The 60,948-nt window shown below is 40.0% G+C and overlaps 1 protein-coding gene across 3 annotated transcripts; it reads left to right on the plus strand.

Annotated features, from left to right (window-relative positions):
- Positions 1 to 29,731: 29,731 nt before the first annotated feature.
- LOC113994230 (splicing factor SWAP) lies at positions 29,732 to 59,757 on the plus strand. Of its 3 annotated transcripts, none has more exons than XM_027733034.2 (18): positions 29,732 to 30,098; positions 32,542 to 32,711; positions 33,246 to 33,383; positions 34,820 to 34,905; positions 38,009 to 38,234; positions 38,667 to 38,782; positions 39,639 to 39,774; positions 40,191 to 40,428; positions 40,638 to 40,769; positions 41,123 to 41,216; positions 43,477 to 43,654; positions 45,365 to 45,598; positions 46,450 to 46,640; positions 54,265 to 54,530; positions 55,829 to 55,954; positions 58,008 to 58,178; positions 58,754 to 58,826; positions 59,345 to 59,757. In XM_027733034.2, exons 1-18 carry the CDS (start codon positions 29,845 to 29,847, stop codon positions 59,408 to 59,410), a joined length of 2,895 nt encoding a protein of 964 aa, XP_027588835.1. In that variant the 5' UTR covers positions 29,732 to 29,844; the 3' UTR covers positions 59,411 to 59,757. The 3 variants fall into 3 exon arrangements, with proteins under 3 accessions (XP_027588835.1, XP_027588837.1, XP_039234820.1); XM_027733036.2 differs by having other exon boundaries at positions 30,007 to 32,146; positions 32,542 to 32,664; XM_039378886.1 differs by having other exon boundaries at positions 30,007 to 32,664.
- Positions 59,758 to 60,948: the final 1,191 nt, after the last annotated feature.

Consider the following 60,948-nt stretch of genomic DNA (forward strand, 5'->3'; position numbering starts at 1 on the left):
AGATTAGGGCATTACATTGAAGTTCCTGCAATTTACAGAAGTTTGCTTCAAATGACTTCCCATTAAATGCTTTGAAACTGCAAGTTTCTGATGGAAAATGGTGTCTGGTTTCCCACAGGAAATTAAACATATACAGTTGTGCCATCTGCCTATTCATGTGCTGTTAATATTCCTTCCACCTCATTTCTGAGCCCGTTGGCTGGTTTCAAATAAAACTGGTGGAGGAAAAGTTTTCTAAGTGAATGCCTCTAGGCCTAACAAAAACTGTCAGCTAACAGAGAGTAAAACCCAAAGACAGGTCCCATCCCTGTCCTACCAGGCAGTGCCAGACCCCTGTTTAAAGCACACAACTTTCAACAAGCTGCTTGCTCTGGGATTCAGAGCACAAATACTTGGAGTTAATATCCACGTTTCCCTTGGAGAAGTTGTGTTCTCATCTGGTGATACAAAACAGAGAGCAAAATCATCTCCAAGATATGCAGTAATGAGCACTCACCAGGCAAAGAAAGAGGTACCATTTTTGTCAGCTTGGAGGCGTTCATGGCATACTAAATGCACTTTTATAAAAAATATAACCATAAGCAGAGGAAGAATTGGCTGCTTTTACCATAAAGCATTCCTAGATAGGGTGATGCAAGCGTTTGTGGCATAGAAAATTAAAGGAAGGTATATCCAAAATACAAATGGCAATGGTGCAGCAGTAAATTCACACTCTCACCTGCAGACAGCTTCACAGCTCTCCAGCAACTGCACAGAAAGTGGAACGTGCAGAGGAGCCAAGAAGATGCCAGACACAAAACCAGTCACTTGCTGATTCCTACTGCCAGAAACCTGCCCTCACTGCAATCCATTTGGCATTCCCACCCCTGAGCTGCAAATGAAATGAGATCCCAGGCTGGTGTGTCTCACACTTCTGCCTCGTTCTCTACCAACACCATATTCCCAGGATTAAAAGGGCTGAGCCCAGTCCTTGGTTCAACAGCCCAGTTACTGTGTGCAATGCACTGTCCCCCACAGTGACAGGAGTTTCTTGGGCCTGATCTTCCCATTTGGTGAAGTCAATGAAAGTTGTGCTTTTCGATTACATCAGTGCAAGAGTGAGCACAGAGGGGGAAAATTTGGGCAAGTGAAGGCACAAGAAAGTAGTCACAAAAATCTTGGTTTACAAAAAGCAAAGACTCTTCAGAAAGATGGGTTTTGCTTTTCAACAGCTTCCTTGGGTGACAGCTGCTTTCTTGCTGTGCAGCTCTGCAAAATGCTGCTATGCCTGTGAATTCATCTGTGTGGTCTAAATCAAGAGAGGGTTCACTGTCAGATAAATCTAGGGAAAAAACCACCAAAACCCAATGATAAAAAAACCATCAACTTTGCCTTTTCTTCCTAAAATAAATAGCATTCAGAGCAGGAGCTGAATCCTATTTTGAACAGGGGAGTGGAGACTCCAGCTGGGCAGTTTGCTTCTCAGGACAGGTCTGCAAGGAGAGAAATACTAAGAGTCCCAGGAGGTTATAACTGCAAGTATTAGCATAAACTTCTCTACTCTGTGTGTATTTGTGAGATCATCTAGAAGAGAAACAAAACAAAATATTTAAAATGGGGTGGAAGGTAGAGAAATTCACTTAGAAACTGTTTCTCCTAGCTGGGCATTCTAAGTGCCAAGTTGTTCCTGGTGGATGCTGCAGCAGCTGCCTCTGCTTCCAAAGCAATATGAAAAAGGTAACTAGGATTCAATTCTACATGGCAGTGAACTGGCAGGCACAACACAGCATATTATAGGGCAAATACAGTTGGAAAGGGAGGAGGAAAGAATACAAATGGAAGAAGCGAAATGCAGATGTGAAAGTGACTTCTCAATACTCAGAATTCCAGTTTGGTTCATAAAAATACTGGCATAAACCCCAGAACACAGAGCATTTGGTCCATCAGGGAGGGACCCAGCAATGAGTTACTTCACCCCATCTTGCAGTGGTGGTCTAGACTGGAAAGTTGTACCGAAAAAAAATGGACACTGCTAAGTTCTCTTTTATCTTCCACAAGTTCAGTTCAAATTTGGTAAACCATCTTCTCACCTGTAACTACGTGACATTCATAAAAAGTCAGGTGAGAACATGGCTTGAACTGCAGCTTTGTTTTCTGCCTTAATGAAGTTCTAAACCCACAAAAGTCATGCTAAATTTACACAAGCAACAGTTAGCAAGAACTCAGAGGAGATTACAAAGCAGAGATTGATCAATGAACTGACACCTGGACCAGGTAACCCATAGTAACTGCCTAATCCTAAGGTCAGTGTTGGAAGACAGACAGTCAGAAAAAGTAATTGTAGCTACAGATGGTTCATCTATAAGCTGAGCTTACAAGTCAGACTGTGTTTTTCATCTAACTCTGTGCTTCCTTTTGTATGTTGAAGAGATGGGAGGAATGTAATTTTATTCAGTAGTGGGAAAACACATTTTCATGGGCAACTTCTGAAACAACTGAGAAGGGGACACCAAGAGACCTGCTTGGAATATGTGTTCTCTTCTGCAGTGAGCACTTGCATGGACTTCAGTTTTGCCAGTTAAAATATGTTTCAGCAGCAGGTACCCATCTGGATTCTAATCTGAAATAACATAAAAGTTATTACAACACTTCCAAATATACTGATACACACATTATCTAATGTTCTGCTGTTTTATACCCCACTATAATAGCTGAGAAATAATAGAAAAAGTCTTCGGCTGTTTTATGAATAATAAAGTACTGAGATCAAGAAAAATGTTCTATATATCCTTGACTCACAGATCAAATGGGCTTAATAAAAACTGAAATGAGGTGGTTATCCAATAATCTGAGGATGTGACCCCCTTGGTTTTATTTTCCAAGCTGTTCCACTTGCTGACTCTTTCCTCCCCTCTTCCCCTTCTGCTATACTTGTTAGGAGATTGAGGTTCTGGTCAAGCCCTTGAAGAATTTGTTGCTCTGAAACAAAGGAAATCATGTCATAATCATCTCACGAGAAAGTATTCCCTACAGAAACAGCCATTATTGAATATTATGTGAAGCTGAGCATTTTAAGGCATTGTTTAATTTAATTGCTAATACCCGTTTTAATTAGCAAGAGTTATAGTCCTACCATAATGAGCAATTGCATAGAATAACATTGTGGAAAATTTTAAGACTTTTTCCACTTTGTTGAAAGCACTGACAATATCTGGCATGTTCAAAAGCTGCACCCTTAGGCCAGGGATGTGACAACAAATTATAGCAGGGTACCAAACCAAATGTCCCATCACAGTCCCCCTGCTTAGAGTCTGTACAGTAACACCACATCCTCTGGGACAGGAACTGCGTCTGCAATGCCCTCAGTGACATAGCTTTGATCTGAAGTGTAAAGTACAGGACTAAATTCATAATAATATATCTATTCTAAAGTTCTAACTTCTCTAAAGTTCCCTGTGTTAACTTTAGGCCAAGCACAGTGGCAAAGGATGAAAAAAAAAATGAAAAGACAGAATTATAAGAAACTGTGGAGAGAATGAAATCAATTAATCAGTGGATATGCACAGTATGTGCATAAGTGGCAGGTACTTCACAAGGAAAACAGCAAAGAGCTGAATTTTCACCAAAGGGTGTTCTCACTATTTCATCCATCAAGGCCCATTAGTGTTAAACTTTAGGTCTCACAAATGCCTGACAACGATTGATCCTCCCCATTTTCCAGCCCTCTTCTGAAATCCTAAAGGTGTGTTTGGATAGTCTGCATAGGCACTGGGGACATCCAATTCCAGAGTTTAAGGGAACCAATCCCTCAGGATGTAAACTACAAGTACGCTGCTTGTACAGGACCCAAAGCTGGCTCCTGAAATGAGTGTCACTGTGGGGGTCATTCCTTTGGCTTCTGGCAGCTGACAAGTCCCTGGAGGGCTTCCTCTTCCTGCCTGTTCCTTCTCCAGTCCCTCTGTCCTCACAATTCCAGCCTGTCCTGTAGGGTTGCTACTGGTTCATATTTGCCCCATAGCTCAGTACAGCAGGTAGGAGGAGGGGTAGGGAAAGGGAAGTGGAGCAAATGCTTTAGGATGGCAGACTAAGCTTGGAGTGGAGGGTCCAAGGAGGAGTTGCTTTGCTCTACAACAGCCCCAGGACACCCTGTATGCAGCAGCATTTGATACACCTGCTAGAAACAGCCAGCAAACTACTCCTCAGGCTCACATCCTGACCTGCAAGAATATTCCATGGCAGAAATGGTCTGTCCACACAAGGCAGTCTGTAGATGCAAATGATAAAGGCTGGGAATGCTGGATTTCACCTTAGAGAGCAACTCTCTGCTGATTAAAGCACCTTGCACCTGTGACAAAGGGAACTTAAATCTATTTTCACCCACTTTCGGTGATTAAAAGTTGTTTTCTACTACTTCAAGCATAGAAAATAGCTCAAGATAAGCAGCATGGGCCAGCAAATGTAATTCTCCCCGCCCTGGTGACGAGTGGCTCTGCTTACAAACATTTCTCTCTCTGTAGGGAGGCCCCTCCGTTAAGCACAAGGAGAAGCACCTGCTTCTGGCAGCGCATAAACAGCGAGGTTGGTATCTCTGATAGCTGAAGGCTAATAAGAGCAAAGCAGGTTCAGCTCAGAACATTAACAGTGCCAACAAAAACGATGTCTGTGTGCCCAGAGCCCCGTGGGACTGTGAGCAGGCAGGCGACAGCTCGCACCGGGTTGGCATCGGGGGCACGTTTTGTCCCGCAGCACACGCCGCACACACAGCCTTCCACACAAAGTCAAAGGAAGCAAAATCTCAGTGAACGCTACAAAAAGCAGAATTCTGCTTTGAAGGCAAGGGAAAAAAGCATGATAAACAGCTGTGATGGTCTCCCTCGCCACCATTGCTCACCAGCACAACTAAACGGAGACCTTGATCAACCATATTTGTCAATTTTTTATTTTTTTAAGTCATACCAAGTGTGTTTGGGGATCTTGGATAAATTCTAGCTGGCATTAGAATAAAAAAGATCTTGGTTCATGAGGCCAACATTGCACTGTTCCTCACTTCCATCTGCATCTAGTAGGGTTTTGTTCTTTGCTCTGAGGCCTTTGTTTCAAGGACTTTTACAATTTTTTTGGAGATGCTGGGGAAGGGGATGTGGGCTATGGGGCCAGATGGGCAGACAACAGAGAGTTAATTTTATTGTGTTTTGGTCCCATAAGATAATGGAACAGGCCAAAATTGGAAAATCTCTCTTCAAGTTGGTGGACCAATATTCAGAGAGCTGCAATGCAACTGCAACACCTTTCATGTCTTCTGCCATCAGCCTAATGGGCCTGGGGGGGAGGGTTTGACCCTTGCACTGTAGGAAGAAAGCTCTAATTACTCTGAAAGCAAAAAAGAACTTGTCCTTTATGTTACATAACCCGTGTTGCTGCTGTCCTACATAACTATGGAGAACTAAATAATACGTAATTGAATGAAAGCTGCAACACTGGGCTGGGAAAATCGGCTGAAATAATTAATACCACCAGTCAGTTATATTGATTTATACATTCAGCAGTCCAGACACAGCCAACCACTGTAGGTTATTATCCTCAGAGTCAATATGTTCAACTGCTATGCAAAAACAAAGGGAAAAAGTCAAAGAATATAATTTGTAACATTTGCAATGGAAAAAAAGGAGGTGCTGAATGCACAATGTGTACTGCATAGGGGAAAGTCATGCTGAAAAATGAATGGAGAAAGAAAGAGAAGCTGACATGAAGGATTGCTTAGCACACAGCCCAAAGTAAAATGCAATACTGGCTCCTTGAATATATTGTTATTTGCACAGTCCTTTTATTTTGCCTCTCTGGTATTATTCAAATTCCAAAGGTAGAGTCTCTGCTGTGTGTGACTGTGTAAATACATATAAAAACACACACGTACACACATATATAAAATAACTTCACAAGAATGACTATTGGGTGTCAGAGGACTTCAAAGTATGAAGTGATACAATTTCTATCTGCACATAAAATTATCACAGTAATGATATTTTCAGTTAAGGATAAAATAACAATTTGCATTGTTATCCACTGTAATGAAAATTGTTATTTTTTTACCAGCAAGTGCATGTCTGACTTCAGCCTCAGTGGCAGGATGAATGTTAAACCAGAGCCAATGAATAATTCATGAATGTTATATAATGCAATGGCTCATTCTGGGATTCGTGTTTGAAGAATGACTTCTCCTGGTTAGATGCTGTTTAGATTCTGGGCCAGTGACACTCTGGCATGACCTGCCTGCAATGAGATAATGATGAAAGGGTTGGGTTGTTGTCTGGGGCTTTCTTAACCATTAAAATTTGATTGAGTTTTCATTACACAGACATATCTACAGCAGGATGAAAAAAACAAACCCTGGAATTCAGCAGGCACGTTGCACCCCCTGAGCTGATTGCAGGGTCAACAACTGTGCCCAGTGAACCAAAGGGCCCCTTCCCACCACATCCTGTGCAAAATGTGGCACAGCAGGGAGGACACTTGTCATTAGGAAGTGGCATTAGGAAATCTGAGTCCATTCCCAGCTCTGCCAACTGCCTGGGAGGTGACAGAAACACAGGGAAGTGATTTCCCTCCACGCCCCTGAGCGGGAAAGAGGAATGGAGGGAAGACTGGAACCTTCCCAGGGCAGGGACTGGGCCTTGCTGGTGCTACAGCCAGACCAGACACTTGTCTGGTGTCCTCTCCAAGGGAGCTGAAACAAAGAGGCTTGGTATTTACCAAAGGCTTCTTAGCTGTGCTGTTCCAGCATGATGACAGCGTTTTATTGAAAAATATAAAAGGAGCAGGAATCACAGAGTTTTGGGAAATTTAGTACAGTTCATTATAAATTTTTTCTAATGTCATGAGATCTTCTTTGAACGTTTCATTTTAAAACACTCAAAACTTACAAGAACTTATTTTTCCCTAGTATACAATGTCTTTTTGTTGTTTTGAGTGGTTTTTTGAGGGGCTTGTGGTCTGTTTGGATATTTTACACTCCTTTCTCACATGTTATAAATAGCTCTACTAATTAAAAAGCTTAAAAAAAAAGAAAGGGAATGGAGAAAGATCTTAACAGGATTGTAAAATGCTGCTCTGGATGTTCTTATAACTAAATACATGCTCAGACAACATTGTGCATTACAAAACAGATAACCAAATTAAACCCATCTCTGCCTCAAAGGAGTTTTGGAGACAGAATTGGTTCATATGTCTCAGAGTAAAAACAGACAAATCACAACCAATATGGGCTGCAGGGTTTTATACTTCTTGATCCAGGTTAATCCAAGTTGAGCTGCTATACTGAATTTCTGGTGCTCTCCTTCCATACCATCTGCTCTTGAACACAACACGGATCTAGAGGTCTAAACAGTGCAACAGTTCCAATATCCTTCTGCCATGAACTCCCACCCTCTTTTTCTCATGTCCATAAAACAGCATATTTCCTGCCTCTGTGCCACACTGCATGGTTAAGGGGCCAGTGTTGAAGTGGGTTTCTCATTTGAAGTGATTACTCATAAAAGGAGAAGTAATTTCTCTCTGACCTTCTTGATGACCATGAAAATATATATAATTCCTTAGAGCTCCTGCATTTCTCTGATTCAAAAGAATTAGAAAGGAGATACATACAGCAGGGAACTAATTTACACTTAGCTCACACCTTTGGAAAGGGATTTATAACCATCAAGGCTTTAATAAATTCTGCCTCCCTGTAGTTGTTAGTTCCCAAGAGAACTTGATAAAAGCCAAAGTGTCAAAAGGAAGGCTAACACTTCACTGCCCATATCACTCCAGCTGCTCCTAAAAATGAGGATAAGTGAGAATTGTTCTACTAAATTTAAAATTCATTTGCTACTCAGAGATTTAGTGAAAATCTCTGTTCCTCTGAGGGCCACTCCAGTCTGGTTCTGCAAGGACCACTGAGAAAACAGCCTGCACAGCCCAGAACAGCAGCATGCCCAGGCACTAGCCTGGCACCCAAAAGCACCACAGCAGTATTAGTGGGTGAGAACAGGGACCCTACTGCTCCAAGCCAGGTCCTTCAGCACCTCTGTACCACCCACCCAACCTTCAGACATGCAAGCACTAGGCTGAGAGGTAAGACTGAGTAAGGAGTGTTACAGGGTGGAAACATCTTCCTTCCCAGAGAAGGAATAGTCATTAACACCTGTTGGAACACCCTGGTGGAGGGTGTGACTGTGTCCAGCTATTCCAAATGCCACAGCAGATGCAGACAGCACGTGCATCAGTGCAAGCTCCTGCCTGGAGTTATTCCATCAGTATCCTCACTGAATATTGCCTAAACTGTAGTTAGACCAGGTGTGTCACGTGTGTTGCTGCTGTTTGATCAGTGCTCTGTAAGGTCAGAGCTGTGACAATTTAGATCACAACAGGGATGAAGCATTTTTGGCTCTTAACATTTCGTTTGATGAGAGCCCTTTAGTTATTAAATGCATGCTTGCAAGTCTCCTGGTTTTGTAAAGATTATGATTATGATTATGTAAAGATTATGATGGCAGGTTTTTGTTCGGATATGCTGCCATCTAAGAACAAATAAACATAAAATAACTACTCACAAAAATAAACCCAACTTAAATTTACTATTGTTGCAGTGCTGTCTCCAGTTACACAAGAGCCTGCAGCAAACTTTCAGCCCAAGGAACCCTCTGCTTTGCAAGCAGGACATCATCTCATGATTTGAATAGAAGTTAGATGACTTACAACATGCCCTCCAAGTGTGAGCGAGCAGCTGCTCTGTTGTTGCTCTAGCGACAGGGGAGGAAAAGAAGATTACAGATGGATATGGGTATGAGATGAAAAGCATATTGTTTAGGTTCAGCAATACTGAAACACACAGAGTGCTGTCATTTGTATACAAAGCTGTTTTCCATTTAACCACAATGACAAAATGATAATTGCCTGGCTACAAATGTGTCCATTTTAGAAGTTATAGAAACTGGCAGTCAGGGAGGAAAGAAGTATTCCTCTCTGAGAGTCAGAGACCAATTTGTCTAAACTGTGCAGCCTACTGCCGAGGGTAACAAATCACTCAGACCTCCCCACTGAGCAGAGTCAGACGGTACCACTGTATGGGTAGGAGGCTCCTACACTCCACTTAAAGCACTTTCTGGAACTCTTAACTCACAATAGCTGGTAAAATTACTTGTCACCCGAGTCTGGTTATTCTGTATGTTGTGCTAATGATGCTGTTTCCCTTTGAATGGGATACTTGAGATGCCCATTAAGGATCTCAAATTACTTTTAAAAATAGTAGATCCATCAAGCTAAGTACTCCATGAAAAGATTTATGTTGTTGTATGCAACAGCTCATACACTGACATTTAAGTTCATCACAGTGTCTGACTTCCTTCTAGCAAGATCTTAAATTTCTAATTAAGAAATTTACCTGCGATTTATCTGCTGCTTTCCATTTGTGTGTAAGCAGCTGTTCTGGCTGCTACCTGGCACTTTACAATACTGCTAACAGCAGCTAAGCAGCTGTCAATCTTTGCTTGACAAGTGACAGCAGTTCGATAGCAAAGTCATCACCTCTATACTCTTAAAGTGCACAAAGTATTTTGCAAATCCTAGGGAAGAAAGCAGGCTGGAGCAGACCACAAAGCCTGGGAAATATTAACCCACTTAACAAGTGATGAGGGCAGTGATGCTCTTCACAAACTAGTGATGCTCTTTGCGAATCTGTTCTCCCTGGGTGTGAGTTTGTGTGGGTGTCAGCGTGAACAACCAACACATTCCAATCTCTCCTCCTGGCATTAACGCAGCAACAACTGGAATTTGTATATTGTGCTGACATGAATTCAGTTAAAGACACTGCAGCACAGAAGTGGTTAAACCAGCACAAACTGAATGTAGATCCTGCTTCTGAAATAACAAGAGCAAAGTTGCTTGTCTTGAGCCACAGCACTGCATTTTCTTCTGCTGTTTTGGAAAGCTTTGCATCGCCCCAGCCTGTCTGGAGTTGCTTCAGTGCTCTCCAACAAGGATACACGGCAGAAAGAAGCTTTGGCTTTGGCCATGCTCATAGGTGCTCTTCAAGCCCAGATCTACCAGACAGCTACATCCTGAAAGCCTCAAAGTTCGGTCTCTAGTTGTACACTAGCCCATGTCTTCATCAGCGTTATTGAATATCAGAATTTGAAACCAAGCTGCCCCTGCAGATTTTCAAGTCTCATCCCTTCTGGAGTGGCACTGCAAAAACAAGCTGAGGAAGTCTCAGTTATGTCCCTGCCTTTTGGCTTCTGCTTTCTTGCCTTCTTTTTTTTTTTTTTTTTTTTGCTGTAGCCTTTCTACAGAGAAAACCCACAGAGCTGTAGGGATTTAACACAGGTCTCAAGAAAAGACAAGGATCAGAAAAGGACTATTCCGATGGCTCAGGTGATCCTGCACGCTCTGTCCAGATCAGCTGTAGAAGCGGGCTGGGCTTCTAGATGTCATCCAGTGGAAAAGCATTCCAATGCAGTAGGGCAGGAAGGGTTTATACTCCAATTCACCTCCTAGCCTACTTCACCATAGCTTTGTCCCTGTGAATAGGCTCAGGTAAAGCTCACAAAGTCCTCTGGATATAAAACTGGTAAGCATCACGATCATGTTTTTAGTGGATCTATTTCTACCCCCTTAGCAAAGAAACAGAGGAGTGTCTAGCTGCTATATTCTCCCTTCCTTGTGTTCACATGTCCATTATTTATTTTCACCTTTTTGAAGCATCACCCTGGCATAAGGGCACAAAGATGCACCTATCAAATCTGAACCACAGTGATTATAACACAAGCGCTGCTCCAGAGCTGAAAGCAGCAATCACTCCTTCAAATAAAGAACCATTTATTAACCCTTTTATCTGAGCTCAGATAAAACTCTTATAAAACAGCCCTTTGCAATTTAAACTAAAGGGCAAAATGTTACTGTGGATCTGCAATTTGTCATCAAGGAACATTTGATGAAGGTCGCAGGGACAGGCAGAATCCTGGTTCTGCTGCTTTCATTACAGGACTCTGCAGGATCAGCCAGTTCCCAGTTTGCTCAGATGCTCTTCCTTCCTGAGCTGTGGCTTCTACAGTTACAGTCTCAGGAGGGTACAGAGGGAAAGGCAACACTGCTGAGCTACAGCATAACAATATGAGAGGTTTATTATAATACAAAGCAGACAAATGAGAAGGAGAGTAGGAATATCACCTAACAGCAGATAAAGGTGTAAATCCAACTGACCTCTTTCATATGTACAAGATGCAAGAAATAAACACCTTTTTAGGGGGGGAAAGGACTCCACCTATAGGGTCATAATATTTATTTGTTGAAGTCATCTTGCTATTTCTACTTAGTTATTTCAAGAACAGTTATTCCAAGGATGTCATTCAAATGGTTTCTGGGTTTTTTTGACTCAGAGAAGTTTATTTATTCAGTATTCAATCATGAGGTACTTTCTTTAGGTGTTGAAAATCACTCCATAGTTCGCTCAAGAACAAGCTATGAAGGTAAAGGATAAGAAGAGAGGAAATTCCCATTACAGAAACAAAGCTTCAAAAGTCAATGCTACAAAACTTATGTGATTTTTTTAAAGCCACTTTTCTGAGTCTTTTTCATTTGAGCACTATACACTGATGTGAACAGTGATTATTGGCTGATAATTACTCTGTGCACAATACAGCACCTGAAAGCAGAGCACGTCTACCACTGACTCTGGGGAGCTGTGAAATTCAATAAAATGTCAGTTTGGTTCCCATTTGTGTCAGTCTGTGACACTCGATGTCCCTGTTCAAAGCTCTCCCTTCTGCAGTTAGTGATAGGCTTGGTACAAATCTAGCTAAATCGAGTTACTGGAAGACAGGGAAATTAATAGCTTCAAAATTCAATTCATTTCTGTCTATATTTTAAGATTTCACTGCCAGGTTTTAACATAATTGTTTCCTGAATGCTGGTAAGAACAACTTGCATTGATTTGCAGTGTTCACCTTCCACATGACGTCACTGACAGCTGCACTACGTGGCAGGGCAATTTTTTTCCCCATGTGGTCACCCTTAATGAGATTAAAGGTACTTTGTATTTTCAAGCCATTTATTTGGAAGAGATTGTGAATGGATTGTCATCACATCAAGGTTATTTAACCTAATAAGCAGAACAAAGAAAAATACAACCCACACACTTCTGAAAGAGAGGTTATCAATCAACGCTATTTAAAAAGTGTATCACACAAATAATTTTCGTGAGATACTAAAGAGATATTTTGTTTGCAATCCTATGCCATTTGAGCTATTCAGAGGTGCTTTGCATATTCATAGTATGTCCATTTAGGACACCTCATTTCCTATTTGGAATGAGAATTCAGGTCCCACTTTAATCAATGGGAATTTTGCCATCAACTTTAATGAAATCAGGATTTCATTCTTTATTCATAAATAACTCAGATAGCTTTAAACTACTCCAAAATACTGTCATGAATTACCACTGGCTTCTGCCTCTGTTGTAGAATTGCAAACACAATAATTAGGCTGGAGATATAAAAGCAGCAACGGAGAGAGGCTAGAAGTGAGAAGGAGGGTCAGAGTGGCACCACAGCATATAAACACTGTATCATCCATGTTGAAGTGTTAATCTGCATGTTTCCAGATTAATTCACCTTCTCTAATTCAAGTCCTTTAATATGTAACCCCCAGGCAGAGTACAATATTTTGTTGCAGACAAACATACTGCTATAATCAGCATATTTTCAGGTACTTCATGCCTAAGAAATGTCACTGCTGTATGGATGTATAATGTATACACAGGAACAGATTACACCTATTGCAAAAGCTTCTCTTTAAGATAACACAAAATTCTGTACCTCAACTGGTACTTCAAATAATGAAATCTTTTCCTGATCCACCGCATAGAGCAATTATGCAAATTTCTACTAGTCCCCTCTTTCTGCAGTGATTATGATTGAGGGTTCGACATGATCATAATTTGTCTGACTGGAAGATTGTAAGAGAGGCACAAATAAAGCATCGTGCCAAACAAGAAATCCATAGCTAGCAAGCAATTCAACGTTCATTAATAGCTCCTTCCTCCCAGAGGACTCCCCCCAGCCGGCAGAGACTCTCACGCTCCCGTTTCCAAGGAGTTGTGTGTGGCTGATGCAGGCTCAAACTTTCTCAGTTAATTCTGTCTCCCATAACTCAAGCATTTCAGTACTGATTATTTGCCAGCTAATCTCCTTCAGCTCATCCCCTTAGAGGCAAGGAATATTGCCCAAACAAGCCTTACTGGACCAGGACTTAAAATCTGTAGCTGGTCCTCTATTCTGCTATCTGAACACAATATTCTGAGCAAGGAAGACAATAAAAGTCTCCTTTCTCCTGGTTAGACCCTGCCCTGTTTCTGCAGCACAAGAGCTCTCTTAGCTGCTGTATCACTGATAGCAAGCAGGTGGGAGTTACCCAAGATAATATATTTGCCTTGTTGTATTTTCATGTTGTACAATCAGATTTCTCTGTACAAAGCATCACTACATTGTTTACAAGGCATTAATTCCCACAAGTTGTGTGGTATCAATGAAACAAACCTTAAAAGAAATTATATGCTTCAGCTATTGGGAAATTTGTTTTTTATAGATGACTACAACACAGCCATGAGTGACTCAAACCATACATTATTCCTATACAAAGAACAAAACAACACAACCATAGATGCACCTGGCCATGCAGGAAGGCTTCCACTATCTATCACTTAAACAGATGGGAAAAGTTGCCAGTAAGTGTTGCCAACTGCTCCTCTAATAAACAATATTCCTCCCAACAGAAAGCCAGCAGCATGTGCTGATTTATGGTAAATGTACCATTCTTTCCCTGTGCTATCAGCACTGAAGACAATAACGAGTAGCTCAGAGCATAAGATTACATTTTTATAAAAACAAAACAGTGGGCGTTGGCACAGCACCTCATCTGCTCTGTGTGAGCACAGAGGCATCTGAATTGCCCCAGTGGGCACCTTAAGATCCTTTATTACATTTATGCTGTTGCCTTCTTGAGTACAACTTTGAGGATGCAGATCAATAAATCACCAGTGAATAAACAGTGTTCAGTGATGTATTTGACATATTTAGATCTATGGACACAAAAGTCAAATCAAAGGCTGTGCAGAGGTAGCAGAGGTTACACCCTCTTACAGAGGTGAGTTGTATGTACAGTCTGAGTCAGCCTGAACACATCACCAGCAGAAAAGCTGAGCAAGTGCCCTGGTTCACAGATAAACCTGTAAAAATTCCTTCTGTGTCTTCCAAATGCCTGCCATTCAATTACTGCCACTCGTAAAGGGAAAAGGAGTCTCTAGAACAGTGTGATTGCTCTTTGCCGTTAAGGGCTGATGGGGAAGAATCCTGTTTTGGGGACTGCATTAGCTTACACAAGTGTGAAGCTGCAGTGTTCCCATCACCCATCATGTTCAAGATGTTTTCACAGTAGGTTATTAGCCTGGTAGCAGTACTAACACTATTTCTGTGTGGTGTGCAATATGTACATCGCTCAGCCTCCCCAAAATGCTCTTGGATTAGATGCTTCATACACACAGCACCATCCTGGGGCCCATCATGATTTTCCACTCACATTTTACTCAAATCTAATATAAAACACGCTTTTAATTCAGAATCATGCATCTCCCTGACACCACAAGTCCTTAACTCCTCTCCCAGCCCCCTTGGAGGCAGTTGCTCTGCATCCTGAGCCAGCTATCCAGAAAGTCTAATCAAATGGCTTTATGGATAAGTATCACTCTTAGACTTAGTGCAATTATTTACATTTGACTAAAGCTCAACACATATTTTGCTAAAGTTAATCTTCCAAAAAGATACTTAAGCTTAGTTCAAAGGCGTTTCAGAGCATAGAACTATGGATTTATTGCAGCAGTTGTTATGTATGTTCAATCTTTCTTAATTGGTATATGTCTTGCTTCAGTTTCCATCTGCTGATCCCTACAAAAACACTATTTAGGACCCAATACTTCTTTTCCCATGAAAATACTACTTCATTGCAATTGAAACATCTCTCAATCTCTGTAATAAGTACATGCACTAAAAATTGAAAATCTCAGCCCATTACACTTGCAATCTTGACTGTGCACATTTCCAAACCATACTCCTGACCCACACTGGGATTATGCAAATATGTTTTTATTTCCTCAAACAACAAGTTTCCAATTGATGCTTAGAAGCACTCACTGCAATCCTCCAGCAGTTACTCTTGTGATTGGAGGTAAAAGAGCACTAACCAGGGCATGTCTGATTGACCAGGTCCTGCCTGGAGCTGACAGTTATCTTTACAGATCACGACAGGGATGGTGCTGCTTGGCAGCATTTACTGCTCTGGCAGACACTGGTGGAAATTTCAGGGAAATCTTTAATTCTTTTTGCATGTTTAAAGCTGACCAGAGACAAAGGCAGAGTGGTTGCAAAATAACTACTGATTATTCCACTCTTTTTCATTGACAAATGTGCAGGGTGAGTAAGAGCACGCTAAAGGTGTTTTGAAGAGAGGTATTTGGTCCTATAATTTCCCATGGAGAGAAGGGGGTAGAACAGTGCAGACCACTGGCTGGACAGGGCCACTTTCAGCATCACAGGAAGTGCATGTGTGTGAGGGCAGGTCTCAAGCCATAAGCAGCAGCTCCCAGTGTGGGAGATGGGAATGGAACACGGAATGGGTCAGGTTGGAAGGGACCACAGTGGGTCATCTGGTCCAACCTCCCTGCAGACACTGACAGACATGGGTGAGGGCCCCTCCCAGTGTCTCCTCTCGAGGCTGAACAGCCCCAGCTCCCTCAGCCTTTCCTCGTCACAGACATGCTCCAGTCTCTTCATCATCTTTGTTCTCCTCCTCTGGACCTGCTCCAGGAGCTCCATGTCTCCCTTGTCCTGAAGAGCCCAGAACAGAACACAGAACTCCAGGTGTGCCTCACAAGGGCTGACTAGAGGGGCAGGGTCACCTCCTTGACCCTCTGGCAATGCTCTTCCTGACGTCCCCCAGGATCCCATTGGCCTTCTCGTCCCCCAGGACACACTGCTGGCTCGGGGGCAGCCGGTTGTCCATCAGGACCACCAGGTTCTTCTCCAGAGCTGCTCTCCAGCAGGTCACCCCCAGCCTGTGCTGGTGCCTGGGGTTATTCCTGCTGAGCTGCAGGATCCTGCATTTACCCTCGTTGAACTCCAGGCAGTTCTCTGCCCATCTCACCAACCTGCTGAGGTCTTTCTGAAGGGCTGCACAGCACTCTGGGGTATCGGCCACTCCTCCCACTTCTGTCCAAAAGCTCTGGATTGTGGGCTGCTGTGTGATGGCCCCTGCTCCCAGAGCTGACAGTAAAAAGGAGCCTTTTAGAGGGACAAGAAAGGATAATTCTCACCTACTGCATTTAAAAGGAAGTCTTTCTCAACAACAGAACCTTTTTACATCACATTGTCAGGATCTGCCTTTTTAGTAAAGGTTTTTATATTGCTCAAACACTAAAGAAGCATTTAATTACAGGGCAGTTCCATAATAATATATTAAGGATGCAATCAGTTCTACTCCTCCAAAATCAAAAGAAGCCATGACTGGCTAATAAACTACTCCTTTCTAGTTGGGAACTTTTATCTGGTGTTTTAAAAATTTTAGGCTGAAATTTGGCTCTGCATACATTGAAGTATGATCATGAAAATATTTGCTATACAAATGTTAGTTGAATTGAAAACACTGTTGATTCTGCCCTTAAATTTACATTTAGTTGAAAAAACATCAAAGAATGAAGTAGCTAATTATAGGGACACATGGTTTTTTTGGGACCTACCCAAATAGCTAACAGAGCTCTTCAGAGAAACACAAAATGAAGCAAATTAAGTTACTTTCCAGGTATTTTCTGTGCATTATTTGAGTTGGGGTTTGTTAGTTTGCTTGGGTGGGGTTGTCAGGTTTGGGGGTTTTTTGCTTGGTTGGTTGGTTGTTTTTTTTAACTTCTGGTGCAATCCCAACAGCTGTGTGCTCCAGGCACAGGAATGTTGGATCAAATTAGTGCTTTTTCTGCCCTCTTAAGCATCAATGATCAGCCCACAGTCAAGGCAGAATAATTTAACCCTCTAAGTTAGCAGCTTTCTCCACATCTGGATAAGGTTTTGGACATTTCTAGGCATCTAAGGTCTGGAGAAGAGGATATGAAGAGCCCACATAGCCCAAAAATCAATCAGGTTGCTTGAGACTCCCCCAAAGCACAAAACCAATGGCAAATTCTTAATATTTAACCTTGTGACACAGAAAAAGTGCTTTTTAAATAGCTTTCCTCCTCCTGCAGTAAAAGTTATCAACACATTCTAGAAAGGTGAGTGGGTTCTGCTTAAGAGCTTTATTTTTTTATCAGTTAAAAAGAAATCCAAGAGTAACTGATTCGTTGATACAGAGAAAACACTCTACTAGCAGTACTTCCTTTATACTGAAGACTACAATGGTATCCTTTGTTACTCAGGAACTGGCTCTTATTAAAGCTGAATAACTTTCACCCAAGAAACAAAGAAAGAAAGGGGGGTAGGGTGGATGAACACTAACGTTTAATTTTGTCTAGGACTTTTGCCTTTCTTCTGAGATATGAGGAAAAAAAATGTACCTTGAGTTTTCTCTTTTGAAGCTGACAAAATGCTTTTCAGACCTTGGCTTTTGGCAAAGGCAGCTGAGGGGAATAATTTAGATGTAATAGGGAAAGTTATCAAAAAAGGACAGCAGCTTGAATATTCTTCTTAGATAACAGAGTTTAGTAAACAATTTTGGTCTTTTTTTTTGCTTTATGCTGTTAAGTTGAAAGCAATGGTTACCTTCTCAATGGCCTCTTCGACCAAGGCTAAAATGAAGAAATACTGACTCCTTCTGTAAATAGTCCCACATGAAGCACTATTAAATTATAGCAATACTTCTGAAACATAATGGTTTGAGGGGGAGAAAAAAAACCTGTAAGAGTTGGCAGCTACACTACACAGCTTCCCATCTCTCTGGAAATCCAGCCAAGCCTTCCTCCTCCCCATACAGGGGATTAAAGTCATCACATGAGAAAGCCTGTATTACCAAACACTTCGGAAAGAAACAAATACTCTTAGGATTTCTATGGAAACACAGAAGGAAAATCAAGTATTTGTTTCACAAGGAAAATGTAGATAATCCCCATGAATGCTTAAACTTTTTTTTAATTTTTTTTTTGCTAATTACTGAGCAGATTCACAGTGAACTTTAAAAAGGACGAGGCATTGAACTAAATGCAGTGAAATCTTGAGAAGTATCTCAGAGATTCAAGCTTACAGGTTAGTTTTAAAATTCCCTATGCCTTCCTCTCTTCCAAAACATCTAACTTCTGCCTTTTATTACTCAGGAAACAGGAGTGAAAATGTATATATTAATTCAATCTGGCTGAGGACAGGCTATTTGCTGTGAAGGCATAAATAAAGTCTCAGGAATATTGCAGCTTGCTGACCAGACCAGCAAAAAATCATGGGCACATAGCATGTGGAAAAAATAGCCCAGGAGAACTAAATTGTACTTCTGAACACATGGGAAACTATGACAGAGGATAAGCCCTTTCCCATAGTCTTAGAAGACAGATTTTTTTCTTCTCCAATCACAGGAAAGCATCAGTGCCATTGATCTTTTTATTAGGTTGTGCTGTTAGCCCTGAATATTGCCCAGCATCGAATTATTCTGTAACAGAGCTAAATGTGCAATATATTCCAATTACAGGACTTCACTGACACGTTCAGCCCTTCTGACATCGTTGAGCTATGCTGTCCTTTTCCTAAAGTCAGACAAAAGAGGTATCATGGAGTTCATCTTCCCTGTAGCCTGGAGCAGGGCACTGCCACTTGGTAGAGGCTCACAGGATATTCAGGTCATTTTACAAACAGGTGCTTTTTACAAACAAGGGCTTCTAACAGCAAGAATGGATGAGTCTCACAGCAAAATATTTTACCATTTTGAAACATCACTGACAAACTCTAAGTTGTGCTTCTCCCAAAACTTAAGGAGGAAACCCAAGAAAAAAAAATTAATATATATTAAAAAAAAAACAATTGCCAACCTATGTCCCACTTCCCTTTTTGAACCAGTTTTCTGGTAACAAAAATTCAGGGTGAAATCTTATGCAAGAGGAAAATTTCATACAACAGTTTTTGAAGCTGAAAATTATTTTTCAGGATAAATTTTTAAGCAGCCTAAGGCAAATGTAACACATTTTTATTGTTTTGGAACTTTGAAGTTATTCAGATAATATTAAGTGAAGTTATTCAGATCTGAAGTTATTTATACTTGTATCATACACAGGCTTCTCTCAGCAGTACCTCAATAACATCACAGATTTTTGCCTAAGGAGGGAACCAGGTAAAAATGCCAGAAAAATTGCAGAGAAAATAATTAAAACCCACAGTGCTGTCTCACACTAAGTAGTCACACTGTGTTGGTTCAATACAATGAATCATTTGGGAATTTTATTTTTATTTATTGTTAGTGGGTTTCATTACATCTGAGCAAGATATGCTCTTATGGGAGCAAGTGGGTTGTACTGGATTTATAGCAGAACAATACAAAGACCAGCAAAGGAAAGATGCATTTTAAGGCTTTATTTTTTTTTTTTACTTTTTTTTAATCAATAAACTGTTTATAAAGGAAGATTAAGATCAGATGCAACATGGAACTGATTTAGAGGGGGGATGAAAAGATTATCATTTTCTGTGTCTTGTGAGATGCTCAGGTCTCAAAGAAGGAATAAATTAACTAGACTTCAAAAAAGTGGTGGGAGCAGATTATCACACATGAGAAAGGCACAGAACAGAGTCATTTCTGGCATTATATTTCCAGCAGCCTGAATTTTAAGACTCATAATAGAGAGAAGTCTTCCTTTGGGATAACGAAACCTATTTTTTTGCTGAGCATAAACCTTTGAAGAACACTAATAAAATTACCAATAAAAAAACCAAAGTGAACTTTGGGGAAGTTACATCAAGAATCGGTTGTTGTGGGGGGAAAGGCAAGTGCTTCTTCACCAGCCTGCCCTGACACAAGTGTCCCAGGAGAAAGTCAGCCCTAAATAATCCTGCCCAGAGCACGCTTTTGGGAAAGGTTTGTGTGGTCAAATCCTGTTTAACAGCAAAACTCTGTGCTGTGGTTTGTTAGATGGAGGTTTCTGCAGACAGCTCTCCATCTGAGAACACAATGGCATTCGCTTCCTGCATTTCTGAAACACCGTGTTGGACCTTCTCAAGCTTCCTCTTGCAGCAACAGCACCCATGGAAAACAACGAGGAACGAAGCACTGAAGTGCTCCAAGTGAGTATTTTTGACATAGGTGAAAGTCTGACTTTATTTTAATAAGCATTGTTTCTCTCCAAATAAACCAGTAGGAACTAGGCAGGAACAAGAGTCACCTACTGCAAATGGAGCAGCACACTCCCAGAACAAGTTCCAAAAAACCCCACTGACATTTTGCAGATATAATGAGGGCAATAATTAATTAATGTAGTGTGACTCAGAAACAAAACTTAGAAAGACAATGGGTCATCAGGAGTCACCCAGAAAATAAATAATCAAAAAAGCAAGAATTGGCTGTGCCCTGCTGCAGCATGAAGGTGATCCCCCTTCAACCTCTGTCAAACCATGTAGCTTTTTTAAGCACAGTAAATACTGGTTCCTTCAGCTTTGCTAAGCAAATGCTAGATTTGACAGCATTAAGTTCTTTTTCCAGTGTGAGTTCATCGGTGTCTGAGCTCAAAATGAAGATTTTACCTTTGTAGGAGTCCTAGGATTTCTCAAATCCTGATGTCCTGTTTACATAAATTGATATAAACTTATGTTTGAGACACCTACTCTGCTGTCAAATTTCTCCCACAAAGGCTTTCAAAGCTTTTTAGTCAGAGTTTTTGTTTTAAAAGAAAATATTTTCTAAGTCTTCAGTTTAATGTTTACACCTTGCCTATAGTTTGCATATAGTAGCTCTGTTCTGTGCCTGGTTCAGGTCTCTAACATTCAATTCAATGATCAAGATTATCTGATGTTCAATTAGCTCAAAGTCCTTCAATTCCCTGCTCTCTGCACTGGAACAGAAGTCAAACAGAGTCAATAATTAATTCAGTTTAATCCCCACAGCCTTCCTCTAGCACTGCTTGTCAAGGCCCTTTAAATCTACTCTAAGATTATGAGAAAAGACCAGAAATTCAAGAAAGCCATTGCTTTTCATTCTCTGTTGCTGGCAAGGCAGTCACAAACCTCCTGTACATGCAGGTTCACACCCACACATCCTATTTAAAATTAAAAGCTTTTCATTGATCCACTCTTGGCAGAAGAGTGCAAGTGTGATTCACACAGCTGTACTGTCTGTCTTGCTCAATGAAATGCCACTAGTCTTTTGAAGATTGTCATCTCATCATGAGTTCCCAGGAAATGCAACGGGGAAAGAGTAACAAACTGCACCGAAAAGGTGGGAAAAACATGAGGAGCCTTCAGCAACGACAGCTTCCTGCATGACATCATTTAAGAAACCCTGATGATAAAGGGCAGCACAACCCAAGCCAAAATGCTGGAGAACAAGTGGAACAGTGGCTAGAAAGGAAAACTTGAAAGTGGACAAAATGCACATTTTGGGTTTATGGCAGTACAGTCCTGACTCTGTCCCCAACACCGCCTGCATCCCTAAAGGACAGACAGACAGACCCTCTTGAGGTTAATGGGATCACCTATTCCTCATCCTGAGGATGTGTCAGCAGAAGAGATGTTTGGATTCACGGGATGACTCAGATCAGAACACACCTCAGGAGGGGTTATCAGTCCAATCTCTTGTTGGCAGCAGAGTCACTATGAAGTCAGATCAAACTGCTCAAGGCTTAAGCAAATCCATGCCCAGTTATTCTATGCCTTTCATATTTTTGTATGTTATAATCTTCTGAAGATACTCCCCCTTCCAGAAACTGAATTTAGGGAAACTGCATGGAGTGAAACTTGAAAAAATCAACTTGCTTGTAAACTGTCCTGGAAAATAACAATTTTTCTATGAAATATCAACCCTGAGCCTCACAGGGGAGTTCATTACTTCAGATTTTAGGAGTCACTGTGGGGCTGATTCTATTTCCTCGCTTTTATCATTAGAACAAAGATATAAAGCAGTTTCACAATATAGTGTCTTGTGTGTATAATCAACATTCGCATTTCAGTTTGCATGTTATTCTTGTCCATCATAACTTGAGTTCCTGTCACCAAAATATTGCCACTTGCACCATAAATTAGATCTCTAAGGCATTAATTCTATTTCCCAAGACATAAAAAACCCTTATAGGATGTTATTACTTTATTTTCCTTTGAAACAGGAACCAGCTGTCTGATCCAATAATTCAAACCCTTAAGTTCTTAAACAGAAGCCACCATGATATCGAATGTAAACTACTTCTGGAACTGCAGGAATGACTGAATGATGAGCAGTATTTATTTCCTTTCCATGTTAAAACACTTGGGTGGGCTCTCCTTCAGTCTGACACTTTTTTAACACAATAGGACACGACCAAGATTGTGCAGATCAGAATAGAAGCAACACAATAATAATTATTGAGTTTTTCTGCCTCAGGTTCAGAGCAGCAGAAACCTTTGGGCTCAGCGTAGCACAAAGGGATCTTTAACACAATTATTGCCAGTAAAGTTTTTCTTTGACCCACTAGATAACTCAGGAACCCCAATGACAATATAATCAAGTTATTCTGAGATATAATGTCTTCATGAGTGTACTCCCATACAAAATGTGAAGAAATAAAGATGCAGGATGACAAACAGCAGCAAGCCAGAAAGAAAACACCACTAAAAGTCCTGTCCTGTGACTAGACCAGCACACAGATGTGCCTGAGCAGCTGTACTGATACACAGATCATTTTGGCTGCATAGAGGCAGATACTAGGCTGGCATCTCTGCCTTTGAAGTTTTCTTATATTAGAAAGCCTACAAAAATAGGAAAAACATCACAAGACTTGGATTGCTTCTGTGCTGAGACTTCAGCTTATCGTGCTGATCAACCTCGTCTCCCTACTGTGTGTACTTTCCTTTTATGTCACAACTGCACACAGGATGGAGATGGCAAATATGCCTTGTCTGTGTGTCTTGACTAATCTGAGCAGATTTTAATAACTCACCCAGCACAAAGAAGTATTTGTTTTGGCTTCTCCTGTACAGACAAGTTGTATTGACTGAAATGTCTTATGCAGCTGAGAGTTTCAAACTAGAAAAACCATAACGGTTGCATTAAGCAGAGAAGGGTCTTTATGAAGCATCAAGAGCTCTTGGAGTTTTCTTCCAAATTTGGTAGCTCAGGTTTTTCCCCTCAGAGCAATAATAGAATATAATAGCAATAATAGCTTTGCACATAGAACTATGTATTACAAAAAGCAGCATCAAAAAAAGGAAGAAGCTGTGGGACTTGACATCAATAGAGGAAGAAACATGCACAACATGCATGCACAACACGCACAACTGTGGAAAAAAAGTCAATGAATTTTAGACCAATAAATTCTACTATAGGATGTCTCTTTCAGTTCTTAATTAGCATTTTCTACTCAGATGTATCTCAGAGTGAAGTATTTGAAATAAATCATTGGATCCAACTATACACTTTTAAGTTCAGGTGTCTTTTCCAATTTCATCCACCTTCAGGAATGGACATTATCTCAGTCATATACAGCAGAGGTTAAGGTACTTAATTACACTTCAATGAAGAGTGGCATTGAGCCTTTTTTTTATATTTTAGATTCAAGTCTTAGGTGTTGCCATCGTGGAAACACAAAATATTTGCACCCAGCAGATCCGCCATGGAAGGACAACAGTCCCACTGCCTTCCCATGTCCCTCACTTGATCCCAGTTGATGTGTGAACAGGAAAGACAAGAGTTTTGCCAGGGATGACAGCAAGTTGCACTAGAGAAAAAAAAACATATGAAGGAACTGGCAAATTACATATGTCTTCACACTGCCTGATTTGAAGGCACAGCGTGTAGCACACTCTGAAAGCAGCAGCTGCTGAGTATAAAACACTTGACACTGCTGAGATATTTGGAAGCCAAAGAGTGAAGACTGAAAGAAAAATTTCAGGGCTTTTCATCCAAGAAAATTCAAATTCTTAGAGAGAAAAAAAATAACTGGGTTTGATTACTCGAACTGGCAATATCAATATGCAGGCACTTCAGCCTTCATCCTCAGCATCCCTGTGTGGCCTCACAAAGGACAGTGTTGCTGGAGGCCTTTGTACAAAGGAATTTTAAAACCAAGTTCAGGATGCACAGAGCCATAAACAGGCTCTTGTCCCACTGTGCCATCTGGCCCTGGGTTGATGTGTCTCTCAGGGACAGCTGTCACACTCCTGGAGAGCCATTACTGTTACATGACCAATAGGTCCACTGGAGCCTGCTGTGATTTGTAAGCTGCCTCCCCCAAAGTTACCAGTTTTAGAAGTTATATTCTGACTCGAAGAAATGTTTGTTTCAAGAAGCATTTTTCAAACGTGTTAGACTTATAAATTTTGCTGCAGTAAGATCTAATAAAAAAAGCATGTATGAAATATTACAGTTACAGGAATTGCTTATTAAGGACCTCACACAAACCAACTTTTCCTCCAAAGTCCACATGATGACATAATCTCATGTAAACTACCAAGGGTTTGAGAGCAACATTGCTGCCCACAGACTTATTAGATAAACTGCCTGTGTCCTGATTCTTGCAGTCTGGGCAGACTCCATCAGCAATTCCTTTCAAAAGGTTTCTTTCCTCTTCACCCACACACAAAGGAACAGTTGATTTCTATTTGACAAAATCAACATTAACAGCTCAACCCAGTCAAATTTTAAGTTAATTTTCCATCAAACCTAAGTAAATTATAATTGTATTCAAGGCTCCTGTGCTATAATATGGACTGAAGGTTTTACTTTCCATTATGGATCAACAAACCCCCCAGTGCTATGAATGGCAGTCTAGCAAGCAAATGACTCTGCACAGACTAATACACTTAGGAAATTGCTATTGGAGAACATTCTCAGGAATTAGAAAGTAATTGTGAGGCAAACAATGAAAGAATCCAAGCTAAAGGAGAGCAAATCATATTCCCACTTGTTCACAAACAGTAGGAAAAAAAGGGAGGGGAAAATAATTTTTGGTGGTTTGTTTTATCTTTTTACACGTCCCTGTGTTTTTTCTTATGGATTAAAGGAACTAATGAACTGACTTTATTGACATAAAACTACCAGCATGAAAAGCAAAGCAAGATCACCACCCAGTATAGCCCCCACCACAGGAGGCCTAAAAGCTCCTCTGATGTCTCCTACCTGTGAAACTTTTCCACGTGTTATCGTGAATGACTCACCTTTGGTAAAGCATTTAAAAGTTACGTGCAAATAAAATCTTCAAAAAATACTCTGTAGAACAGAAGATTGCAGAACATTAAAGAAGCTAGCAAACAACAAAAACTGCTGCTGATCCACCTTTTTCCTCCAGGAATGATTAGTAGTCTTCCCAGCCCATATCCTTAGTAATTATTTGCACACAGGAGTGTAGTATTGATTTCTCTAAAGCACACAGAGGGCCAGGAGTGCTTTAGCATCATTTGAGAGAGAAGCCTCAAGAAAGCAGTGGCTGCTGAAGAACAACATTTACTCCATTTGCAAAAACTCCAAATTGTCAGAGCCATGAAGTTTGCAAGTAAGCCTTTCACTAGTTTCTGTGTTCATTCTATCATTTAAAATGACAGTCTTTAATAATCTGTATTTCCCTGTTGTTTCTACTAATAAATATAGTCTGACAACCCATTAAAGCTTATGAATCTGTCTCAGGTTCTTTTAGTATGCCACTACTATAAATCTGGCTGTTACACAAGGGCAGACTTTGACATTTTGATATCTGTGTATTCCAAATGATATAATGTACAAAAAAAAAAAAAAAAAAAAGCAGAAAGCATTTATTTCTTTGTGTCTCAAGTGGGCACTCTCCTCTTCAAGGAGCAGATCAATGATCATCAAGGTTCAGTTAGAAATTCTATCAAGGAACGCTATCACAACATTAGACAAATGGTATTGCTTGTAGGGAAAATAAGTTTATCTTTGTATTCAGTAAACCTGCTCACCTAAAGCCTTTTCTCCTTTTGCAGAGAGGATTCCCCTTAATGGTTAAGAGGAAATTAAATACAATTGGCCAGGCTGTGACAGAGTGAGCTGCTTCATTGCATGAGGAATTTAGTGTAAAGCCTCCCTGCCCTAGGACAGGTACACCATCGACTTTGCACTCAAACAGTGCAAAGTGCTAACAGTGCTAACAAAGTTTCCATTCATTTTGGTTATTTTATCTTCAAGACAGAACAGTACTTAAAAACCAGATTAATGTAAGTTACTCTCCAGAGATACTAAGCTTTGCAAGCAAACCCACAACACATTCCTTATAGAACCTGTGTCAGGGTTCACACAGTAACAACACAACCAAATCTATGATTCAAGCTGAACATAAAGAATTTGTTCATTATAAAATGATTACATTTGAAGACTATTACATTTCTTCTAAGAATCTCTCGTACTGTAACTGAAATTGCTTGTTGCAAACTTTAGCTGAAAATGTCTCTTACACAAGCACTTTTTTGGGGAAAAATTGTAAGAAAACAAAGGTACTGCCGTGAGAATTCAAGAGCAAATCCAACACCAACTGTTGGTGCTACTCATAAGCTTTAATTTACCCTTTTGAAGCACACGGTAATAAAATGCCTTATAAAGTACAGCAGTGGAGATTGTCTTAAATCAGGAAAAAGGAAAGCACCAGGAAGGGAAAAGAGACAGCTTTGTGTATTGTTTTCTGTTTATATTTAAGTGCAGTTATGCTTCTTACACCCTCAAGAAAGGAGTCCTTGGGTCTAAAACAGTAACCAAATAAATTAGTCATAGAAATTGGCAGGCAGTGAAATACACACACAAACTCAAAAGAAAATTAAAAAACAGAATAAGAAAGGTGGTCAATAGGTAAAAAGACTGTGTTAAAAAGAAGTGATTTACCTCATTTTTTAAGAGAAAGAGGTAAATAGAATCTTTATACAATTCATGCAAGAGGTAAGTAACTCTGCATATAAAGTGAGCAACTAAGCTATGAATTGCAGCAAACTTCTAAATAAAAAGGGCTGGAAATCCTTAACCACTACTCCACCCCCAGTCATTGATGCAGAGTAAAAAAGAAAGGGAAAAAAGTTTAATTTTTTACACTAAGGAAAAAAGAAAGGGATGGGTGCTTTTTTATACCAATGTGAAATCATAATGTACTATGATGAGCTTTCTTAAAGACATTGAAGATCCCTGTAAGTTGTCTGCTTATGTTCCTATTTCTTTTCCCCAGTTACACAATAATCTGAAAAGAACTATGGTGCTGTAGTCCTGTTCTTTCAGAATTCTCTCTGAATCTCTCTTCTGATTACAGGTTAATTATGTGTGAACAAACAGCCCAGAACATCCCATGCTGTAAAAAACAGCAAGGTGCTGCCCTGGGCCTCAGGATTCATTTTGTCCCCTTTCTCAAAAATAGACACATGATTCCCCTTTTCCATTTCTTTACATTATTTACAAACTACCAAACCAACACAAATTAATTTTTAAAGTATTACCCCCTTCTGTTCTTAATAATTCAGTGGGAACATTATCAACACCTGGTGCTTTATCGTTCCTGAGTGCTCTGGTTGCCTCTTAGTTCTTCCACAAATGGCTCAGCTCTGGAAAACGCCAGCTCATCATTAAAGAGATCACTCCCTCTATCTCTCTCTAATTGCATTTTTTGTAACTAAGTTTTCCATTTTGTCCTTTATCTGACTCATGCACAGTTCATGTCCCTGTCTCAAACGCTGATATCTCACTAAAATGGTCTGGAGTTATCTTATTACGCTGCCACTTCAGCTGCACAGAGCCCTTTTTGTGCCGCACCATCTTTCTGCTGAATCCTTTGCGTTACCAGAGGACTCATGGAAGTCAAAAAATCCTCACCATATATTGCTTTCTTATATCCCCCATCAAAAACTTTTAATTTTTTTTTTCTTTGAGTTCTTTCCATGGTTTTCTCCTGCTCTTTTCTTTGCTCCAAATGTTTTCCAGCTGATATAAAATTGTTGCACAATAGTCAAGCGTGTTCTCACCTGTAATACTTGGTGTTCAGGTCTGTATTTGTTCCTCAAAGGTCAGGCATTTGCTACACTTAGAACTTCTGTCTTTGTTAAAACAACTTTAGTCATTACTTTTATCAAGCACTAAGATCTCTCTGAAGCATCTACCTTTAGCAGATTTGCTCACTGATAACTTTGAAATATCAGACGATTACTGGTACCTTACACACACTCAGGGATAGAGATGCTAACTTTAGTAGAATTTTAACCATCTTTTCAAGGCTGTGGAATGGCAGGTGGAACTGTATATGCATCACAGCTACCCAAAAGCAGCATTATAAAGCTTACTCAGATTTTGCAGTTCATCTGAAAGATACTGAGGAACTCCCACACATCATTATTTCCGATTTCATTACTCCAAATGAATAAAACGTCCAAGGACATTTCTAGTATCCTCCTTTGGCAAGTTCGCACGCTAGGAGGTATTTCTAGATGCTGATACAAACTATCCATGTCTCTTCCACTGCTCCTGCATTGTTTTCCCCACACTATCTTAACATGTTTCATTCCTTTGTGTACAATGAAGCCAGGAAATTTTTCCCACAGGTGCCTTTATGAGCACCCCCAACCTTTGGTTACAAAGGCTGTGGAATAACCTCCACCGTGAATCACTAAAAACTTGTTTCTTGACAGAATTTTATGTAAAATATGCAAAGCAATGGGTTCCTTCTTACTTCTTGGAAGAGGGATGAAAGTAACCACCCTGAGGTAAACAATATTGAAAATTTCAAGCCAGGTGACACAACTTCAGCTAAAATAGTCCTCTATGTATATATATACATACGTATATATTTATATAAATGTGTTTATATATATATATATATAAATATATGTTTATATATATATTTAAATCTCCCTCAGTGCCCTCTTCTTTTTAAGGGAAGACTGGACTCGGGACTCAGTGCCATGGTCTAATTGACATGGTGGTGATCGGTCGAAGACTGGACTCGATGTCAGAAGCCTTTTCCAACATAATTGATCCTGCGATTCCCTCCTTGGCTCCCAGGCTTTCCTTTCCCCTTGAGCTTCCCGGGCGCTACCTGAGGTAAATCCCCGCTTTCTGCCGCACCTCCGCACGCCCGCCCCGAAACGGGCCGAGCCCCCTCAGCCTCCCACCCCCCTCTGGGCTCCGGGGAATTTTTGTTTATTAAAAATTTGTTCTCGGTTGTTGTTTTTAACCCCGACGGGTTCATTTCGATCCAGACGGACCAAGCACACACCCAACCCCTCCCCCGGAGCCGCCTCAGGCGGCCCCTCAGAACCCCCGTGCGGTGGAGGCGGGGCCTCCGCGTCGCTCCGCCCCCCGTGCTCCGCACTTTCGCCATACCCGTGCTCCCGCCCGCGCCGCCCTCGCCGAGCCCCGCGACCGTCGTCGTCGAACGCGCCGTGTTCTTTCCGGTGCTACGGAGCAAGCTGGGCTGTGTTTTCCCCCCGGATTTCACACCCGGGCTGCCGGAGCCTGCGGCGAATCTGCTGCTCGCGAGAGCCAGCCCGGCCCTGCCCCTGCGCCGCCAGCGGAAGCGGAAGCGCCGCCATTTTGTCTCGGGTGATGGCGGCAGTGGCGCTCCGGGGCTGGGGGGTTTAACGTGGGCCCGGCCCTGGCGGGGACTCGCTGCTTGGACAGTCGCTGTTCCTGCGAGCTGCCGCTGCCTCGCTGAGGCCCCCGGGGATGTACGGAGGGGCCGGAGGGTCTCGACGGACTTCGGAAGAAGCAGGCCCGCCGCCCCTAATGTTGTTGTCAGGCGGGGGAGCGGTGCCCGGGCCCCCCGGAGCAGGTGGAGGTGGAGGCGGGAATAGCCGTGTGGAGCTGCTGGTGTTCGGCTATGCCTGCAAGCTGTTTCGGGATGATGAGAAGGCTCAGTACCAGGAACAGGGGCGACACCTTATTCCTTGGATGGGAGACCCCAAGATCATGATCGATAGGTCGGTGTAACACAACCCCCCAGACTCTGCTGCGAGCCCTCCTCCTGTGATAGCCTCTTTCTGTTCCCCCCCTTGTGCTGTGGGCAGGTGAGGGCGGGGGATGAGCAGCGGGGATGTTCTTGGAGGGCAGCTCCCCCTGGAAAAGCGCTCCGGGGGCTGCTTTGGTGTCGCTGCAGGGCCCCCCCGGCAGCGGGAACTCGGCGTTCCCCGCTCCGGCGGCGCTGGAGGTTCCCGTCCGTGCGCGGTGGTCCCTGTGCCCCGCAGGGCGGAGCGGAGAGCGGGAATGGGCTGTTCCTTTTCAGTGCGGACCACAAACATTCTCAGCTTCTCACCTGGAGTCAGTCCAAGGGAGCCCGACTGCGTTGGGAATACCTTGCTAGGCACGCTGTGTGTTCTCTAGGTGAGAACAGTGCGGTGTGGGCAGTGCAGAGGTGTTTACCCACCTCGGAGCAAATGGGGGTGTCTTATTTCTCCTACATAATCTGGCTGCAGGCTGTTGGTGGGACACCCCAAAAGTAATTCTTGGCCTAATTACTTTTTCCTTGTGCCATGATTCACTGTATTAGTCAGAATGGAGTTGATTTTGGGTGCTTGCTGTTCAAATTTTATGTGAGAGGTGGCTTTTTTTTTTTTGTGGTTGTTCATGCAGTAGGTCCAGGTTCGTGGCCAGAGAGAGGAATAGAATCTGCCTTGATGTTCCTTCTGGTCTCTGAGTTGTTTCAGCAGTGCAGGGTGGGATTTAGAAATTAATTCATTCAGAAAGAGTTTTCTGGATGTTTTGCTGGAGAGAGGGAAGATAGGAGGTCAGGTTGGTTATATTTGAGTGGAGCACTGAAAGAATAATTTAAGAGTTGTGGCTGACCCTGAAAACCTCAGTGGGAAAGATGGAAGGATTTTGGTTTGAAAAGGATCACATGACATACTGTAGATATTTGTTCCCTCAATTTCATCATTGCTTTGGTGCTAGACTTGATTTTCTTGTTGTGACTTAAGAGCTGCATTTGGCTTGGAAAAATGTCAATAAGGGAAGGTCTTTCCACTCCCTTCCATTAGACTGGAGAAAAAAGAGGTGCCCTTGCACTGTTTTGGTGTCTGTACTGTTAATGATTTTTTTATCGTTGAAATTAGTTTGATAAATTGAAATAAGCACAAACACAGGAAAAAACAACCATAAGTGTTTGTAGCTGTGTTTCGTTCTCAGTTGCGTGAGAATGGAAGTGTTACGCTGTGCACCTGTGATCCAGATCACTTCTGTGACAGATCTCGTGGGTAGGTAGAGGCCGGTTTTGGGGTCCTGTGCAGCAGCAGCCCCGTTCCCAGGTGGCACAGAAATTGTAGGGAGCAAACACTGAGTATGTGCTTGTCAGTGCACAGGTACTGAAACACCTGAATAACGGACGTTTGTGAGTTAAGGCAGCTTGCAATTGCTAATCTTATAAACTCCTTTGGAAGCTTAGATTCCTTTTATCTCCAGCAGCAGGAAGTCTCCATTATCACCATTTTGAGAAAAGCACATTGCTATGAGAAGACTTGGGTTGAAGTTTACCTGTGGACAGAGCTTGATTAACCAGACCTGTGTGTTTCATTCACTTTTTTGCTACAAGAATATTTACTTTCTTTGTTTTTGGTCTAGCGAGTTGGCACAAGTCAAGAGTTGTGTGTGGGAAGACACCTCAGCGGAGTCGAGTTTACTGTCACTTTACTTTTCCAATCAGTTTCTCTTGCTGGTGCACAAACATTATCCCAGGGCAGTGCTTTTCCTGCAAACCAAACCGTTTCCTGGTAGACGGGAACTGTCCGTCATTGATCTCTGCCGGTTTTGCGGTGAAACCTCCTTAAATTGCATGTTTATGTTACTGTTCCTATGTATGTGTGTCTCTCTATCACATAACCCAGAACTTATTTCCTCAGCCAAATGGCTAGGGGCCGAGCCTAGCCATGATTTTACCTCCAATGGACGCAAGTTTCTATGGTGAAGATTTCTCCTGAGAGTTCGGGACTAGCAGAAAGAAGCGAGGAAATTTCGACCGTTTGGTTCTTACGGATAGGTATTTATGTACTCGGGTTTGTGTGAATGTAAGCTATTTGACTTTCCAGAAAAACGTATTTTGCAAGTGACATTGATTGGTTGGTTGAAGCACGTACGGTAAGAAGCTGTTAAGGAAATGGATCCCACTTAAAAAAAAAAAAAACTATTAAAGGATACCTTTTTGCCTTTAATTGTTAATAATTTATTAGTTTCTTTGAGAGGAATCTAGACTGTTAAATTTTCGATACTTGGCGACAAATGATTAGCAAAATTAATCGTAACTTCTAAAAAAGGCAGTTTGCGTTAACGTATAAGTATTTTTTTTTTTTTCATTTTTAATGGGTAAGTATTTTAAGTAGTCACATAAACCCAAGCCCTAAGTTCTTTGCATTGACCAGCTGTTTCATCCTGCAGGTATGATGGGCGTGGTCACCTGCATGACCTTTCTGAATACGATGCTGAATATTCCACGTGGAACAGAGATTATCAGTTGTCCGAAGAGGAGGCTAGAATAGAAGCCCTCTGTGATGAAGAGAGGTATTTAGCCTTGCATACGGACTTGCTTGAGGAGGAGGCAAGGCAAGGTATTTGCTCAAGGAAACTTCCTGGGTTTAGCACATGTTTAAAGAAATTATTATGAAATTAAATTTACTCCTAATTTTATACTCTCTTTTTCTGATGTTATCTTGACAGTACCCAGTGGATTCGAAAAGCGGGAGTCTTTGCCTATGTGAGAGGACCTCAGGATAGTTTAACTGTAGAGCCACACAGAAATTGCCCAGATTCTGAGGGCAGACTGGGATTTCAGACCCCCTCCCAAATGCCCCCAAATAAACACATTGTGCTTCTTTTTTAGTGTTGTATAAGTGAAATTCCGTGCTTTACGTGCATAATTGCATTAGAATGTCTTAATCCGCAGCCCGTGTCTCTTCCAGAAGAATTAAGTGGTCAGCATGTGTTACATGCTGTGTTTTTCTGTTCAGTTTTTAATGAAAGCTAAAATGATCAGGTGAAAGCTTTTCATTTTAAAACTAAAGTAAGAATTATTACTTCTATTTTTTTTTAATCAATTAGCTTCCAAATATGTTCTAATGTTGGCAATTGCATTTTTGTTCAAGAGGAGGAATATAAAAGACTGAGCGAAGCTTTGGCAGAGGATGGTACCTATAATGCAGTGGGATTCCGTTATGGCAGTGATTATTATGACCCTTCAGAACCCACTGAGGAGGAGGAGCATCAACCTGCAAAACAAAGAGGTAAGGGGTAAAAATAGCAAGGGTTAATTGAGAGGGAGGACACTGCACCTCTGTGTCTTGCAGTTGCAGGCTGAAAATATATGTGTCATTAAAATGCAATTAAAAATTCTCAAAGCATTTCATCAAAGTCTTTATGGGACTCTGTTACTGAGTTTTTGCAGACTTTGTTCTTGATGAGCTTAAATGTTTTCTGTTACAGCACAGTCAATACTGCAGCAGTCAGGGAATTTAATTCTGCTGTCTTGCAGATTCTTATGCAGAAAAAACTAGTAATTCCTCACATGGCTGTCTGTTGACACTGTGTTTCTTAGTCAAGAACGAAAATATAATTGTAAACAGAATAGTAATTAATAAGAATATATATATTTTAAGTTTAGATTTTGTCATCTTAATTATTAGAAATGAGTCTGTCTTCAACACAGTGTGCTCGCTCCATGACCTAAAAAGTACAGAATAAAGTTCTCACGTTCCCACCTCTAATTGCAGTAACTTTGTATTTTTAGCATGAAGCCTTAAGCAAACTTTCAATGGTTTTTGAACTATGTCTTAGTAAAGTGAGGATTGTTTAATTAACAGTTGGGTTGCCTAACTACATATTGATGTGTTACTGTGGTATGAGATGTGCTTTTCTTACCAAGGTGTGTGTGCTGCAATGCAGGATCATTTTAGATGCTAAAGTTTATTCAGGGCTTTTTGCTGCTGTGTGTGAGAGATTGTGTCAGGGCAGTGTCTGTGTTGCTTGCATTCCACAAAGGGTTTTTTTCTGTGCTCTGTCTGATGCTGAATTGCATTGTCTCTTCTGGGGTTTAATTCATTTGTTTTAGACTCCATCACCAAACAGTGTTAGCTGGAGCTGCTGCCAAAAGAAACACTCCCATTCTGATTTGTCTGCTTCTTCCTTCTTTCCTTGATGCTAAAATTTCTCTGTGCCTTTGGGGAGTTAAACTATTCAAGTTCATTAAAAAAAACAAACAAAAAACAACCTACCAGAAAGGAACCAAAAAGTCCCTTTGTTACATGGTTTGTGAGCAGTGATTGTTTTGACATCTCATGTGTGATGAGGCTGCTCTGCTGTGCCCAGAGTTCCTGTGGTCAGGTGTCCATGCACTTGGTCCTGTCTAGTTTGTAAGGGGAAACCTGGAATACAATTTCTCTTAAAGCCAATAGAATAGATAATACAGTAAGTTACTTTCTAAAGTAAACTTTTCAATTATTATAACAATTGTAAAGCAAAATATTTTCAGAGGGACGTTTCTGCTGTAGCAAATAACAGAACATTAAACAAATTGTTCCTTATAACCATATTTAAATGTCTTCAGTGCAAATGCTGGTTATAGTTGCATTTGATAAACTCCTTGAGTGCACATCCTTTTAGGCATACTTTATTTTAATAATTGTTTTTGACCTTATATATTTTCTTCTGTCGTTTCTTGTAGAAGCAGCTCAGACAGAAAATATAGAAGAAAATGAAGAACCTTTTGTTGCCCCTCCGGGACTGAATGTCCCCTCTGATGTGGAACTGGTATGTGTGTACATTTAATGCAGCTACACTTGTGCCAACTTTTGGGGAGCTGATGGTGCTCTACTGTTTGGTGACTGGGTTGGGGTTTTTTCCATTAACTTTACTGTGGTATATTTTAAATTATTCTAAAAGAGCGGCTTCATTTCAAATGTTCTTTCTTGAATTCTTGAGTTCTGTGAACGCTGTTGAATCTTCTTTTTTCTCATTGAAATGATTGCAGGGCTTGTACAGAGTGCATTTAGTATCACTTGTGATATTATTTTAGATAATGCAGAGAAAGGGCAGTTGTTCTTGGAATGGATTCTTGCCGAGATGTCAAGGCTGACATTCTGAACGTAAAGGACCATTAAACCAAAAGATTGCTTCTATTCAGGAGGTTTTCTCTGGATTCTTTTTAATTGAGTCCCAATCTGAAGGGGATAGGAATTGACCAAGTGTAAAGGCTGTGTTTGAAACTAGCCTAAGTGTGAAATAACTTGAAAGTATTAGCTTCCAGAAGTTTGTAGAAGTTCTTTCCTTGGTGTGATGTCACCAGAATTTGCTACATAATTTAAACTTAATTGCAACATGCGTATTTTTCTGCCTCCTGAAGTTTGCTGAACAGACACCTGCTTGAGTACAGTTCTAACCTTGAGGGTTTTCAATTTATATCAATTTTTATAGAAGATACTGGGAAGTCAAATAATATTCCTTTTTCTATAACTGTAGTCACAAAAGTGTTAATTTATATATGGGCTCAACTTGATATTCTCAGCTTGATAACCTTGGTCACTAAAGATTCAAAGCACTCTGCTAGAATAATAGTGAGCACAGGATATTTGTGTAAGAGTGTTTTTCTACTTCATTAGCTTTTAATTAAAAATATTTATCCTGTTGTGGTCTTTTTACATGAAATAAGAGCTATTTAACCAAACTAGTGTGCAATTTATTTTAATTTTACTTCCTCTTCTCTACAATCTATAATGCATTTCATTAGTGAGCTGCTTACCAACCTAGTTCTAAATTCAGGGAAGATTTTTATATGCTGCCTTTAAATAATGAGTTATACTTTAACCTTATAATAAGAACCTTGAGTTCTCAGAGAGAAGCTGCTTATTTTGCATTTGGATACTGTTTCCAAGCAGTAACTGGTGGTGAAAGAGGTGACAGACTGTTGGTTTCGACAGCTGCTTGGCTTGGGTTTTGTTCTGAAACTTAAGATATATTTTCTATGGGTGTTGCAGAATGCAGTGTGGGACTTACCAAAGTAATTTCCCAGGCAGTTATTGAACTCCAGTATATTCACATGAACAGAAAGCAAATGTAGGCATATTTGATTTTGAGTAAAAAAAAAAACCAGCAACCATCAAAATGTCTAGACAGCAGCTCTGAAAACAAGTCATATACTTGTATATGTATACAAGTGTATACTTGACCTTGCATTGGGAATTGTGAGAATTTGGTTTTTTACAAGCCTTGATTTGTTTTTGTTGTTCTAGTCATTCAGCTTTACCAGGGAACATATTCATTCTGTGTTTTTTATTTCAACTGCTGGGAGGAATAGAAGCCTGGTAAAGGTCACTTGTAAACTTTGAATCATTTTGGAGAGGAAGCTGCTTGGAACTAAGTTAAAATTTGAGAGTCAGCTTGCTAATGTGGAGACCTTGCTCACAGCCTCCAAGGTGCAGTTCAACAAAGACAGATATGAAATAACTTCTGTAATACAGAGCAATGCAAAATGCAAATATGTGATATTGAAGATGAGTCAGCACAACTGCATAAAAAGTCCAGAGGCTCTAGTGAGCTGGGGAATGTTCACTGTGTGGCAACTCCAAGTGCAGCAGTAATGTCCTTCTGCAACTTGGAATAGGAGAGCTGTGTCCAGGATGCAGGAGGTCTTCCACTGCTTCAGACTGTGATTATGGGCAGAGATGACTTTTTCACCAGTGCATTTTAAGAAGTCTATGGATGCTGTGAAAGTGGGCTGTGAGAGGAAATTATCAGTTAATAACTTCTGAGGAGAGATAGAAACAGAAAAACTTGATATATGGTGTGAAACTGATAATGCACAAATTGTTACCAGTTTATTAAAAACTTCATTGCCTCCAATTAAAATAATCTTTGTTAGGATTTTAAAGGGGCAAGTAAAACTTGTAACAATTAGTTATTTTACATGTTGGACATGTCCTGGTAGAGGATCCAGTTGTCTGAAAGCAGCCTTTAAAAATGGGCTGTTTGATAATATTCAGACTTCTTTCCCTACGTGGAGCACCGTGCTTCCAGTCTAATGAAAAACATTTTCTGAAGTTTGCAGCATAGTTCTGTATTTAAACCAATAAAATTGCAAAGCTAAAGCAAATCATTAGTGTGTCACTTCAGTCTTTATAGGCACGCAGAGTATGTGTTTCTACAGTTAGCAAGCACAAGACAAACAGCTGTCTGAGTATGAAATTAAAGACAGTGAATGATGTTCATTCATTCTTTAACTGTACTTTTGTTCTCTTCTCTTCTTGAGTTTGATATGGTAGTGCTCCCTTGATGGGATTTCAGGAGTGGAATGCATGGATGCTGTGTAACTTTATTAATTTTATTTTTTCTTTTATTGTTAAGGCGTTCAATGACTCTTTAGGGGAATGTGACAGCACATAGGAATTATAGTTCTTATGTTGGTCTTGAGAGACAACATGTTCCCTCCAAGCAAATGCAAAGTAACAAACTTCTCTAGTTAAGGAACAATATTTGCACACTCAGAGGTAACAGAATTAAGGAGAGCTCTGGGGATGAAGACCGTATATTGTGAGTCTTCAGATAACCTTGAGGTATTGTAACACCAAACTCACCCAGGATTTGTTCCCACTTCAGTTTGGTGTGCAATGGCAGAAATAGTTGTGCTGATGGAAGGAGAGGATCTTGCAAAAGGAACTGAACGAGCAGCTTGGGACTGCGTTGGTTATTTTGTAGTGCTGACGTGCTTTCACTAGTTGTGAGAGATCCTGAAACTTGATCTGCCAGAGAAAGCTGAGAAGGGCAGGGAGCTCCTGTTCTTTCTATTCCCTTTGGAGTTGTAACACACCGTTACAAGCTGCTTATGAAAACACAAATATATGACATTTCCCTCCCACAGCCGCCGACAGCGAAAATGCACGCGATCATCGAGCGGACGGCCAACTTCGTGTGCAAGCAGGGAGCGCAGTTCGAGATCATGCTGAAGGCCAAGCAGGCCCGCAACTCCCAGTTCGACTTCCTGCGCTTCGACCACTACCTCAACCCCTACTACAAGTTCATCCAGAAGGCCATGAAGGAGGGACGATACGCTGCCCCTTCCGAGAGCAAAGCGGACGAGAAGAAACGTGAGTTGTTGCTTTTCACAGCCTGGCTTCGGGCGGGGAGTCAGTGAAACGGCCGCTGGGGTCGGGGGTAAAGCAGCCACCTCTCTTTGGTGTTACCCCCAGCTGAGGTTGATGTGATGATTCAACACTTTGCTTAAATTGGAGGAGATTTTTTGAAAAGTTGCTGTTTTGGAAAGCTTTCAGCTATAGCAGCTGCTGTGATTTTGGAGGTTTTAAAAACTCGTAAAGCTCAAGCCCAACAGAAGGACTCAACACTTAAGTGTTAGTGTTACTGATGTCTGGCAATATCTTCTTGTATCTGTGTATTTGTGAATAAGCTGATTTATATAATTGAGGCTTCCTTAGGAATTCATGCTAGTGCTGTATCATCTTTCTCTCCTAATGCAAACTCATAGCAAACCCAGCTAAAATTCAGACATTGCTTTTGTTTAGACTCAAGAGTCAAATCTGAGGAAGATGATGATGATGACGACGACGATGATGGAAATTATCTGCATCCGAGTCTCTTTGCATCTAAAAAATGCAGTAGGCTTGAAGAACTCATGAAGGTACTTGACCGTAAAATTACTTTCTGTCTTGTAAAACAGCTGATTCATGGACACAAAAATTATAATATGCAGGTGTTCAGGTCTTTTATTGACAAAGGTTTGGGGTTTTTTTCAGACTGTAATTGAGGTCTGTTTTGATAGGCTTTTGAGTTATCTTTTCTCTAGTACATAAATTGTTATTTTTCCATTTGTAAGGAATTATATTTCTATTTTTGATGCCCTCTGGTATTGAGGGCATCACTCAAGGATTTATCCCACAGAACCTGTGTTGAAGCAGAAGAGATTAAGGTATTTAATGCCTTCTGTATATAAGCTGAGAATGTTTTCTTTTTAGATTTTAGTGAATAAAATGTTGACATGAAATAGGACTTTCAGCAAATAATATTTCACTAGAATTTACTACTCATTACATGTAAATTTTGCTGGATGTGTTAGTTATTTTTATTTTTTGAGTCTGGGCAGTGATGGAATAATGGGACTGACAGATGGTTGGATGTATTTGAGGCTTTTAGAGGAATGGCTGTGGTACTCCCTGATACTTAGACAAGGCAGGTTCTGTGGCTTATCCCAGCCATGGCAGTACATGGCTAACAGTAATAACCACTTTTTTTTTTATGTCATGCACTTCTGTTCACATGGAATTACTTTTGTTTTGTTTTCCACTAATTTTCAGAGATGTTGATTCTGATATGAGAGCTACAAAAAGATTAACTTCTTTTAGAAGTTTGCGCAGAATTATCCGTATCTATTAACTTACATAAATTTGCTTTCCCAAATATGTTGATGCTGTTATGCCTTAAATATGGACTTCCAGTTTTAATCTCTTTTTCTTTTTCTCCTCTGAAAACCTTTCCAGCCTCTGAAGGTGGTAGACCCTGATCACCCACTTGCAGCGCTGGTGCGCAAAGCCCAGTCAGATAATAACTCATCCACACCACAGTCGACAGACGGGGCAGCTGTGCAGACATCCCAGGCAGAATATTCCTCTGATTGTAAGTGCTTTGTGATTAGGCAGCTGCTGGAGTGTCTTGATGAATTGTGTGTGGATGCTGGTAGGAAGAGAATACGTTGGCTTCATGCTTGATCCTGTGTGTTTATTCTTCTTCAGTCTCCTGAGCCTTTGCAGGTGCATTCTTTATTACTTGTAACCTTCAGTACTTCTGCATTCTGTCCCTTACTCCACATATTTCTTAGTCAGCCTAAGAGCATTAGGCTCTTGAGCTCATGAGCCGCCTTCTATTTCTTTGTTTGTTTGTTTGTTTGTTTTACACAAGAGATCAGGTGCCGTTTCCTAGTGTGTGGTGTGAATCTGAATTCTCAATGGGTTTGTACTGATGCAATAACTTTTTTTCTAACTGGGTGTTTTTCTTCTAATCAGAACATTGTTCTTAAATGTGTCTTTTTGTAGCAACGGTGGCAGCCATGTATTACAGCTACTACATGCTCCCTGATGGCACCTATTGCCTGGCACCTCCACCTCCAGGAATAGATGTTGCCACCTACTACAGCACCTTGCCTGCAGGGGTGACTGTGTCCAGCACTACAGGGGTAGCAACAGTGCCTCCCCCCCCTGGCACCACACCTCCACCTCCCCCAGACACAAGTGACAGCAGCAGTGGGTTGACCTCCACCACAACATCTACAAGGTACCTTGTGCAGATTTTTTCATTGTTTGGAGGGCTCTTCCTGCACTTCAGTATGGAATATTTAGTATATGGAGTGTTCTGTTACTGAATCAAGTTTAAATGCATACAGAGAACAAACCTCTGTGTACTTTTTTTGTTGTTATTAAAGCAAGAGTCTGAAAGATATTTATGTTCTATTTATAAAAACCATTTACTCTTGATGTTTTCAGCACAATTGCTCCAGTGGTTGCCATTATACCTCCACCTCCAGATATCCAACCTGTCATTGATAAGCTGGCTGAGTATGTTGCTAGGAATGGGGTAAAATTTGAAACCAGTGTTCGTGCCAAGAATGATCTCAGGTAAGAGAAAATGTTATTTAAACTTGTATTTTAAAAGTTGACAGTTTTGTTTTTAAATATATTACCAGGGCATGTGGGTTTCAAGTAGAGAAGTACTGTCTTTTTTTTTTTAATTTGAAATTCAGGGACCTACTTAAAAGTAAGACCAAAGCATTATTGCCCAAATTCTCAAAAAAAACAACCTGTTGAAAATGTCTCTAGTAAGCATGCTCTGAATATGTATCCTCTGAAGTTTAGGCATAAATAAGAGTCCTTCCAAACATCTCATTTGCTAGAGAAAATTAGATGGCAAAGGATTGTTGGTATTCACTATGTTCATGTGCATTTTCAGATATGCAGTTTTCTTTTCACAGGTTTGAGTTCCTGCAGCCATGGCACCAGTATAATGCTTATTATGAATTTAAAAAACAGTTCTTCCTTCAAAAAGAGAGCAGTGACAACTGCCAGGTACATGTGTGTTTGTATATGCTTCTACTAAAAATGCAGTGAAAGTGAGAAAAGGCCTGGTTTATCTGTTGTGTTACCATGAGACATTTTAAAAATGGAACACTGAATTATGGAGAAATTGTTCAGTAAAGGATGTGAATACTTTTTTTGTTGATTTTTAGCTTTGTATGGCATTTAAATAAGGATATGTGAGGTGGTGTGGTGCTTAATTCTTTTTCAGTATAAGCCACTTCACTGTGGTTGCAATATAAAATGACCACCTGAAAATCTTTGGGCTTTCTATAAGAGGGAATGTATGCTTTGTGGAGGTTTAGAGCTTTGTAGGATTGTGATCAGCATTGTGCTGTCAGAAAGGGGAGGTCTGGCTTTTAACACCCACACCTTCTCATGTGCCTCATGGTTCTTTGTACAACAGTAGCACAGAGGCTGGACTAGTTTTCTGACGTGTTTTTTTTCTGAGGGAGGTTTTGTTAAGAGTCCTGTCATGACTGCAACAATGCTGGAGCTTCAGAATCTCACATGAGTTTCCTACTTGCTTTGCTTCTCCTAGTCCATGTTCTTAGAAGATGATAGCCAGCCTTGGCATCCATGTCTTTAACTGTTCTCGTGCTAGCTAATTAGATTGTTCTCTTACTGAAAAGAAAATTGCAAATAGTATCAGAACTACATTATCTGATGTTAACTTTTCATGGGAAAGAGCTATTTTTTTTTTAGGCCCTATGTCATTTGTCATCTCAAGGCTTAGATTGGGGAGCCTTAAACTGAAGAAGGTAGGCCTGTGGGTAAACTCCTCGGAATTGCTTTGTGGAAAATGAAGAAATTCAATACTCATTGCTGTTTGAAACACTTGTGTCTCATGTTTTGTTTTAATAGTGAAAAATGTTGTGAAAAAACTATTTTTAAAGATAAGCTGTGGTAAATATTATCTTACTCAGCTGATAAATTGCAAGCAAAATTGTCCTGTGCCACAATGTTGACTGTTATTCTAGAATGTCTTATTTGCAAACCAGTGGGTTGAATTCTTAATACTTAGATAATTAATAGGGACTTATTAACACTTATTGGGGGGGAAATTGTGCACTAACCAAAGCATAATAATAAAGGATTCATTTTAAATGTTCAAATGAGTACAGCTAAGAAGCACCAGAAGCTGACTTAAGTCCCTCGAGGTCAAGTGTAGCAATGCATATTTTTGTACTGCATGGCTTTGTAGATAATGCCATTCTCTTCATTTTTTTTAAATAATGATTCCAAGATTATCTTTATGCTTTAGCAATACATGTATAGGCAACTAATGCAATTGATGCTTCTCCTTTTGGCCATTAAAGTTAATAAGAAATTGTACTACTGGCCTCAGTAAATACACGATGAAGTCTTTGATTTCATTGTGTTTTTCCCCTTTGAGGATTTTACAGAAATTAGTTCTGTTGGTCAGGGAGTGGCTGCAGGGAAGATCTGCTCAATGCCTCAATTTCAACATCAAACATACTTAACAACAGGCAGTGGAATGCAACCAAACTATTTATTGAGAGGCACATTTCAATGTTAAATTACTTAATGTCATCACCTGACTCACCATGTAAATATTTTGAATGTTCTGTAATATCCATCTTGAAATTTTTATACTGTGAGTTCAGAGATGGTCCTGAATGATTCAGTCATGTAATAGCACAACCAGGAATTCTTTACTCCCTTGAGAAATCTCAGCACATCTGCACTGTATCAAAAAACACTGCTAGGCCCAATGTTCTTCAGCAAGGTGTTGGAACAAATCAACCCATGTTGACCCCTGTAAAACTTGATTCTGTTGAAGAAGTTATCATGCAATTGTACATTAGGAAAAACATGTTGTAAGCTTGTATTTTGTCCCTGGGAATCAACATTAATGGGTTTGGTCTGGGACCCTGAAGGTCAAGACCTTAAAGAATATACTTTGGGAAAAAAAGGATATGCTTTTAGGGTCTAATTTTAAAAATATAGTTTTTAAAGCGGTTTTTGGCAATAGTGTATCAGCTGAAGAACATTTTCTTTGCTGTAAAATAACATGTTCTTACAGTAGGTCTGTAGATTTTACAGCCCACAGTGGGTTTACATGAGGCAGACTTACGGTCATGAGTGCTCAGTGCTATAAAAATAGCTGTTATGTGATTAGCTGATAATGTGATTTTTGAAATGGCTGGCAAAACTGCAGCTCCACAGACGCTGCATTAATTATTTCATAACCACCCAGTTAGTAATTCTGCACATTTCTTTTGAAAAGGGAGTATCTTCCTCTGAAGATGTTCCAGCAGACACTGCCAGCGATACACCAAGCGAGACTCAGTTTGCAGATGAACATGCACCTGAAGATGCATCTGAGCCAAGCTCTAAAGGGGTTCCAGGAACTAAAAAGGATGTTCCTCCTCCTAAAGCTGTCAGTGATGGCAAACTGGTGAAAGGTATGTTAACATGATTTGTTGGGCGTGAAAGTATTTGTTAACAGGTACATAAGGAAAAAAAAAGAAGGTGGGAGAGAGGAAAAGAATTTCATCATGCGAAAAATACATTTGCACCGAAGGCATCAAAAAGGGACTGAAAGAAGTAATTTGATTGCTTTCATATTTCTTTCTTATCAGACTATCAGGTGTTTATGGGCTGACAGAATAAATGGTTTTACTTCGGTTTTGTGCTAAGTTGAAGGCTTTCATCACTGACCCCAGCAGAATCTTATTTTTGTCATTTTGAACTTGACAGTTACAAGCTCTGTGCAAGAAAGAAGTCATTTGTTCTGAATAAAAGCAGTGGTCTGATTTGAAAGCATACATATGGAGGAAGTAGTTTAGGCTTGTTGCTCAGTCTTCCTGTGTTGGACATTAGTCATGCTGGAAAAAAAGACCCCTTTTCATGTCTCAGTGGAATGTTTTTCCTCTTGTAGTCGTAGCAGCAGGGGGACAGAAGGGGAAGATCTTTCTGGAAGCCAGTCAAACAAAGTCAGCTAACACACTGTTAGTGCCCTGAGTGGAGATTATTTGTATCTGGGAACTGATTTCCTGGCCTATCAGGAAAAGATACCTTAAAAATTCTCCTTTTTTGCAGTAAAAACTAGAAATTTAAATTTTTAAACTAGAACTGAAAGCCATTGGAAAAAAAAAAAAGAAACAGAAAACCCACTCCTGACCTGTGTTTCCATGGATGGAAGCTGCCTTCCTGCCACCTCACTTAGTTGCTCATAAGTTTATCTGCATCCTGTGGTCCCTTGGAATTCTTCTCTCTTCCTGCTTCTCACTGCACTCCCGTTCCCTCCAGGGCCTGCAGGCTCCAGGCTCTTTGCTGTGGTTTCCTCACTGTCCTTATTCTGCCCTTTCTTCCCTGGGCAGCTTGAGAAGCTTTCTTGGGGAAGGAGCAATCCTCTCTGTCTTCTGAGGTGCTTTGTTAAGGGAACACAATGTTCACTAGAAAATGGTATTGTTTCTTGTTGTGTTATTAATAAATGGCAAACTGGAGCCTGTGCTTTCATAAGAGTAATCTGCTCAAATTCGGATGATGGAATATAACCAGTGAGAGTCATTTCATGACAATCTCATTCCTATAAATATTTATTTTCATTTCCTTTAATATGGTACAAATATCACTTTATTGTAACCTAAATACTGTACTTGGCTGCAAGACAGACATAACATTGGCACTAGATTTTTCTTCTGCCTCTGAGGAAGTAAAATCTCGTTTTAGGATTTGTTTTGTCACGTGAAAAAGTTGGAAAATCACTGTTATCACTTCTCTTGGAATGCTTGAGTACTCTGTTTCTGAGCATATTTCCTGAACCCAGAATTACCAGAATCAAAGCGTGTATTTTATAAACCTTGGTATGTCATTTAATTACTATATTTAAATCTTATAGGATATATATGCCAAAGGCATCCTGAGGAAGATATACATTGCAGCAGACCATATGGTAGTAGGTTGCTTTGCTTGACATGTGTGAGAAATTCCATTCTTTATTCCCTGAAGTTTCATGTTGGATAAATGGGTTAGAAATTAATGCTGTATTTTTTTTCAGGTCTTTACACGACAAAGGAAGTTTCCAACCTTTATTTAAAAACAAATTTGTTCAAAAAAAAACCCGGTTGTGTTGCCTAATGATGTGTGAAATCTCACCCATTCATTCACAGCATCGTTTGCTCCAATAAGCTTTGCAATCAAGGCCAAAGAAAACGACCTTCTTCCTTTGGAGAAAAACCGTGTTAAATTAGATGATGACAGTGATGAGGAGGAGGAGGAGGGAAAGGAAGGCCAAGAGAATGCTAACAGTGCTTCAAACCATACTCCAGCAGTTACCACACCTTGTGCTGCTCCGGAAGAGAAAAAACCTCAACTTACACAGGAGGAGTTGGAAGCTAAACAAGGTATTCCATGTGGCACTGAAAACTAAAATGAAGCTTTGAGCCCTTCAGGGAAACTGCACAACTGTCATGTGAATGTGTGACATTTTAGTGTGTTGAATCTTTTCTGTGTCACGTTAACAGGAATCAGAATTCTTTTCTTTTACCACAGTTTGCTTCTTATTGTTAAGAATCGAATCTTCATTGGTTGCTCAGCAAAAATCAAACTTTTAATGGACTGCTGTCAAGTGCTTTGCCCTAAAGCCTGATCTTTCTGAATTTTTTTTTTTGTTTTCCATTACAACCTTCAGTAAAACACTAACCTTTTGGTTCCCAGATTGCATTAACAGAGCCAAGCAAAGGCATATCTGTTTCTCATTTTCTTCAGAGAACAATGAATTGCTTCAAGCTATTTTTCAGTTATATAGCACTCCCATATAGACTAATATCACCTAGTTGATGTTTTGTTACTCTTATAATGCAATGCCATTAAGTCTTCGTGTGGGTTTTTCTTGTTACTAGGAAAGGACAGAAGGGTATGCTGTGTGAATTTGAATGAAAAGATATTTTAAAAGAATCAAATTGCCCCCATTCCTCCCCAGGGCCTATCATTTGGGGTTTTTTTTTAAGTTGAAAAGTTTTTACTTCCCCTGTACTGCTTTTCATCTAGCAAATGATATATCTGTGAATTAAGATGCTTGGAATTTCCTAATTTCAATCTGATATATCTTTATCATGTCACTGAATGGATGTATTAGAAAGGCTTGAGAATGACTGGAGAGGCTGTTTGCTGGTTTGTGATATTTTTGTATGTTTTTATTTCAAGGAAAGCCAAGTTCCCTCAGAATTACTTACTGCTTAATTGTCTTTCTTAGCAAAGCAGAAACTAGAGGACAGATTAGCAGCTGCTGCAAGGGAGAAGCTTGCACAGGCCTCCAAAGAATCCAAGGAGAAGCAGCTACAAGCAGAGCGCAAAAGGAAAGCTGCACTGTTCTTACAGACCCTGAAAAACCCTCTGGCAGAGGCAGAAACTGAGAAAATGGAAGAGAATTCCTTCAGTAATGAGGTAAGCAGGAAATAAATTTCTCTTTTCCATAAAAAGCTGTCAGAAAACTTACCTCTGGAGTGTGAATCTGACAGCGTGTTATGGATTTGACTGAAGAGATGGAAGGTTTTCGAAATGGGGAGAAATTTGAATTTTAAACACTGTTAATCTTTTTCAGTTATCTTACATATGTCATCTGTCATTAAAGAACTGGTAGAAAAATGTGCTGCACAAATTCTGAGGTCAGTTAGCCAGGTACAGAAAGGAAAAGGACCTTCCACGTTTAAACTCTGTACTAGTGGTCCATCTATTAGAGTGCTCACCTTTCAAGAGTGTTGGGATATCAGTTGTGATGCTTATTTAATGTGTATATTGATGAGTTTGATGCATGTTGCAAATTCAAACACTGTTGGGAAGTAGAACCTCAGTTTCCTGGGTTTGGAATTACATTGCTTCCAGGAAAGGCAGTAAAACAAAGAATCCAGTTGCACTAATCAAGTCAAATGTCATTTCTGGATACAGATAGAAAACTTTAGATATTGATTGTGACAGACTGGTTACAAGAACAAATGACATGGCTTTCCATCATTTTCTTTCCCACAGAAAGAATTCCAGTACCTAACAAATAATTAATTGCCCAGTTCTCAATTTTTTTCTTCTTTTCCCAAATAAATCATGGATTAGCCATGAAAACACTTCCAAGAGAACAACTGAAAGGGACATACCTGCAGTTTAGCTGATCCTTAACAGCACAGAGTAGCAGATGTAAGAATTATATGTGGTCACATCCCAAAAGAGATCTGCTTTGGGTTTCTCATTGCTACTGCTGACCAGTTTTCCCTGGCACAGGTGTTCAGTACTTCTTCTCAGTTATATATTGAAGACTGAATGCAAAGAGACAATGACAATGCAAAACTCCCCAGACTCACAGTTCTACTCTCCTTCTCAAGGGAATTTGTCAAGGACAGATATTTCTAAGCTAAGGTTCTTTTGATATTTTTCTTTAAGAGAATGCCTGAAATAACCAGTGACAGCTGACTCTTTTTCAGTAGAGCAGATGAATGTTCTTGCTCACATCTGAACTTACTGAAGTTCTGAGCTGAACTTACTAAAAAGCAAGTGAACTTCTCAACAAAAACCCACTCCCTATCCCACTTCTCAGTAAGCTGATTTTCTAGAAACTTCTTTTTCCATCTCCTGCATATGTACAGTTTCAGAGAAGGCATCTTTTTCTTACACAAAAAATTTCAGTGTACTTGATAATTTTAAAATAACCTGTTTCACTGCTTCTTACCAATAGAAATGGTTTGGAAGTGCTTTCTTTATTGAAGGGTTTATTTAGAATTTCAGTTATTTGTTTGAATGTTTCTGGTGTGACCTTGCTTTTTCAAAATAAAATTGGCTGTTGCATTGGGAATGCTAGTACTGTTTTAATAAACAGTCCAAAATGCCATCCTGTCTTTGGAAGTAATATTCCTGCTAAGTGTGGTTTGCTTAGTGGCATGCTTATGTAGATATATGCATATAGATTTTTGCATATAAAAGCTTATTTTGGAACGTGAATGTTTTTTTTCAAGCTGTCGTTCCATTTGCCATATTTGAAAAAGTTTCCATCTCCATTCATTCCAAATAATCTGCCTTTTGCTCTCCTTGCCTGCTTTTGCCTATTTGTAACAGCCCATTTGAGTTAAGAAATTGTGTTGGTGAAAGATGAGTGAAATCATATTGCAGACTTGTTAACCTCTCTTTTATATACCCTGAGAATCCAGAAAGCAGCATCATGATGTCTAAATCAGCTTGTAAATAAATACATACCACTGGTTTGGTTTTTTTAAGCTTTTTCAGTTGTGTTTCAGAAACAAGATGCATTTGAAAACACTCACTGCAAAAGTAACAAGAGGGTGACTGCAGTGGCTGTAATAAAAAGGAAGTATGGTAAAAAGGCAAGAGAGAAAGACATGTAAAATTAGTTTTGTAGTTTGGCCAGTGGAACTAGTTGGGGAAATTAAATCAGAAAATTAATTAGTCTGAAAACGAAGGGAAAAATTAAATATTTGCATCCACCGAAGATGTCACTTATTGTGTTTCATCTCCTGTTTTGGGGGAAGGAACATCCAATGAGGAGTCTAGGAAAGAAAAGATTGATATGCACTGGTCTTAGAGTTAATGTAGTGGTGTGATTTTTGTAGCTTAAAACGTGTCTCAGAAACTGAGTAATGACTGGGATGTATAATAAAGAGTGAAGGGGAGTTGAGAATGTCCATGGGAGGTGCATTTTTTCCATGACACTGCCCCAGCCTAATAGCTGTATAAAAACTAGTAATGCTCTTTATGTGTACACACAGTGTACATTTGTGCTGAGAATCCGTTTATCACACTGTGCAGAAATGCATTAAATGTGCAAAGCTTTTGTGACCTCTCTGGGCTTTTCCTGATACCTTGTATCTCATGAAAGAAAGGCTGGTACTGAGTATACATTATATCTTTGAATCCAATCGATTCTTCTAACTGCAGGTAAAGGACAGTCAATACCATAGAACAGAGCACTTTTAAGCTGGTTTGGCTTCAGCTGAATCTTAAAAATAGTCACTTCTACGTTTTCCATAGCTGAATTATTTCTTTTATATGGTTTTCTGTTTTTCTTTAAGTGAAATGAAGCAAGAGAAAGAAACAAAAAGGCTGAAAAATGAGCTGGAGCAGTGAAGCAGCACAGCTTTTCACAAATGGCTCCTCACTGTTCTTGCATGCATTATTACAACAGTACAGTGGTGCAGAATATTTCCTCAAACCAGTAGTTGGAAAACGTGGAGCTGAGCTCAGTTTCCACAGCTGATCAGCTCCCAGTGACCTTGTGCTTGGTGAAGTCTGTGCCCTTTTTCAGGACGTGGGTAAACAGCGACCGGGTGACATTTCCCTTCTTGTGTTTACATGTATAATTCAGGTACACTCTTCTGGAACAAGAAAATCACACCAAGTGGCACATCTGTCAGTGTCACTAAAGAGGAGCTGCTGTCATTCTGCAGTGAGAGCAGGTTCCTCGTCCTACAACACAAGCAACTTGTAGTTTCAACATCTGCAGTTCTAGACATGCCAAGCTGGAGCCCTCCAGGTTGTCTGGAGTGCTGCATTGAACTGCTTTTTTTCATTTAAAAGCAAATAAAGGAAGGGGTTTCATAATCTGAAACGCAAATCTTATTCAAAATGATTAAAAATAATTGAAATTTTAAAAACTATAAGATTATATTTGTATGTCCTTGGTAGTAGGCCTTGGTATGGATTATTCTGCTAATCTCTCATATTTTATCCTACGTCAGAAATGTTTTAGGGCTGATGGTGCTTTGATAGGCATGTCAAAGACAGTTGGTTATACCCAAACTGTTCCCTGTATAAACCTTGGTGTCCAGTTTAAACAAGAAGAGAAATCCACAGTCATGATGCTGCAAAACCAGACAAGCACATGATTTGGAAGTGACATTATTTTAATGGCTTGTCCCAAATGTCATCTGTTGTCGTGCCTCTGAATATAAAGATTCTGTGGCACAAAGCAAAACTTTTCCTTCTTTTGCCTCTTTCATCTTCTCTGTTTTGAAGCCCTGTTTTATCATTTGTTTCTTTAGATGGCTTGTCCTTACTTTTGTCCTGTATGTAACAATTCTTTTTTTTCCTGTGGAAAGTAGTCTGTTTACGAGTGAAATAGAAGTGTGCCATGTTTAAAAATGAGATGCTCTTCTAGTTTTGTCAAGCATAACAAGGTAATCAACCACTGCAGACAGTGCATGTCTTTCACACTGATTGCTGTAGTTGATCCTACTTTTTTAGCAGTGGACTGCAGATACTGCTGCATTCCTCTTTTTGGAAAAATAATGTGAACACCATTCTATGTTTGCCTATTTTCTTTATGTTAATTTTGGAGCAAAATGTAGTTGTCTAATGAAAACCATCCAGTAAGTAGTTAAAGAAAAAATGCTTTAGAATATTTCAGAGCCATTCACTTCTTTACCTTTTTTTTTCAGAGTCTATAGGTATCTATATCTTCTTTTTAGCATGAGAGGGGAAGATGAATTTGTTTGCTTGTAAATCTGTCTGTCCTTTTGAAAAAGCAAGATAAAGGAAAAACATAAAATGTCACATACTAATTTGGCATTTGGGGGATGGATAACTTGATGGCATTTGGAAATTCTTTTTTATTGCAATAACCAAAAACTGCATGAGAGTTGTAATTCCTCATAGAATAAATTCTTTAATCATAATTTAACAGGGAGAAAAAAGGTAAATATCAGGATCTGCCATTTTAATTAAGATAGGTGAGGAGTTAAGAATGTTTATGTGTTGATTTTTAGTCTTCAAAGTACTCAAGATACAAAGACATATTGATCCATATAGCAAACTGATTCACAGCCACTAATTTCTTTGCAGTTGGCCCTTCGAAACTGAGGATGCCAAATTTTGTCTGCTTTTGAAGACCTTACCATGGTCAGTGTACTGTCAGTAGCTGGGTTTCAGTGCAGCACCTTAACCCTGGTGAAACTGTTGAGTCTTTGGGTATTGAATTTGTTCTATAGGAAATATTTTTATCTCTTCTGTTTAATAATCTTGGGCCAGTTTATTGAGACTAGAACTGACAAACGTCTAAAAAGATGTAATTGCTTACTTTATTGCACAGAGCAATAAATACAAAATATAATACACTCCTATTTCTGATGGACAGTAGCTTATTAATTCTCAGTCAGGGAATACTTCACCATAAGCTTTGAGGAACCTGCAGTAAAAAAAGATACAGTGGTAGAAAAGAATCTGGAGTTTTTTCAGATTTTATTGAAGTAAAAGAATTGTTGATTAACTCTTTCAGTGCTGATCTAATATAGGATTCAAATTACTGGAAAAGAAATATTAGCCAATTATAGAAGTGTTAGTAACGTTATCGACAATGCTCTTTGCCAGTTGGTTTTGTTTGAACATACTAGTGTTTTGTTCTGTTGCAATGAGCACATTTTGGTTCACTTCTAATTTTGGCTTTGTGTATTGATTAAGTAGTGTAACCCCAGAATAACTAATGTATGTTCTGGGCTTATGAATACTGCAAATATGCAAATGACTTGTAATGAACCGAAGTGCTCGTTTCTGTTCTCATATAGCTATAAATTCTCCTTATTATAGAGCTCTTTCCTAACCTATTCCTGCTAAACAAGAGTTGTTGAATCATCTTTTAGCATTATTTTAGTTAGACTTGCTTCAGTCATGCAAATAAAATGCTGAAGAACAACTCTGCCAGTGAATTTGTCTGTCACTGTAGCATTTAGTAATGGCCAAAAAAATGTGCTGTTGCCCAAAATGGACAGACAAGTGAAGTTTAGTGAATGCTATCTGAACATTTGCAGTTTAACTTCTTACAAGAGCTCTGAAAAAATGTCAGTCTCTTATCCCTTGAGATGCATAATAAAATTCATCAGGTAACCAGTTTGTTTCCATGCTTTCTAAAACTCTTCAGCTGAGCTGAGAGTTGGCAGAGCCTGGTCAGTAAAGCAGAGTGTTTCTGCCTTTTGGAAATGCTTCTGTGCTTAATGTGATTTTTTTTTTATTTTTTTTTAAATTATCTTTTTCTGCATTCATGCCTCCAGTTTGCATTCCCATTACCTTTTGCCTGGATCAGCTTCCACTAGTAAAAATACAGACCACTGACAACTTTGTCTCTTTGCCAGACGCTCCAGACGGTTTATTTTTTTTCCAAATGTTTTTACTCATCGGCATTATTTATACACCTAGAAACTTTCTTTGTGGCCTAGCAACTTGCTGACGTGCTTTCACCGAGCTCTCTGTTCTACTCTGATGGTGAATCAGGTCATTTTGCTGGTGCCTTTTTAGTTTGAAGGCAACCAGAGTTGCCACTGAGAGAAGCAGCACCTTTGTTCAGGTGATCACGTCCTTGTGGCCTGACAGTTGTCACTGTGTCCTGGACACAGTGGTGAAGGGGGGGTGACTTCCCCCTGTGTGTCACCTGTTGTATTTCACTGCAGAACCTGCATATTCACCTTGGGGTAGCTAAAGTTACGTCTGTGTGGCTTTCCAAACGTGACCTGGAGCAGTGGTGTCTGAATCTCCAGCCATCCTGCAGCTTCTCAGGGATATCTGGACAGCACTGTCACTCCTTAGTGGCAGCTTCCTGAAAGCCAAGGAGGGCCCACAGTGTCAGCACTGGATGCTTTTGGTGGATACATAGCAGGGCTTGGCATTGTGGGGTTTTTTTGTTGAGGTTGCTGAGAGAATCTCTGTATGAGGCACAGGTAAATGTGTCACTCATTTCTACCTCTGCCAAAAAGGAAGTTAATGAGAGCTTGTGTTTTATGCGACCAAATGAACTTGGGCACTGAAAACCATTGGGGTTTTCTTCCCTCTCTTGTTTTCCTCTTAACTCTACTTTGCCTGCAGCTATTTTGTTTCAAGCTATTAGAGGTGTCTACTTCAAGGCAAACTGGGCTATTACATATTCAGTAGTGTTCAAAGCACAGGATTAGGAGCTCTATAAAGACATGAATAACATTGTCAAGGAACAAAAGTCAGCAGTGGTGGCCTCTTAGGAAACTCTGAAGTTTGGAGAGGAGGTGTCTGCAGTTACATGTGGAATATGTGAAATTGGAAATGGGCCTCTGGTAAACCAGTCACTCGAATGATCATGCTGTAAAATGTTTATAATCTTTGAAGCAAACTACCTTAGTGCTGCTTTATTGCTGGTTTTGTGGGTGTTGTGACAGCAGTTATTAGTTACAGCACAGAAAAGTGTCACAGCTCTCTAACGTGAAGCAGAGCTGGCTTTTTGACTATTCAGATGTGGCCAGTTATCGCCTTGATACATTCATGGTAGGAGAAGGGCAAAAAGAAAGGAAAAGATCACCTGATTCTAATTTGGTTATTTCAGGTTTTAATGTGTTCCTTTTTATTCCAGTCATGGTGAGTATCCTTGTATCAAACAGTGAAAGTGTCAGACCAGGTGGAGCAGAAATTATGACAGAGGGAACTGATTTCTCCAGTTGCCTTGAAACGGCAGCTGGGGGAATGACAGGCTTTGAAATGAGGAGCATATCTATAATGCCTGACTTGAATTGTTCCAAGCAAGGTATTGAGCAGAACTCTCTGGGGTACAAGCTGATAATTTGAAAATGTCTCAGTGTGGTTTTGCTTAATCTCCTGCAGTTGGAATTACTCACTGATCATCAACTGTGCATGGACCTGTTTTGAGATCAGTAATTTTTGTGGTCTTCCCAACCCTTCACATTTGTTTTGCAGAGTTCAGAAAGAAAACTTAACTTTGAATGTCAGAAGTTCCTGATTGTATTTTCAGGTTCATCCTTTTTTACATAAAGGGGATAAGTAGACTAAAAGATATCTGATAGCACCCACTTTTTAGAACACATTTCTTCTAAGACCTAAAAATGAAAACTTCAGAACTATGTCCTAGTTAACCTGACAGTCTTAGCATGCATATACCAACTTGCATATGTATCTTTGGGGAACTGTACAGGCCTGTGTTAAATTCTGCCAGATAGATGTTTTTGAAGATGTCAGCCTTATTTATGCACACTTTACATAATCCTCATGAAGCACGACTAACTTGAAAAGTGAACAGTTCTTTGTTTACCTTTGATTTCAGACTGTCAACAGTATACCATGTCCTGTGACTGCAGTCAGAACTTTACCCACCTTGGAGGTTAAACAAACAGAAAGGCCTTCAAGCAGAAGCAGGGATCTTCCCAGGGATGAAGAAAAGGAGAAGAAAAGGAAAAAACACAAGAAAAGATCTCGGTCAAGATCTCGATCACCGTTCAAGTATCATTCATCATCCAAGTCCAGGTCTAGATCACACTCAAAAGCAAAGCACTCACTTCCCACTGCCTATAGAACTGTCAGGCATTCAAGGTGGGTTTGGAGGCCTAACATATTCTTTATGTTCAAACATACTGTTTATGTTCTTTGTGTTTGGATATATATCTCTTTAAAACTTTTGGCTATCAACTGGCTAACAAGCTTTTTTGCTATATATCTCTTTAAAATATCTTTTCACTTCTTCCATTACATAAGCATTGGTACAGTAAGCTTGAAGGCAATAAATAAATATCATAAACTGTGGCAGGTCTTTGAAAGTGGTTTTAATGAAATAACGAATCGTTAATTTCTAATTACGTAGTGCAAACTTGTACCATAAATTCTTCTTCACTCTAGTCTGTAAAATACCTGGTGATAATATGCAGGGATGTGATGATAGCAAAAAGAGAACTTGGCTAATAAGTTTGTGGCTGTTGCTGGAGCAAAATAACTAGACATATTGAGATAGGGAATAGAGAACTGGATGGTTGAACATCAAAGCTCAGAAGGAAACAAAGCAGTCGGGTGGCATGTGAAAAAATATGATGGATGAATTGCAGGAGAAATATGACAGGAATTCAAGAAGGGTGAAAACGGAGTTGATGAGGGAGAGACCACAAGAATGTAACCCACTTAACTCTTTACATTAACGAGATTAAATACACTGTATTGATTATCCAGCTATAAGATGATATGTATTGTGTTACATTGATACTGTTAATTGCATCTAAGCTATTTGGGTTTAGGCATCTTGAAAGTTTGCTGTCTGTAAAATTTGTCACGTCTGAATGCCCTGTCACAGAGCAGTCACTGTGGCTGTATGTGATGCATGTGGAATCATACCCTGCTTTCCCTTTGTGGTCATGCCTCTGGCACATGCTCCTTCCTGAAAAACAGCTTCCAGCCCCCAGTGGCAGTGTGCCAAAATTTCTCATCTTATATATTCCGTGTGCTTTCCTTGTTTGTTTAACTGCACTAACAGGAGTTAAGTGTTGACACGTTCCAACCTTTTGGTTTATTCTAAGTCTTTGTTGCCATGAAAGGTGGCTGGACTAAAGGAGAACTAATGCAGAAGTTGTCATTACAGACAATACCAAAAACATAATTCCTTTTTTTTTTAACCTCCTTGTTGGGAGTGAAAAGCAGTGGGTAACTCCATCTTAAAATGTCTTGGATGGGCAAGAAATTTTTATGCAGCTGACAAGTCTTGGAGACTTAATACCCCATGTTGGTATAAAACAGGCATTTGAAAGGTGTTCTACTTGCATTTGGTGACAGCACAATTCCACTGAGGTAGAAGTAATGAAATAAGTAACAAAAAACAAGCTTCTGAGTGTTTCTTCTGTGCTCAGGTCCCGATCCAGGTCGCCCAGGAGAAGGGCTCACAGCCCAGAGAGGCGGCGGGATGAGAGGAGCGTTCCCACGGCCTATCGGATCAGCAACAGTCCTGGGAACAGCAGGAAACGACCCCGCTCCAAGTGAGTGTGCCCAGGCCTGGATGGGGCTGGGACCTGGCAGACTTAAACATTGCCTGGTGTACTGTGGATTCCCTGGCTAGAACTTACCTTTCTGTGTTCTGGGGGTTTAGTTCGATAGAAAATAACTTCTGTGGAGAAAATATAGTAATAGAAGCACTTGTTCTTCTTCCCTGTTCTTGCATGTGTTTGAACATCAAATGTACAGCCACGCTGGTGAGTGTTGATACACTGCTGCCTCCTGGCCATGGGAGCTCAGGTTCTACTTGGAATGTCATATTTCCCTCTTGTGGGGTCATTTTTCTCATGCTGTGCTTGTGCAAGCTGTATGACCTGCACAGGTCATGGTGCAAGTGTGCTGTCATCTTTCTTGACATCACATCATATCTGCACAAAATAAGGGCAACCTCAGTTTAGCAAACAGTTTGATTTACATTTTGCAGTTCTTTTACTGACAGAGTAGAACGTGAACTATGAATCAAGGTACCTTTTTTGAGAGCACATTGCATATAGTCTGTTTTAACCTATTATTACCAAAAAGGCATTTAGTCTTTAAATTGTTTCTACCTGTCTCTTGTGGAGTAAGAAGCAAAGAGATCACTTTCAGCTTTATTAAAAAATTCCTATTGTTTCTTAAGATAACTTTCCATCTCTTGACAGCCTCTAATTAATTGATGTGTTGTAGGTATAATTGAAAACTTCATAAGTGTACTTCACTGATTCAGGTTTTAACATTCATCAAGTGAAGATAATAGAGGCTTCTGTGGAATTCAGCATGCAAATTTGGTTAAGCAGAAAAGATATGGAAGCTTAAAATGTTTCTCTTCCTATAAACACACAAAAGAATTATTTTCACAGCCCTGTGCTATTTTTAATGCAGTGTTGGTGTGTCTCCTGCTTGACCATTCAGCATTTTAAATCATAAAGTATTTTTAGAATTATGTCACTCCGAGTTGTAAAAGAAAGGAACAAATAATGTGATACTTAAAAGATGGCTTAAGGTTTTAGAGTGTTCTAAGATGTTCTAGAAGCTTCAACACCATTCTTCTGAATAGACTTCTAGCAGTACACACTAGAGAGAGATGCCTCCAATGAGGTATTGCCTAACTCTAATTAAAGCATTACTCTAGTTATTCTAATTATAGTAATATCAATACTGGTATGTAAATCATACAGACATAAGTTCATAACCAGGTAAAAAATTTTGATAGTTCTGTCTTTACTATATTACTAATTGAATTATCTTCAAGCTTAATATTGCCTGTGAGGTGGGTACCTCTGTTCCCTTTCTGTCAATAATGAACACATCAGGTGCCCATAAACCCTTTGTTTTGGCTCTTGTAGTGACAAATATTTGTGTATCTCATTTCCAAGTTGCAAACATTTTGCACTTGAGACATGTTGCCAGGTCCACGTTGGTTTCAGTGCAATACAGCAGGCTGTTGATAATTTTGAGCCTGTGGTTTGTTGCATTGCAGGCTGGATCACAAGGAAAGAAATAAATTCTTTTCAAACCCAAAGAAACCATGGATTTGCTTGGTACATGTTTTACATAGCTATGGTTCCATGTTTTGTTTATTTATGAGCTAGGAAAATTATAAGGGATATAAGCTCTTATAATTCTCATTACATTCTCAGTGTCTGATGTTTTTTGGGAAGAAACTTCCCTCTAACCAAGTTATTCTGCCAATCTCCAGTGAAAGGCTTTTTGCTGTCAGCCTCCAAGCTGTCAAATACTAGCCAGTAATTCCTGTGTACCATGAAGCAGCATTCCAAGTGAGAACCTCAGGAGTTAGTAGTTCCCTAATGTAATATGTTAAAAAGAGCTTCTGAGAAAGTATTTTGCACAACTGTAGAAGTGGAGCACTGGGGTGAGACTCATGGGTAGGCTTTGCGAACAAAGATCTGGGAGGGGTAAGACTAATGCTTGCTGAATGCATGAGAATATCCTGAGGAAGAGGGTTACATCATCTTTCAGAAGTGTGAAAAGTATCTTGAGCTGAGTCAGTGTAATATTGCTTTAAATATCCTTCAATGTAATATTTTCTTCTCACAGAAGTCCCCACGAAAAGAAGAAGAAGAGGCGGTCTAGATCACGTACCAAATCCAGAGCCAGGTCTCCCTCGCCATCCATGTCACCAGGCAAACCATCCACACACAAAAATTCTGTACATTCAACTAGTGTCTCTCCTGTGGAGAGTAGGGAATCCAGCCAGGAACGCTCCAGGTACTGTACTCTGTTACTGCACCACTGCAGTCCTGCTGTCTCTTGGCTGTGAGTGTGTCCTTTGACCAAACCTGGGGTGTGTGCAGTGGATTCATGTCAAAAGGAGAAGGCACTGGGAGCACAGCACCGTGTGCATCAGTCTGATGAACATCTTGGATCTCTGTCACCTGATGGAGTAAACATCTCGACGTGCTCTTACAGTAAAACTGGTGCAGAAAATTCTGCAACCTCATTCTGAGTTAGAAACTGGAAACTTGCTCTAAATGGGATAACTCTTTCAAGTAGAACTTTAATAGAGTGGTTTGAATTGTAACGCGTGCACAAGATTCATAATTAAATTATTTCTACAGAATATAGAACAGTCTGTAAAAAGATTCCCAGGCTGCTCTTCAGATGTGCCTGATCAGTTGTACGAGTGACTCTGACTCTGACTTATGGCTTCTAGTTGAATGAGAGAATGGTTGACTTAACATGTGAGAGAGGTGTACAATAAAACCCAAAGTGGTGGTGGTGGTGAGTGAAATGCATTTTTAAAACGTTTACTCTAAATTCCTAATACTTTTTTTATTTTTTAGGGGAGTTTCTCAGGAAAAAGATGGCCAAATCTCTTCAGCAATCGTGTCTTCAGTGCAGAGTAAAATCACTCAGGTACAAATAGACAAATTCAGAATATGTCACTGTCATGTGCGAAAATGCCTCTGCTGTGTAGATTTTTGGTTCAGATTTACAAAGCAAGCAAAGAAAGCTTTCTGTTATGGAGTAATTGTGACATTCACCTCTTACCATCTCTCTTTCACTTTTTCTTTTCTTTTTTTTTCCCTTTTTTAAGCCTCCAGTGGTTAGCTGTGTGTTCAATACGGGAGGTTTTTTAAAGATTTTTTTCCATCTCAGTTGATGCAATTTCTGTGTTTTGTTGTGTAGAAACTGCTCTAAATATTTATGCAGAGCACTTTGTAGCACTGTAGTAAATCCCAACTTCAGTTGCTGTCATAGGAACTTTCTCCAAATTACTTCACTCATTTAGCCTAGGGACTGTTAACATTTGATGATGAGGAATCCAGGTTTTCAGTGTGACTGGAACATAAACTACCCCTTTCATGCGGATTTTTGCAATCACATGATTTAGCTCAGGCACCCACTGATCATTTTCCTTCTATTTTCTGCAGGATCTTATGGCCAAAGTGAGAGCAATGCTTGCAGCTTCCAAAAACATCCAAACTAGTGCCTCCTGAGACCTGCTGAACTGATTGTCAAGAAATTGTGTGAAAAAGAACAATTAAAAAACTGCCTCATCTCAAATGTACAGCTGAGCTTGGCTCACTTGGTTCACAACTCGTCTGATTTACCAGAACTCGAGGAGCTAAAACCTATCTTTCTGTACAGAAGCATCTCCTTGAAATTTCATGGAATTTTTTTCAGGCAGAATATCTTTGGAAAGTTTTTGGTTTTTGTAAATTGATTTTTTTGACTAATTCCTCAGTAACATTTTATGATCAGCAGTCTATATGTGTATATTTGTAAATACTATGTTTCTGTGAAAAGTATTACACAATATTAAAGAAGGAGACATCTTTCATTAGCTAGTTTTTGTGGAGTCCTTAATTGCTTGCTGTTGGGTTTTGTTACAAATTAATTTGCTTTTTCTTTAGTAGGTTCTGCTTCTTAAAATGACAACTGTCTAACCTGCCTGACCATCTTAAGCTGAGAAATTCTTTTTATCTTCCTGCATGCACAGGGTGATCTCAGAAGAATATTTGCTTTCTTGGATGTTAGTAGTGGACAGTTTTTGAACAAGGGATGTGATTTTTTCTCTCCATGATTTAGAAAGATCTCTGAACCTCCATCTGAGGAGCTGACCCTTTGAACTCAATAATGGTCAGCAGTAGCCTCCTTGTGTCTTAATGTACCTTGTTCTCTCTACTTAGCTAGAAAGAGGGTATTTTTGGTCATTCAGCCAGCATCCTGTAGAGAAATTCAGCATTTTTCTGATACAGTTTTGCATACAGTTGAAAAAAGATATTCACTACCTTGTGTTTTACTGACACAGACCTATTAACAGTGTTCAGAAAGCTCGTGGCCTCAGTAAAATGGCATGTTTATTATGCACCCTTGTTGCATATGCTGAGGCTGTTTAATTTTTTAACTTAAATGTTCATAAAATGAATACAAAAAGATGTGTGGATTTTTACCCAAGCCTGCTTTAACAATGAAAGGGTTTTGTAATAGTTGGTGTATTCAAAAGGTGCCCTTATTGGCAGTTACCTGATTGTGTAAAGAGTGGGATCAAGGCTTTTACTTATCCCTGAAAAAGTCTGAGATCTACAATCAGAAAGCCTGTGGTTTTAGTGACTCATGGTCCTAATTTTCTCAAATTTCATAAAGAGTAGGTGGAGGTTGGAGACAGATTAGAGAAATTAGTAAAAAGTTCACACTTACTCATACAGGAGTTCGTAACTTACCTACATAGAACAACACAGATTAATAACCCCAATGCAAAAATCTTGTTCAAAGGAAGGTGAAGAGAAAGTGTTGATGTAATTTAAACTGTAAGTAACATGATGGTTAAAATGGTCATTGGCATGCTACTGGCTCACTTGGAATGCAAGCACAGTATTTAAGCCATGGGAGACGTTAATCAATCAGATTTCTTTTCAATTTTTGGTCAGTAATTAGAATTTACAGTACAAACAATTCAAAATGCTGTGTCTGCTGCAGAGAAATTTCATTGTGAGCATAAGTGGTGATGAAGCAGAGCCACCTAAATGGCAGT

This window comes from Pipra filicauda, unplaced genomic scaffold, assembly GCF_003945595.2.
Source record: "Pipra filicauda isolate LSUMZ 115617 unplaced genomic scaffold, ASM394559v2 scaffold14_size4853619_pilon, whole genome shotgun sequence".
Taxonomy (NCBI): Eukaryota; Metazoa; Chordata; class Aves; order Passeriformes; family Pipridae; genus Pipra; species Pipra filicauda.

Bases quoted from the DNA above. Each gene is read 5' to 3' on its own strand.
- LOC113994230 (XM_027733034.2), top strand. From the start codon at position 29,845: ATGTACGGAGGGGCCGGAGGGTCTCGACGGACTTCGGAAGAAGCAGGC. The intron at 30,099-32,541 runs GTCGGTGTAACA...TTCATCCTGCAG, and splicing joins CCCAAGATCATGATCGATAG to GTATGATGGGCGTGGTCACC. The intron at 34,906-38,008 runs GTATGTGTGTAC...TCCCTCCCACAG, and splicing joins TCCCCTCTGATGTGGAACTG to CCGCCGACAGCGAAAATGCA.